Below are 71,834 nucleotides of genomic sequence, written 5' to 3'. Positions count from 1 at the left end.
TCAGAACGACGAGACGAATTTGAATACGCAGCCCGTTTATCCGCCACACATCCCTAGCATAGCGAACACGCAACTTTCCCCCTCTGTTTCATTTGTCCGAAAACGTGAAACACCGGGGATACTTCCCCGGATGTTTCCCCCCTTCACCGGTATCACCTCATACCGCGATAGGGCACCCCTAGCACCGATACTTGTCATGTCATGCATCGCTACGCATCTGTTTGCTTAAATATTTATTGTTTCTCCCCCCTCTTCTCTCGCTAGACACCGGGACCGACGCCGCCGCTACCCAGTACGACTACGGAGTTGACGACCACTCTCTCTTGCCAGAGCAACCAGGCAAGCCCCCCCTTTGATCACCAGATATCGCCTACTCTTCTCTATACTGCTTGCATTAGAGTAGTGTAGCATGTTACTGCTTTCCGTTATTCCTATCCTGATGCATAGCCTGTCCTTGCTACTACTGTTGTTACCTTTACCTGCAATCCTAATGCTTAGTATAGGATGCTAGTATTTCCATCTGTGGCCCTACATCCTTGTCCGTCTGCCATGCTATACTATCGGGCCGTGATCACTCGGGAGTTGATCACGGGTATATACTATATACTTTATACATGATACATGTGGTGACTAAAGACGGGTCGGCTTGAGGAGCACCCACGAGTGGAGTTTTGAGGCGGAGCGGCAGGGCAGGTTCCGACCACCTAGGAGAGAGGTGGGCCTGGCCCTGGTCGGCGTTCGCGGATACTTAACACGCTTAACGAGATCTGGGTATTTGATCTAAGTCTGGCCATTTGGTCTATACGCACTAACCATCTACGCGGGAGTAGTTATGGGTATCCCGGCGTCGTGGTATCAGCCGAAGCCTTCGTGACGTCAGCGACTGAGTGGCGCGCGCCGGATTGGACTGGAAGGCCACTAGGCTAGGTCTGCTTTCGGCCGCGTTCGCAACGTGCAGGTGTGCTAAGGGCGATGGGCCCAGACCCCTGGGCGCTTAGGTTTAGACCGGCGTGCTGACCTCTCTGTTGGTCTAGGTGGGGCTGCGACGTGTTGATCTTCCGAGGCCGGGCATGACCCAGGAAAGTGTGTCCGGCCAAATGGGATCGAGCGTGTTGGGGTATGTGGTGCACCCCTGCAGGGAAGTTAATCTATTCGAATAGCCGTGATCTTCGGTAACAGGACGACTTGGAGTTGTATCTTGACCTTATGACAACTAGAACCGGATACTTAATAAAACACACCCTTCCAAGTGCCAGATACAACCGGTGGTCGCTCTCTCACAGGGCGACGAGGGGAGGATCATCGGTTAGGATTATGCTATGCGATGCGGCTTGGAGGACTTCAGTCTACTCTCTTCTACATGATGCAAGACGGAGGCTGCCAGAAGCGTAGTCTTCGAAAGGATTAGCTATCCCCCTCTTATTCTGGCTTTCTGCAGTTCAATCCATCGATATGGCCCTTTACACATTTACCCATGCATATGTAGTGTAGCTTCTTGCTTGCGAGTACTTTGGATGAGTACTCACGGTTGCTTTCTCCTTCTTTCCCTCTATCCCTTCTACCTGGTTGTCGCAACCAGATGTTGGAGCCCAGGAGCCAGACGCCACCGTCGACGACGACCCCTACTACACCGGAGGTGCCTACTACTACGTGATGCCCGCTGACGACGACCAGGAGTAGTTAGGAGGATCCCAGGCAGGAGGTCTGCGCCTCTTTCGATCTGTATCCCAGTTTGTGCTAGCCTTCTTAAGGCAAACTTGTTTAACTTATGTCTGTACTCAGATATTGTTGCTTCCGCTGACTCGTCTATGATCGATCTCTTGTATTCGAGCCCTCGAGGCCCCTGGCTTGTAATATGATGCTTGTATGACTTATTTTATTTGTAGAGTTGTGTTGTGATATCTTCCCGTGAGTCCCTGATCTTGATCGTACATGTTTGCGTGTATGATTAGTGTACGATTAAATCGGGGGCGTCACAGGCGGGCCTCTCTTTTCTTGAGTGCTTTTTGACTTTTCCGCTCCCTCTGTGCGGCTTTGGCCGCCTCTTGCTCTACCGCCCATTCTGCCTTGGCATCTTCAAATTCCTCCCACATAGTTGTGAGGTCGCGAGCGGCGATGAACTCGGCATAGCGGGATGCCATCACTTCCCTGCCATTTTGTGTGCGGTCGTGGGCGGCGAGGAACTCAGCGCGGCGGGATGCCATCGCTGCCTTACCAGTTAGTTTGCGGCGCGGTGGCATGAACGACGCTTGGTGAGAGCTCTAGGGTGGAGTGGCCGGACAACCATATAGTGCATTGGTTTTTCAAGAGCTCAAGGGCAGAAGACGAAGCAAATTTGGATTCCCCTTCAATCTTGGTCATTTATTACCGAGTAAAATGCATTGGCGGTCATCGAACTTGTCTTGATAGCTCACTTTGATCATTGTATATGAGATATGGTGATTGTACAGTCACTGGCTCAGCGTATAGCTCCGTATTTGTCTGGTTGACCAGTCAAACAGTCCGCATGCACCCCATCAGCTCGTGTTCTTTATCTATCTACGCGGGCCTACCTGTCAATGGAGAAAGAAATACTGTAAAAACCAAAATTATGTGTATGTGGGGAATCAAACCACTGACTCGTCGCTGCAACGCACCCTTGTCAGCCAAATGAAAATGAAATACTTCTCGTCAGACACTCACGCTCACGCTGTCAAAGCATGCTAATGCATGCACGTCGCCCTCTAAATCAAAGTCATGCTCATGGTGCAACGCAAACGGCGAGCCCATCACCTGCGCGCCCCGGCGGTGCCTGACATTACTGTTTTGACGTTTGATGGAGGCCTACGCGAACGCCGAGCATGTATTCACCTGGCTCAACACCAACGGTCATACTCGGACCGCCTTGCTCATGTATATCGTCCATCACAACGACAGTCTATAAAAGAGCCTAAGCTAGAGAGGGTACTATGGTAGTATGGTACGAAGTATGTACTACCGTGAGCGACCGATCTTAGTGCCACTGCACACCGAAACCCCTTCCATCGCTAGCGGGCGCTTTCCGCCTAAAACGGTCACCGTCTCTCCAGAATGTCAATGCCGCATTCACGGACTTAACTGCAGGTGCAATTGGTGTGTCACTGATTCGCCCACCTTTCCTTCGTCGGTACAGAAGAAAAATGGCAGAAACGAGTAGCCCGGAGTGAGGTTTTCTTCAAGAAAAGGAAGAAAGGGATTGAACGAGCGTTCCAGTGAAATGATGGTTGCTTCGTCCAGTCCAACTTGGAGGCCACCTTACCACTGCTGGTAAAGGTGTGGGTTTTGTGATATGATGGGTCATGACGGCCACACCGGGGTGACGGGTGAGTCTCGACTGTAGCACCTCGCTGTGATTTGGTGGATGGCACATGGGCCCGGATGCTTTGAAAAGTCCCGCGTGTAGATAGGGCGGCTAGTCATATAGGAGTGCTCAATATTACGCATCGCGACCAAGGCGGAGAGGAAAACGAGAGAACTATGTAATTAATGCATGAGTTTAATTAGGGTAGTTTTGTAAAGTACGAGGTACATTCCTCCAGTCGCAAAATGCCTTGGTTCATGAGATTTGAGATTTGAGCCCTATAAACCGGAAGGGAGGGAGTACTGCACATAGTGTAGTCTAGTCACTTGTTGAAATCTCTAGAAAGGAAAATACTCCTTTCCGGTTTACAGGGCTATACTACTCCCTCCGTCTAGGTGTGTAAGTCATCTTACGAAAACCAAATAGTTCCAAAACACTTAGGTGCGGTGCATTAACTTCTACCTTGTTTCTTGTTTCTTGACATATCAACCAATAAGAGATGAGAGGGGTGCATGCTTTTAATGACTTGCAATGGCTAGTTCATTGCATGCAATGCTATTAATTAGCAAATAAACATTGGTAACCCCAGGAGGAAATGGTGCTAAGCGTGTGGACCTATGCAGAATGAGTATCAACCAATGGATAATGGAGTTTAATTGTTAAACAATAGTAATTTTGTCTCATGCAAGAGCCTGGCAAGTACTCCAAGGAACCGCACCACGCGAGCGTTCGCAACTACCATGTTCGGGTTGCGCTTGGCTCTTCGCCTCTTCTAGAAGACGAACAATGATGTTACTCCTACTTCTACAGTATTGAATCCACTGCTGCATGTCCGTCCACCTCGTGCGGGAGGGATAGCGTGTAGCAAAAGCTTCTACTTACTGCTCCTGCCTTTGCGTCTATGACAGGTGGGCCCAACAGGTGGTTGGCCCTCCTGTCATGCAGCCAAAGGCAGGTGCAGTTAAGGCATCGGAGCTCAGTCCGCGAGGGAGAGGGCGTTGTAGTAATCAAATTTCTTAGTCTTGTACGAGTTGACGTGACACATCAAAGCACTGCACTCGATGTAAGTCTTTTTACACATTTCAAATGAGCTACTTCGTATGTAGGAGTAGACATATTCTGCTTCGTATGTAGTCACTTGTTGCAATCTCTAAAAAGACTTATATTTGGAAACGGAGGGAGTCCAATGCATGCATGCATGTCGTGACTTTCCTTTTGATACTTGCATGTGTTGATTTGATGCACCTTGCCAAATTTTGACTATAAATTTAACTAACCAAATTTTCATGCATGTCACAAAAAATTACGGGGCTGTTTGGATTGTGGCTATGTTTGTCTTATGTTGCCACATTATTTTTCCCACACTTGCCACACTTGCCTAACCTGAGTTGCTCAAATTGTTAGACACACTTTGGCTTGCCTAAGGGAATCTTGCCACAATTTTTGTGTCTATGACATGTGGCGTTCACTGCTAATAAAAAAATTCTTGTCTTAGGTGTGGCTAATAAAAAAGACTTATATTTAGGAACGGAGGGAGTAGAAAATATAAATAATAATGAATGTTGGGGCAACCCACATTTCCGCTAATTTTAGCCGTGGGCTTGTTCACAATTTTTACGAGGGGGTGGTTGTTCATTTAATGGAGGGACTTGTAGTACCAGACTTGAACAATACAAAGTTCGACCTGGCACACCGTAACACCACTTGGAACAAGCGGGTAGCTATCTCAAAAAACAATCAACAACTAAAAAAACCGCGACCTGGCATGTAGTAGTACACAATTTTAAACGATCATTTTGATGGAGTGAAAAAGGAAAACTACCCCACTATGTATATATAGGCCGGAGCCTCCGCGCTTGCTTGCTAGGGTTGCTCTCTTCACACACACTCTCATCCTCTCCAGATCTAAACAAGATAGGGGTAGTAACATTGTCTTTCTCCCTTAAAAAAACACTGGCTTTCTATCCTCACCGCTGGTTACAGATCCGGACGTATCCCCCTCCGCCGGTGAAGGGGAGGAGGGGCAGCGTTTAGGCCGTCGTCGACAGTGAGCGACGAGACCCACTGCCGGCCGCACCGTTATCTCTGGCTGAGCGCCGGTGCAGGAGGTCCTCCGATCCCTCCGTCGTTGCCTGTGGGCGGATCCGGCCTCCCGCCGCCCACCTATCCACATCCCGACGACCTTCAGGTATATCTTCATTCGAAACCGCCTTAGCTCTACTTCCCCAGCTCGCTACGTCGCGGCATGTGCATCATTTTCTACCTCTCAGCCCCTCTCGATTGGATGGTCCAACGTCACATTTTTTTCTTCTATTGTTAGAGGTAAAGCTACTTCATGGAGTCGAATCTTGTACTCCCTTCGTCCGAAAATACTTGTCATTGAAATGGATGTATCTAGATGTATTTTAGTTCTAGACACATCAATTTTGATGACAAGTAATTCCGGACGGAGGGAGTACTTGGTTCAAACAAGAAATAAAGTGGGGGTGGGGAAATTTAGTATGTACATCGGACTTGGTACAAACAGGAAGGAAAGGGGGAGAAAGTACTACAGACTGGTCATCAAACCGGTCTCTTGGTCGAAAAGGGAAATATAGGGGTAACGTTGTACATAGTGGTATGACCAGGACTAAATTTGATATCCACACATAGGAGTAGGTGGTTAGAGTGAACAAAAATGGGACCAACCCAGATATGTTTCTTGGATGTTTGTTTCTCGGGGCAACAAACTATGAATCACCACTTTATGCCCCTATTTACGTACATGGTGCTGGACTGCTGGTGCACCCACTGTCCCATGCCCTTATGCCAAATATTTAGGCTTCGTTCGGAATAAAGGGGCAGAAAGCATAGGTCTTGATGAAAATAGAGGAATAGGAAAGGAATGTAGGTATAAAACTATGGAACAGCGAACCGGAGGAAACTCTCAAGAGAATGTGTTCGGATGGACTACGAAATGTACAGATTTGTTTTCTAGAGTAGCATGCTTGGCAGTATGAGATGCTATTTGTTTATTCAGCTGCAAAGTGACTACTCTTGTCCTCACCTCACGTAACACACATAGGTTGATCTTTTATTCCGGCAACACACCACAGCAACCTGTCTAACGCATGGTAGCGAGCGCCTGCCTCGGGCTTCCGCCCAAAAAATGAGTAGCGCGTGGATGTTTCTAATCCTATGGAATCAGTACTACCAGACCAGCTTTCCTATGAAACACTATTCACCTTTCCCGTGTTCCGAACAGTTGGAAGGGAAAGAATACCGTAGGAATTGTGTTCCTACAAAAATCCTGCACCAAACCTGTGAACCGAACGCAGCCTTAGCTGTTCTTAATCTAATATCCCTGGTAAAAATGAAGTCATGCCACTGTTTATAAGCCATGACAAGTTTAGCCAAATGTTTTTGCCTGTAATTGTTTGAGACTCTGACTGCTTCCTCTGTGTCTTTTTGTGCAAACAGGGATATCCAATTCACCTGGTTGCTGTTGTGACCTTTTGGTGCACTGCACAAAACTCTTCTTAAAAGAAGTGACTTTTGTGCTGTTTAACTGGAATGTCAGAATGGAACAGTTGGTTCATTTTGGTGGAACTGCACAATGGGAGATCTGTGTTCCAATCCTCATCATCCATATTGGCGCCATAACCTTCCTTTAGGTAAGATGATATTTAATGCATGTGTTCATCTCTATTTTCTGACTGCCATGAGAAAATAATGCTGTTTTTACTAGTACACTTGTACTCCCTCACTCACAAAACCAATTCTGAATTAGAAGGCCAATCATGTACTTGGTTTCACCAACTGGTGAGGAGAAAGAGAAACATAGCATGAAGAGGAAGAAGAAGAAGAAGAAGAAGAAGAAGAAGAAGAATAAATAGTGCCATGGCGATCTTGCTGAAGCCAGAGGCCTCAGTCGAGGCCATTCAAGGGCTCCGGCAACGACTACCTTACATGTGAGACGATCCTCCATGGAGCCCTTCCACTTCTGTTGTCTCACTTAATTAATTAGGAGTACTTAAGTACCACTAATTTATTACTGTCTAATTTTCCTATTGGAGTTAAACAAATCTTTAGTAGGACCCTATTCTGGATCATGTACGTGTGTATGTTTGTCTATGGAGGTGAATCATGTGGTGGAGCAGGGAGGGAATATTATTAGTGTCATGACATAATAGTGCTATTGTTTTGCATGTCAATTTATTGCCATTGGTTCAATGAGGCAATGTTTTGCGTATTGTCCATCATGAATTTGATGCTACTATTTGAGTAATATGCTAATGTCTTCATATCCTTTCTCACTAAGCTAATGAAGGTTTCACCTTGTTCCTATTTGTGCAAACATGGATCATGTCGTGCCAATCATACATTTTAGTGGAACTACACAAGACAATACAATGAACTGTATCCCAGCTAGTGCTTTAACTCTGCTGGAAGTTCTTGATAATCTTTCGATATAATATCAGCACTGGTAAACAAGAGTGATTTCAACCATACATTTGAAGTGCACAAAAATATATACTATTGTGTGATTCCAGTGAGTGCTTTATCATCTCTTATGGGACTACATGAATAAGCTTTTTTCTCGGGTTGGTACGGGCCTAAGGCCTTCATCCATATTAGTTTGTTGTCATCTCTATTTGTATCGTGCTACTGTCATGAGAAACTCCTTAATCTTTGCACGTTAAAGTTTTGCAACCTATGATAAATGGCAATGCTTTGAGTGTTGAGTTGAGCTAATTGCCACTGAGTAAATAAACTAATACCTCTCTTTAAGCAAGACTACTATGTTGCTAACTTTACCCATTAAGATAATGAGGGTGCTTCTATTTGTTAGTGTATGTTTCATCAACTAGTCCCACTATTACAGTAATCTCACTCTCACAATATATGTGCCAACAGGGATGCTCGATTTTGGTGGAACTGCACAAACACTGTGGGTGCTTCATTGCCTCGACAGCTTCCGTCCTTTCCTGTCAGTCGCTAATCTCCGCTTGCTTTCTTCCTTTGCTGTCAGTCGCTTGGCTTATCTCGGCTTCCAGTCAAAGGAAATAGTAATTGATATGCTACCTCACACAGGTTGGTACTGGTCTTTATCCTGATTATTGTGCCTGTCATATGTATTGGTAATTTGGTATTGTGCTACTATTTGCCAATTTCATAAAGGAGTAATTTGGAGCCTGAACTCGCAGGCAAATCATTACATCGGGTGATTTTAGTAGAACTGCACAAAATGATCAGATGGACAGGTACTTATGCTGCTGCTATGTACTCCAAAGTTCACTCAGACAAGCATCGATGTTGACAAGAAGTGCCTATATTCATTCGAGTATCAACCGGCGTCAACCAATTGTCAAACTCCAAGTATTAGGAGAGTGAACGCCAAAAATATTGCTTGGTGCATAGCCCAGAAAAATGCAGTCCAGTCTTTGGTCCCAACTTGTGCCTTTTGGTTATCGGCACATATGGTAGCGAACTATATGGCATGGAGTCTAAAGATTCCAGACAAGTTGATTGACATGTATATTCATCTGGCACTTAATCAGTCTGCACGCCAAGGATGCTCCATTTCAGTTGAACTGCACAAAAAAATTGGGTGGTTCATTTTCTCAACCGCCTCCTTTCTCGTCTGCAATGTAGAATTTTGGCGAGATACAGGACCAAGATGAGCCAGTAAACTAGTTGGATGAAAGTAGTGGCCAAGTTGCTCAAACCTCCCTCGGCACGAGGCCACTATTTGAGGATAAACCTACAAGCAAAGTTCAGATTGTCTGTGCTGCCTCTTATGTACTCGAAAGTTTACTCGTACAAGAACTAATTTTAGCAAGAAGTACCTCCGATTGAACACCATTTACCAGTCTATACCCTAGGTAATTAAAGTTCGTCCATGGATCATATTGGCTGTGATCTCAATCATTTGGATGCATAAACATATTGAACATGTGTATATCTGAATCTTTTTGTGAATTATGTATGAATATTGCTGTGTGATCTATCAATCATTTGGATGCATAGATATCTGAGCTTGTGTATATATGAATCTTTTGAGTTGTTGATAGTGAATGTTGTCTATGAATATGAATGTGTCCTATGAACCTGAGTTTGATATGAATGTTTACCTTTTCTGTTGTATTTGTGTGTGAACTTGTTAGTATGCCTACTGTGGGGTATAAAACGCAGGTCTCTTATAAAAGTAATGATGTGTCCAATTTATATTTCCCCTTCTAACCACATTATATATATTTATATTATTACTATTATCATATATTTTATAGAGACTTATATATACATTATAAAAACATCCCATGTGTTATTAACTTATAAAAGTAAATGTTTAACAGAAGTTGGCAAGGAAAATCCTGGTTGTTTTTGACTCACAGGCAAGGAAAATCCTGGTGATTGCGTACAAAAGCTTGCGAAGATTTTAAGGACCAATTTAATAATAATGCGCTCATTTTTATTTTGAGCAATAACTCGCTAATTTCTTAATTATATATATATAATGTGCATCTCCTGTTTATTCTTTGATATTAATTGCTCCTTCTAACATAACATTATATATATAACGAGCCCACCTAATACGTGTATTTCAAGGAAGTGCAAATGGGCTGGGATTTCTTAGAAAATATAAATGGGCCTGATTGACGCGAAATTATTTGTTCACCCAGCCCAGCAAATGGATTGTACATTCTAGAAAACATGGGTTAAATATATGCCACATTTTTGCAAGCTGACATGTGGGCCAATAGGTCGAAGCCTACGCAGGGCGTTGTCAACTTGGTCAACAAATGATTGTGTCATCCATAGCCATTGGATTTATATCCAACGGCCGGCATGCACCTTCAATCTCTCGTCTTCTTCCTCCAGCGTCGCTGGGACCGCCTAGTCCGGCCTCCGGTGGCTAGCGGCTCTGCTTAGCATGCATCGCTGCGAAGCGCTACCCCACCGTCGGCCAGGCTATCCCTCCACCCCTTGACACCTCCTGTTATTCTCCACAGACTATAGCCCCACGCCGCAACAGAACCAGTTATAACCCTTCTCCTCTCAATCTGCGACTCCACTGCCGTGTTTTCCCATCTCCGAGTCGTTCCCGTCCGGGGCCTCGCCGTCGTCCACTGCCTTGCTGCGTTCGGTGCGGCGTGGCAACAAACGAGAGTTATCGGAAGAGGACTGTACGTGGAGAACCTGACGGCTGGGACCCACGAGGTCCATGGTCGCACGCAAGGAAAGTTCCTTCTTATTAAGCTGAAAAAATGTTTCCTCCACCTGACAGCTGGGACCCACCGGCTGTATCTTTGCATGGAAGGAAGTGCCTCCTTGTTTTGCGAAAAAAATTATTCATCCCGTTGATAGTTGGGACCCGTCAGATTTGGTGACTGACTTGTGGGCCTACTAAGAGGACGTGTACGCACGGCTTCGTCAACTTAATCAACAAATGATTCTAGCAGCTGGACCGTTGGATATTAATCCAACAGCCTTGCTCCTTCTTCAACCTCTGTTCTTGCTCCTGTCTCCCGTGGGCGGCACCGCGGCTGTGCTGTCGCGCACCCGAACTAGTGAAGTTTCCCACTCCTCTCCATATGTGACTCCACTACCCCGTCTTTCCCATCTCCGGGTTGTTCCAGTCTGGGTGCGCTCAGCACGGTGTGGTCAACGTGGTTAACAACCGAGAGTCGTCGGAAGATGATTGTACGTGAGAGGCTGACAGTGGGGGCGCACCACGCCCATGGATGCATGCATGCAACGGAACACGGCGAGGTCAACGTGGTCAAGGAACGACTTCCATCGGAAGTATACTGTACGTGCAGAGTCTCAGTTGGGTCCACGGCCGCAGCAAGTAAGTGCCTCCTTATTACGCGAAAAATAATGATTCCTCCAACTGACAGCAGGTACCCACTGGACGGGCCACCGTATTTTGCGAAAAAAACGGTTGCCCCCTAACTGCTAGGACCCACCTGACGGACCACCGTATTTTGCGAAAAAAATGTTCCCCCCGTTGTCATCTCGGACCCACCGGAAGTGCCTCCTTATTACGCAAAAAAAATTGAATACTCCCCCGACTAGCTGGGACCCACCTTGGTGGAAGGCTGACTTGTGGGTCTACTATGTTGATAGGGACGAAGGGCTTTGTCAACTTAGTCAATATGAACGATTCTAGCTCCAGTGACCGTATGATGTCCATCCAACGGCCATAGTGCTTCTTCAACCTCTGGTCTTCTTGCTCCAGCCGCCCAAAGCAGCGCCGGTCGTGCCGCATGCTCCTGCCTCCCATGGCCGGCTGTGCTGCCGCGGAGGCCTCACCGCCCCCTACTATTCCCACCGCTAGCCAGGCCCTGCGGCGATGGTAGCCTCACACCGCAGCCGAACCAATTAACCCTCGTACTCCTCTCCGCGCGGGATTCCACTGTCGCATCTTCCCCGGCTCCACGTCGTCCCCTTCCTAGGCCTCGCCGTCGTCCACCGTCGTGGTGCTCTCCGCGCGGCGTGGTCAACGTGGTCAAGGAACGACTTCCATCGGAAGAGTACTGTACGTGGAGAGGCTGACACCTGGGTCCACGACAACAGCCCAGTTTTTTTGTGATTTGCCAAGTAAGTCGCTTTGTCAGGCCTGTTGGGCTGCAAATCTTTCAAGACGAGGAGAGCTTTCATTCGGTTGGCTGAGAAAATGGCCCATCAGTAATGAGAAATGGGTTGTACATTTTTAAAACACATCAAACCGGCAATTAGTTTCAAATATCTTTTTTTCATTTCGAGATTTTAAATTACATTAATTTTTATGCGTGGAGAATTTGTTGGATTTTATATTGATATACCTTTATTTTTAAAATCAGTTTGAATGTGAGTCGAAATTTCGGGATTAAAAACAGTTCGGACCGCACCGAAATATGCAAAATTTCGTATAATTTTTTAACCGTGGCCACAATATGGGCTGTAATACTAACAAAAAGAATATGGGCTTAAAAAACCTTAATAATTAGCAAATGGGCTCTAAATTATTAGAAATAATGGCAGATGGGTTGTATGCCATTTTTCACAGATTTGAGGCTTTCCTAAAAAAAGGTTGACGCACAAGCAGTGATTGTTGGATGGCCATCCAACGGCTGTCATGCTTCTTCAATCTCTACTCTTCCTGCTCCAGCCGCTCAAACAAGCGTCGGCGGGACTGCCTGCTCCCTCCTCCCCGCGGCTGGCTCTGCTGCCGCGCAGGCCTCACCGCCCCACCGTACTCCCATCGCTGGCCTAGCCATCCCTCTACTCACCCACACCTGCTGTTATTCTCCGGCGACGGCAGACGAACCAGTAAACCCTCGTACAGTCGTACTCCCCTCCGCGTGGGAAACAACTGCCGAGTCTTCCCTGCCTCCATGTCGTTCCCTTCCTAGGCCTCGCCGTCGTCCACCGCCCTGGTGCTCTCGGCACGGCCTGGTCAACGTGGTCAACGACCGACATGCATCTGAAGTGGACTGTACGTGGAGAGGCCGACAGCTGGGTCAACGGCCGCACGCAAGGAAATGCCTCCTTATTACCCGCAAAATAATGATTCCTCCACCTGACATCAGGGACCCACCGAAAGGGCCTTTGTATTTCGCGAAAAAAATGTTACCGCCGCTGACAGCTCGGACCCACCAGCTATATCTTCGCACGCAAGGAAGTGCCTCCTTATTACGCACAAAAAAATGAATACTCCCCCTGTTAGCCGGGACCCAGTATATTGGTAGGCTGACTTGTGGGCCTACTAAGTTGACGGGGACGGAGGGCTTTGTCAACTTAGTCAATATGCACGATTCTAGCTCCAGTGACCATACGATGTCCATCCAACGGTCGTAGTGCTTCTTCAACCTCTGGTCTTCTTGCTCCAATCGCCCAAACCAGCGCCGGTCATGCCTCGTGCTCCTACCTCCCGTGGCCGGCTGCGATGCGGCGGAGGCCTCACCGCCCCTACTACTCCCACCACTGGCCAGGCCATCCCTCTACTCACCCACACCCCCTATTATTCTGCGGCAACGGCAGCCTCACACCGCAGCGAACCAGTGAACCCTCGTACTCCTCTACGCGTGGGCATCCACTACCGCGTCTTCCCCGGCTCTGCGTTGTCCCCTTCCTAGGCCTCGCTGTCATCCACCGCCCTGGTGCTCTCAGCGCGGCATGGTCAACGTGGTCAAGGAACAGCTTCCATCGGACGTGGACTGTACGTGGAGAGGCTAACAGCTGGTCCACGGCCGCAGTAAGGAAGTGCCTCCTTATTACGTGCAAAATAATTATTCCTCCACCTGACAGCGGGGACCCACCGGACGGGCCACCATATTTCGTGAAAAAAAACGTTTGCCCCTGACTGCTGGGACCCACCAGCTACATCTTCGCACGCAAGGAAGTGCGTCTGGGCAAAAAAAACGATTCGTCCCCCTGACTGCTGGGACCCACCAGCTACATCTTCGCAGGCAAGGAAGTGCCTGACAGTCGGGACCCACCTGGTCGAAGCGTACGTAGCGTTGTCATTCTGGTCGCGAACGTGTACGTACATATATACTAGTGAATGTAGAGGCGCACACGTGTCGTAGTAGAGGCGTGTACGTGCCGTAGTAGAGGCGCGCACGTAGCATGTACACGTACATACAGCGACCAGGGTGCAAGAAAGAAAATACGGCCACGTACGTGTACATACGGGCGGGGTCTCGAATGTTTGCTCGCGCATACGTACGGCCAGGGCTCGTGTACATGGATGGGTCGGAACGGAAAAACAGCGTCGTCATCATGTTCATGGGGAGGCAACGCAATGTGTCGTGTTCATGGGGAGGCAACGAAATGCGTCATGTTCATGGGGAGGCAACGGAATGCATCGTGTTCATCAGGAGGCAACGGAACGCGTGGGAGCCAACTGACTGGGTCAGAATGGAATGCGTGGTCGTGTTCATCGGGAGGGCTTGTACGGAACAGGCGATGGAAACGAGGCCTGGCGTACTGCAAAACGGAGGAAACAGACCTCCTACGGTCGAAACGGGGGTCCTGTTGATCAGGAGGGGTGTGGCGTACCGCAAAACGGAGGAAACGGACTTGTGTTGGAGCGCTACGGTCGAAACAGGGGTCCTGTTGATCGGGAGGGGTGTGGCGTACCGCAAAACGGGACTCCACGGGATACTGTTCATCTCCACCGTCGACCTCCTCCAGCCTCCACGGGCTCCTGTTCATCCAGCCTCCACCGCGCGCTACTCCACTGGCTACTGTTCAACCACCCCTCCACGGGCACCCCTCCACCGTCTACTGTTCATCCAGCCCTCCACCACACCACGGGGTCCTGTTCATCCAGAGGCAATGCCACCGCTCACTGTTCATCCAACCCCCCCTCCCCCGCAACGCTCACTGTTCATCCCAGAGGCAGCATCGATCGGCTTCAGTTAGCAGCAGTAGCGAAGGAATCGCTCGATCGGGTTCAGTTAACAGCCATCGATCGATCGCTCGGGTTCAGTAACGCGTAGCCTGCAGTGCAATCGCTCGGGTTCACTTAGAGCCCAATGCCTCACTCGGGTTCAGTTAGAGCCAACGCCGCGCACACACACGCATGCGTGTACGAGAGAAACACGCATCGCTCGGCCCCGACCTCCCACCGTAACCGGGAACTCCCCGAAATTTTCCTCGCCCTTGCTTCTACCACGATTTTTTCCGTCATGGACGGCCCAAAGAATGTCATGCAGCTGCGTCTCCGGCCCACCCAGGACGAAAAGCCTATTTTCTGTCATGATTTTTTGTCATAGAAGTAGGAGCCCACCACATCTATGATGATACCGGGTTTTGTCACAATTATCGTCATAGAAGTGTCATATGTATGACAGAAAAAAATTTGTTCGGCCCAAAATGTCACGAATGTGTCTTTTTTTTTGTACTGCACCCAACATGATCCCAAAGGATCTGCTTGGCACAAACACTAATTAAATCATAAGAAACACAATCATAATTGTAGTATAATTGTGCAAACACTCAAAAACATAAAGAAAAGGACAAAAATAGAATTTATTCGTTGGGTTGCCTCCCAACAAACTCTTTCTTTATAGCCATTAAGATAGGCTTTGTGATTTCAATGATGATCACATGAAAGATAATAACTGAAACACAAAGAGAGCATCATAAAACATGTGACAAACACATTTAAGTCTAACGTACTTCCCATGCATAGGAATTTAATAGGCAAACAAATTATTAAGACAAGAAATACCTAGCATATGCATAGGAGAGAAATAAAACTTTGACAATCTCAACATAACGAGAGGTGATTTAGTAACATGAAAATTTCTACAACCATATTTTCGAGTAGGGCATTTTGGAGCTCAGCCTCCATGGAGGCCAGATTTTTTGAAAAATTCAAAATTCGCACTTTTTAATTTCAAAAAATCTGGAAAAAAAAATCCTACAAGTAAACAAGGATGTTATGTGTATGTATGTAAAATTTGAGGATGAAATACCCTAAAATGCGATCTGTGCAAAAAGACAAATTCATGGACTTTGAGGATGAATAGTGATCTACTAAAAAGCCTCAGATTTGTTCTTTTTGTGTAGCACTCATTTTAAGGTGTTTCGTCCTAAAAATTTACACACATATGCTTTATGTCTCTAAGTATGTGTGTATTTTTTCAAAAAAAATGAAACATGAAAGTTTGAATTTTGACCAAGTCAAACTCAGGCTCCATGGAGCCCGAGCTCTAAAGAGCATTTTTGCATATTTTCCTCTCTCATAATAATTACATGTAGGATCATAATCAAATTCAACAATATAACTATCATATAAAATATTATCTTCATGATCCACATGCATGCAAAGTTGACACTCTTCCAAAATAGTGGGATTATCATCAAACAAAGTCATGACCTCTCCAAACCCACTTTCATCAAAAAAATGTAAGATTGAACACTCTCCAAATATGTGGGATTATTTTTACCTAAAGTTGAAACTCTTCCAAACCCAATTTCAATATTATTGCAAAATTTACTATCAATATCATATTAATCATGAGGATTAAATAAATTTTCAAGATCATAAGAAGAATCACCCCAATCATGATCATTGCAATAAGTAGTGGTCATAGCAAAATTAGCATCCCCAAGCTTGGGGCTTTGCATATTATTAGCACAATTGACATTAATAGAATTTATAGAAAAATCATTGCAATCATGCTTTTCATTCAAGGAGCTATCATGAATCACTTCATAAATTTCTTCATCACAATTTTCAAATTCACGAATCTCAATCAAAACTTCATAAAGATAATCTAGCGCACTCAAATCACTAGCAATTGGTTCATCATGATTGGATCTTTTAAAAAAACATTAGCAAGTGGATGAGGATCCATATCAATAGATTTTTAGCAAGCGAAGATGCAAGCATATAGATGGCACATGGAAACACAAGCAAACAAAAGATCAAACAAGAAAAAGGCAAACGAAAAAGAGGGTGAATAAAACGACAAATTTTTGTGAAGTGAGGGAGATGGAAAAGAGAGACAAATGGAAAATAATGTAAATTGCAAGGAGATTAGATTTGTGATTAGGAACCTGGTAGATGTTGACAATCTCTCCGCGGCAACGGCGCCAGAAATTCACGAGTTGTCGGGGGACTATCTTGACTGGATCCTCCTCGGCAACGGTGCCAGAAATTAGCGAGTTGTCGGGAGACTATCTTGACCAGATCCTCCCCAGCAACGGCGCCGGAAATTCCTTTTGATGCGGCTTGAACTACATCGGTATTTTCCCAAAGAGGAAGGGATGATGCCGCACATCTACTGTAGGTATTTCCCTCAGCGGTGAGACCAAGGTTATCAAACCAGTAGGAGAACCACGCAACACTACGTGAATGGTACCTGCACACAAAGAACAAATACTTGCAACCCGACGTAAAAGAGGGGTTGTCAATCCCTCTCGGGTAAAAAGATAGATAAAATTGTGGTAGATTGGATAAATATATCTCGCGGGAACGCGAGATAAAATAAATAACAAAAAATTGCAGCAAGGTATTTTTGGGTTGTTGGATTAATAGATCTGAAAATAAAAGCAAATAAAAATAGATCTCAGAGGAAAATATGATAAAGAAGAGACCCGGGCGCCGTAGATTTCACTAGTGGCTTCTCTCGAGAAAATAGCATAAGATGGGTAAACAAATTACCGTTGGGCAATTGATAGAACTTCAAATAATTATGACGATATCCAGGCAATGATAATTATATAGGCATCACATCCAAGATTAGTAGACCGACTCCTGACTGCATCTACTACTATTACTCCACACATCGACCGCTATCCAGCATGCATCTAGTGTATTAAGTTCATGGAGAAATGGAGTAATTCAATAAGAATGATGACATGACGTAGACAAGATCTATTCATGTAGGAATAGACCCCATATTTTTATCCTTAATAGCAATGATACATGCGTGTCATTTCCCCTTCTGTCAGTGGGATTGAGCACCATAAGATCGAATTCATCACAAAGCACCTCTTCCCATGGCAAGAAAAATCGATCTAGTCTGCCTAACTAAACTAAAGATTCGAATAAGAAATACGAGGCTATAAGTAATCATGCATATAAGAGATCAAGAGACTCAAATAACTTTCATGGATAAAAACATAGATCTGATCATAAACTCAAAATTCATCGGATCCCAACAAACACACCGCAAAAAGAGTTACATCAAATAGATCTCCAAGAGACCATTGTATTGAGAATCAAAAGAGAGAGAAGAAGCCATCTAGCTACTAACTATGGACCCGTACGTCTACAATGAACTACTCACGCATAATCGGAGAGGCCCCAATGAGGATGATGAACCCCTCCATGATGGTGTTTAGATTGGATCGGTGGTTTCTGGAACTTGTGGCAGCTGGAATTGTGTTTTCGTCCACTCCCGTAGGGTTTCTGGAATATTGAGGTGTTTATAGAGCGAAGAGGCGGTGCAGGAGGCCACCGAGGTGGGCACAACCCACCATGGTGCGCATGGGCCCCCAGGCGCGCCCAGGTGGGTTGTGCCCCCCCCCCCTCGAGGCACCCCTCTAGTACTTCTTTGTCCCATCATGTGTCTTCTGGCCCAGAAAAATTCTCCAAAAAGTTTCGATGCGTTTGGACTCCGTTGGTATTGATTTTTGCGAAGTAAAAAACAAGCAAAATAGCAACTGGCACTGGGCACTATGTCAATACCTTAGTCCCAAAAAAATGATATAAAGTTACTATAAAATGATTATAAAACATCCAAGAATGATAATATAACAGCATGGAACAATAAAAAAAATTATAGATAGGTTGGAGACGTATCAATATTTAGATCCATAAGATTCAAAACAAAAGTTCAATATTTGTCAGAAAAATAATAATACTTCAAGCATACTAATAAAGCAATCATGTCTTCTCAAAATAACATGGCCAAAGTAAGTTATCCCTACAAAATCATATAGCTTGGCTATGATCCATCTTCATCACACAAAGTATTTCATCATGCATAACCCCGATGACAAGCCAAGCAATTGTTTCATTCTTTTAGTTTTTTCAACCTTTTTTCAACTTTCATGCAATACGTGAGCGTGAGACATGGATATAGCATTATAGGTGGAATCGAAAATGGTGGTTGTGCAGAAGACAAAAAGAAGGAGAAAGTCTCACATCAACTAGGCGTATTAATGGGCTATGGAGATGCCCATCAATAGATATCAATGTGAGTGAGTAGGGATTGCCATGCAACAGATGCATTAGAGCTATAAGTGTATGAAAGCTCAAAAGAAACTAAGCGGGTGTGCATCCAACTCGCTTTCTCTCGAAGACCTAGGGCAAGCCTAGGGGAAGCTCATCATTGGAATATACAAGCCAAGTTCTATAATGAAAAATTCCCACTATTATATGAAAGTGACAAAATAAGAGACTCTCTATCATGAAGAACATGGTGCTACTTTGAAGCACAAGTGTGGAAAAAGGATAGTAACATTGTCCCTTCTATCTTTTCTCTCATTTTTTTGTTTGGGCTTCTTTGGCCTCTTTTCTTTTATTTGGGATTCTTTGACCTCTTTTATTTTTTATAAAGTCTGGAGACCCATCCCAACTTGTGATGGGATCATAGCTTGCATCACTCTTTCCTCATATGGGACAATGCTCTAATAATGATGACACTTTTATTTACTTACAACTCAATACTAGAACAAAATATGACTCTATATGAATGCCTCCGACGGTGTACCGGGATGTGCAATGATCTATCGTAGAAAATGACATAAAAATGGATAAGCCATGAAAACATCATGCTAGCTATCTTACGATCATGCAAAGCAATATGATAATGATGGTGCTTGTCATAGTACACGGAACGATGGAAGTTGCATGGCAATATATCTTGTAATGGCTATGGAAATGCCATAATAGGTAGGTATGGTGGTTGTTTTGAGGAAGGGTATATGGTGGGTTTAATGCACCGGCGAAAGTTGCGCGGTACTAGAGAGACTAGCAATGGTGGAAGGGTGAGAGTGTTTATAATCCATGGACTCAACAGTAGTCATAAAGAACTCATATACTTATTGCAAAAAATTTATTAGCCATCAAAACAAAGTACTACACGCATGCTCCTAGGGGAGAGGTTGGTAGGAGTTAACCATCGCGCTCTCCCGACCTCCACACGAAGGATGGCAATCAAAAAATAGATCATGCTCCGTCTTCATCACATAACGGTTCACCATACATGCATGCTATGGGAATCACAAACTTCAATACAAGTATTTCTACCAATCCACAATTACTCACAAGGATGACTCTAACATCACCATCTTTATATCTCAAAACAATATGCAAGGAATCAAACTTCTCATAGTATTCAATGCTCTTTATATGGAAGTTTTTATTATATCCCTCTTGGATGCCCATCATATTAGGACTAAATTCATAACCCAAGCAAATTACCATGCTATTTAAAGACTCTCAAAATAATATAAGTGGAGAATGAGAGTTCAACAATTTCTATAAAATAAAGCCAGCGTTGTGCTCTAAAAAGATACTCCCTCCGTTCCTAAATAATTGTCTTTCTAGATATTTCAAATGGCTACCACATACGGATGTATGTAGACATATTTTAGATTGTAGATTCACTCATTTTGCTTCGTATGCAGTCACTTGCTGAAATATCTAGAAAGACAAATATTTAGGAATGGAGGGAGTATAAGTGAAGCACTAGAGCAGACTGCCTAGCTCAAAAGATATAAGTGAAGCACATAGAGTATTCTAATAAATTCACGATTAAAGTGTGTCCCTCGCAAAAGGTGTGTACAGCAAGGATTATTTTGGCAAACTAAAAAGCAAAGACTCATATCATACAAGATGCTCCAAGCAAAACACATATCATGTGGTGAATAAAAATATAGCCTCAAGTAAATTTACCGATGAAACAAAGACGAAAGCGGGGATGTCATCCGGGGAATCCCCAAGCTTAGATACTTGATTATCATTAAATATTACCTTGGGGTGCCTTGGTCATCCCCAATCTTAGGCTCTTTCCACCCCTTATTCCATAGTCCATCAAATCTTTACCAAAAACTTGAAAACTTCACAACACAAAACTCAAGAGAAAACTCATGAGATCTGTTAGTATAATAAAGTAAATCACCACTTTAGGTGTTGTTGTGAACTCATTCTAAATTTATAATGGCATAATATCTATTGTATTCCAACTTCTCCATGGTTCGAACACCCCCCCCCCCCCGATACTATCCATAGATTCATCAAAATAAGCAAATAACACATAGAAAACAGAATCTGTCAAAAACAAAACAGTCTATAGCAATCTGAAAACTTTGTATACTTCTGTAACTCGGAAAATACTGAAAAATTAGGACAATCTAGGCAATTTGTATATCAATCTTCTGTAAAAAAAAGTCATATCAAAATCACGTTTATGTGGATTTTTTTTAAATTCTCTCAATGAGCGCAAAAGTTTCTGTTTTTCAGCAAGATCAAATCACCTATCACTGTAGACCATCTCAAAGATCTTACTTGGCTCAAACACTAATTAAAACACCAAAACACAATTACTACAGAAGTAATAATGTGTATACTCATAAAAACAGAAATAAAAAATATTGATTTGTCTCCCAACAAGCACATATGTTAGCCAACTTATCTCTTTCATTAGGTCTGGGACGCCACGTCTGGTTCAGCCAATCCCATGACTAGAACTGTATCCCGACATTCCCCGGCCTTGATAAATAAAGCTTGATTATACCCCTATTGATTTTGCAAAAATAGTAGGAAGGAGCGCCTTAAATGCCAATAGGGATTGACATTAGAAACTTCAAATTAGAACGGTGAGAACGATGGGAGCCTTATCCCTTTGGTTCCTTATCAAGTCCTCCAAGTTTGTTGTATTGCCGCTTCATCCTAAAAGAAACTTTAAATATTATATTTTCTAGTGCCATAACTTTCGTGGCATATATTTTATATTGTATTGGTCAAATTGTCTATCTAAAGGTACACACGGGCCTTTTTAAGAACAAAAAAGAAGGAGTAACATTCTTTTTTTTTAACAAGGAAAGGCGCCCACAACGCCAAATTTCATTCAGCTCAATAACAGTGTACAACATGTAGTACAAAACCATGTAGATTGAGGTTACAAAGAAGAGAGATTACAGGGCAGGATATGTTCCTATGAGCGGAACCAAAGCAACTAAAGACAGGTTCCGATGCATGAGTGAGAACCTAATGAGCAACATTATGCGCAATCCCATTGATCTCCCTATATATGTGCATGAAGATCGTTCGTTGTTCTGAACAAATCAACAAGAGTAGTTCTGGTAGTCCATCGAATACAGTCTTATGAAATACTTCTGGTCGCAGCCGCCTTCGCGGCAGATAGACAGACAGTGAGAAAGGTTGATTGATCCACCTGCAAAATATGAGCCACTTTGGCTGCAAGAAGAAGAGCAAGGGCTTCAGCTTGAAGAGGATATTGTGTGATCGGGGTGGAGGCTTGAATCTGCACTTGAACGTCCTTTTGACCCTGCAAAAAGTTTAGAAAAACTCCAATGCCCCATGCCTGGTCTACCCTGCACTAAACCAGGAATTTTTAAACATTTTTAGGAGGCGTCGATGTATATTTTAGCTCATGTGACAAGTAAATCGGTTCTAAGAGTGCACCCTCAAAGCGGCATCACGTAGATAAAAAGATGGGAGCCTTATCCCTTTGATTCCTTTGCAGTTAAATTCTCTGACTAAGTTGTATTGCTGCTTCACCCTTGTAATAGATTAGTCATCGGGCTATCTGTTAAACGCACATAAGCCCCGGGCTAATTCTTTGTGTTGCACATGAAACTAAAGAATGTTATTTTATTGTAATTATATTTACCGCATTGGTACCGTTGTGAAAGAAATATCACCTCCGTGCAGGTTTATTAGGCCCAAGGACCACTTTGGCAGGACCAAAGGCACTACTGAAACATATGTCTGAAAATTAAAGCTTAAACACGTCAATCAGCCACCTTCAATCCAGCAGAGGGTAAGTGAAAAAATAATAAGGTTTTTGCTCTGCAATGCTTGCATGCAAAGATTTACTACACACGCAAAAAATGAGGCACATCATGCGCGGCCAGGAACGAACCTCATCAGTATGCACGGGAAACAAGGTGTTCAGCCTAGGAATAAGAAAATAAAAGCGCATCCATTGGTGCAGGCTTAGCTCTAGCGGTCTAATTTTCCGGACAGAGCTTCGTGACCAGCAGACCTTTAAACACGGATGGAGGTAGTACTTTTCTTACATTTAAAAAAAATCTAATTTGGAAAGATGCAGTTGATGTATTAAAATGGAATAGTGTAGAGAAGGTTGAGGCAAATATATTGAGTATGTCATCTATAAAGTTTCGTACTCAATAATATATGGTGGACCGATGCAAAAATTCATCTTTGCACTCGAGCTCATCTGTACCCGCACTGACGAAAAAAATCAAAACAAATACTAGAAAATTTTGAAAAAATCCAAATTTTTAATGTGTGGTAGACAATCTGTTGCGTGAGACCCACTCCAAATTTCAAGTCATTTGTATATATGAGCTGCTCTCAGCAAAAAAGACAAATTGAGGGTTTGTAAAAATGTTTACTGTTTTGACCCGATTTGTCTTTTTTTGCTGAGAGCGCTTAAATGTCCAAATAACGTGAAATTTGGAGCGGGTCTCATGCATCAAATTTTGTACCACACAAAAGAAATGGAATTTTTTTAATTTGCTTTGAATTTTTTTATGAATTTTTTTCTAACCGGGTGCAGATGAGCCTGGGCACCGAAACGCCTCTTTCGGACCGATGCAACTAGTAAACTCTTTCTGGCCCGATTTCCTCTCTTTATCACTCTTCTTTCACTATAATAGTTCTTTTTATTGAACCAAAAGGGGTTTCCTCCTTCCCCAACTTTATATTAAAGCCAAGGCAAACGTCACACAAACTGTTAATAACGCTCGGCGGCAACCGGAGAGTAGCTGCCACAGACGGAAAGCAAGATTTTAAACTGCCCTATTACAAGTTTGAGGCAGAAACTAAGCAGGATACATAACTAGGCGGTGACATGCCAGCCTACTTTACAAGATCAAAGCTAAGATATGCAAGCTGACAGAGACACAACCCAGCGATGCCCCTCGGATAAGCAGCATTTTAGCGCGATGCAATTCTAAGCAATTCCCCTCTTCGGTGGTCCAATAGCCTTAAGCACCGGAGGAGAAGCGCACCCTGAGCCTCTAAACATAGGATTTTCCACTGTCTGATCGTTGCCCCCAACAGGTCCATAACACATCGTATACTTCGCCATCTTCGCCCCTGAAAGACAAAGTCATTTCGGAAACGCCATAAGCTCCACAAGGTAGCAACAGTAACAATGTTTAAAGCTTCACAACTTTTTCTCTTCTTCCAGAAGGAAGCCAACAGAACAAAGGAATCAGGTGCAATAACATTAAAGCTATCAGGTACTAAATCCCAAACATGTCTAGCAACAATGCAATCAAAAAATAGATGCTGAATAGTTTCAGGCTCACCGCAGAAGACACAGGACATGTCGTCTACATGCCTGCGTTTGGCAAGATTATCTCTAGTTAAGCTCTTATTATAGTAAATCAACCAAAGAAAAACATGTATATTGGGTGGGACTTTGATTTTCCAGATATCATCTCGGATAGTAGAAACTACCCCCCCCCCCCAAGTTAATTAGCTTGTAAAAGGACTTAACAGAGTACTTGCTAGAAGATTCTAGCATCCAGATAGGCTGGTCTGGGGAATCAGATAGACACACTAGCTCAACAATCTTAATAAGTTCCTTCCATCTAATTAAGGTGCTTTCCTCAACACATCTCCTAAAAGTCAGACATAATTCGCCATTCACCCATACCTGCGCAAGGGTAGCATCTTGTTGTTGAAAAATAGTAAACAAATCCCAAAAGGCAGTTTTAAGAGAGCAATCCCCAGTCCATATGTCATGCCAGAAGGCAATGCTTTTACCATCTCCAAGGGTCCATCTATAAAAGTTCTTAGAGGATGTAAGATCCCAAGATAGACTTTTCATAAATGGAGACCCCAAGGCCACCCTAGTGTTAAAGAGATTAGGACAAGCAGTGTTGTATTTGTAGGTCAACATCTTCTTCCAATCACTATCCCTCTCATCATAAAACCTCTTCCCCCAAGAGGCCAGAAGGGCCAGGTTGAATTCTCTAAGGTTGGGAACCCCCATACCCCCAAACTCTTTCCTTCCGGAGATCAACCCCTAGTTAGCAAGGTGATATTTATGATTATCACCCATATTTTCCCAGAAGAACTGAGACAATTGCGACGTGATCATGTCAATAGCCCACTTGGGAAATTTCATAATAGACATTAGGTACGCAGGAATGCTGGCAATGCAAGTAGTGAGCAGAATCAGTTTACCCCTATATGAGAGAAATCTCCCTAACCACCCAGAGATGTTCTTGATAATTCTATCAATAATGGGTTGGATGTCCTCCCTTCTAAGTTTTTTAAAGTGGAGGGGACACCTAAATATTTAAAGGGGAAATCCCCAAGCTGGCAGCAGAAAACCTGGGCAAAGTCATTAGATATCTTCTCAGAAATATTAATAGCATGAAGATCACTTTTATGAAAATTAATTTTCAAACCAGATAAGTTTTCAAAACAGGATAGAATCCATTTCAAATTCTTGGCATACTCCAATGAGTTATCCAAGAATAGAACGGTATCATCAGCATACTGTAGACTGATCAGCCCACCTGGAAAGGCCTAAGGTAACAGTCCACAGATTAAACCATTATTGGCAGCTTTCTGAAGCATTTTAGAGAAAACATCAGCTACCAAATTGAACAGGAGGGGTGAGTGGGGATCACCCTGTTTCAAGCCTTTCCCCCAGAGAACTGGGGACCATTAGAGTCATTAATCCTGACCTGAAAGGTCCCTTGATAAATAGTAGACATCACCCACTCCACACATTTACTACCAAAGCCTCTAGAAAGAAGCATTTCCTTCAAGAATTCCCAACTAACTCTATCATATGCTTTTTCATAATCAAGTTTAAGAATTAAACCAGCTGAACCAGACCTATGAATTTCATGAATGACCTCATGAGCCATAACCACACTTTCCAAAATGAATCTGCCCTTAATGAAAGCAGTTTGGTTGGAAGGGATAAGCTTGTCACATAGGGGGGAGACCCTGGTAGTCATAGCTTTAGAAAAAAATTAATAGCACAATCGCTAAGGCTGATAGGCCTAAAGTTCTTCATATCTCTAGCCATAGGAATTTTTGGAATCAGGGTAATAATGGCATGATTCAACTTATATATATCAAGATTACCATTCTCAAAGTCTCTAACCATCCACATAAAATCTTTTTTGATCAACTCCCAAAAGGTTTGATAAAATAAAAAGGATAGGCCTTCAGGGCCAGGGGCACCACTAGCATAAGAGCTCATCACAACTTGTTTGATTTCCTCTTCAGAAAAAGGTCTCTCTAGATGCTCTCTCTCATCATTACTAACTAATTCATCCTCATACCAAAAGTTAGCATCTAGATGGATGTCAGGTTTGGGTTCAAAGGCAAACAGATCTTTGTAAAAAGAGGTAGCAACCTCAAGCATCTCTTTGGTCGAAGTGACCACACCACACTGTTTAGTTCAGAAAGATGATTCTTCTTGTGTCTGTGGTTAGCCAGGGCTTGGAAATAAGCATTATTTCTATCCCCTTCTAAAATTTTCCTATCCCTAGATCTCTTCCAAAGAGCTGTCTCCTCTTTCTTCCACACTTCTTCCAGTTCTTTTTTAATCTATTTCATTCTGTCATAGTCAAGCACAGATAGTTGTTGAGTTTCAGACAAGACATCAAGAGTGTCAAACTCCAAAAGGAGTGCCCTCTTCTTTTTCTTCAACACTGCATCTCTATTAATACTCCACCCTTTAGTTTTCTTCCTAAGAATTCTAGTCTTAAGCATCCAGTTATCAGCTGAGGATTTAGATGATGACACGGAATTCCGGGCTTCTGAGACCATTTGATGAAAACCTGGTTGGGAGAGCCACCATTTCTCAAACCTAAAAGGTTTGGGGTTGGATGGGGCTCTAGCACCAGTATCCAGGACCAAAGGAGCATGATCACTCCCTACTATAGGAAGGGCAGACAAGGTAGAAAAAGGGAAATGGGTGTCCCAGTTCAAAGAAATGAACACTCTATCTAGCACAGCAAACATACGGGAAGCCTGGTTATTAGACCAGGTAAACATCCTGTTAGAGACAGAAATCTCCATCAAGGCCCATCTGTTGATCCAATCATTAAACAAGAAAGCAGTCTGTTGATTCACTAAGCCACTACTTTTCTCTCTGTCATTCCTAATCAGGTTGAAATCACCAGAAATCATGATATGATAAGAAGCATTTGATAAAGTATCATGTAGCTGGCTATAAAATCTACCTTTAATTCAGGGTAAGCAGATCCATACACTAATACCATCTGCCAGACAAAACCATCAGATTTATCTTTAACAGTAGCAATAATAGAAAATCTTTGGTTAATAAAACCCACTACCTCAAACATCAGTTTCTTAAAACCCACAAGGATTCCCCCAGTAGTATTATCAGCTGGCAAAAAATGCCACACAAAATTATCAAATCTATCAATAGCTTTGAGGAGACCCTCCGAAATATTCTTCCTCTTTGTTTCTTGAAAACCAATAAAATCGGGATCAGACTTAGCAATAACATCACACATGCACTGTATCTTTCCATGTTGCCCTAGACCTCTAATATTCCAAATGAGACCTATCATAATTAATTAATTTTGAAAGGATGGGATAGGCCACAAGGCCTAGCTTTAGTTAGAACAGCAGGTGTCCCCCTAGTAGCATCAGAAGTGCCAACTGGCTCCAGGGGGAGAGCACCCTCAGGTGTACTAACTAACTCACTAGAGTCAATATCAAGATTATCAGGAAGGACTATTTCAGGGTTATTATTGGCAAACACCAAACATCTCTCTTTCTCCACACCTATCATCTCATCAATGGTGAGACTCTTTTGAATATCACCCCCCCATTATCAAGTTCATTTGATTCATTTGATTAGCAAGGACAGATTTATCCATAGTAGAAAAGGATTTACCTTTAAAAGTTTGTGGGATTTCCAGGTTCTTCTTCCTTTTGTATGCATCAGCTTTCTCCATGATGTTCATATTGACATGTCCTCCCATAGCAGGCCTTTGAGCTAGCACAGGGCCCCATCTTGGTTTCTTCTCATGAATGGCCTCATCTTTTTGGGTTTGGTTAAGTGACTCCAGCAGGGACCTCTTCTAGGTCTCACTTTGTAGGATTTGTACAGCCTCATGAGGGAGAACCCCCAACTCTTCTTCTTTTGGTCCCTCATTATCAGAATCAGATATGTCCACTGATCTTAATAGACCCTCACAGTATTCCATACTACCAGCACTTTGATTAGGAGTTGTATGTGTAGCCTTCTTTCTAAGAGGAGAAGGGGTTTCTTGGTCACCAGTCCTTCATCCCCCTTCCCCTCCCCATCAGTTTTTTGGTTCTGTTCTGTAAAGTTACCAACACAACCAGACTAAAGTTTGTATCCATCAGAAGATGCACCATCAAGATCAACAGCCACCAAAGCGCATTCCATAATGAAATTCTCCTGATCAGCATCATGTTCATATTCCGTAGGTGTAACCACCAACTTTTGAGCACCATATTTGTTTGAGGACACATGTTTAGCTGAGAAATTTGCTCTGTCAAGGTCATCAATGGCCAGATCACCACCTGACCCTTCAGAAGCATGTCCTCCTTGAGTTCCAGTATCTTTTTCAACTTATTCTTCTTCAGCTCCCTCATCCTCCTCATTACCATCACCATCCTCATCTATATCAATGACAGAGTCAGCACCCCCAGTTTGTTCAAACCCCTCAACAGTGAAGCCAAGTAGGAATACTTTTTTCTTCATCTCAATCAGTCTCTCAAAAGGGATCTTGGTTGGATCTCTGCAGGCTATTTTGATTCTGACATTCTCAAAAAAAGTTCTAAACATCCCATTCCAATCCACATCTGTAAGCACCCCAAATAGTGAAGCAATCTGGGCAAACACTTTCCAAGTGCACCACTTTGGGGGAATCCCCTCAATCAGTACCCAGGCTTCAATCAACTCTCCAAAAGGTTCACATCCACCCTTCCATTCAGTTAATGTCACATTCACATCTTGTGGGAGGGAGAATCCAGGCATCTCGATGAGGTCTTCCACTTTCTTCCAGAGGGGGGGGGGGTCTGACCAAAAAGGTCTTGCTGGAGAGCCCCCTGATTTGCCAAGCCCAGTGTTTAGTTTTGCAAAAGGTAGCAGACAGTAGTTCCATCAGTTTAGCACAATCCACTTCTCCTTTTAAGATATTAACCACCGCACAGTTCTGGAAATTTAACCACTTAGATTCATTAGCAACAGGGACACCACATGGTAAAACCCAAGGCCTTGAGTTCCACTACCAAAAAAGGCACCAGTAGGTTGAATCTTAGACCATGCTGCGTAGTTGTTCACATTGTGATTCTGCTGACAAATAAAACAGGCCTTCGGCTTCACGCAGTATCCTTATACCTAGGATCAAGGACTTGTTCCATTTCAACCTCTACAGATTGGGATGATTGTACCTGAGCGGAACCAGCAGTTGAGGCTGTAGATTTGGTGGGCTTGGGGGTAGGAGCTTGTTCTTTAACTGCAGGCGCAACTGGCTCCCACCCAACGAACGTAGTTTATTTCTGGCCTGCCCCTTTTGACTGGCCAGCAGCAAGATTGTTGCTCCCTCCTGCACGACGATCGGCCATCTTCAACCCTCTCTTGACAGCCTCCGCAAAGGAGATTGAACCAGGCCCAATCCCCTCGCGAACCACCTTGACTTGCTTTGGAGGCGGGTCAAATGGTCGACGGGATGCAGGAAAGCAATCCGCGGCCGAAAAGGACTTGTTCTCGACCAAATCTCTCCAGATCCAGCAAAGGAATCCGGTTTTTGGAGGATCTGGTGGCTGCTGGGTAGGGTTTCTATGTGGACGGCGGGGGGGGGGGAGGGGGGGAGGAACGAGCCAGAGTTGGCCAAAGTGTTCCTCCACGTTTTCTAGGGATTCGACTTTACGTAACCCTCTCGCCCTACCCGCTTTCTTCCCAACAACACGTAAACTGAGTGTGGGGCCAGGCAAAGCTGGAGACACAAGGGAGGAACGACAGGGAGTCGTCGCCCCTGTTTTGATGTCAGATTTGAAACTATGGCCGAGCCCCTTGCCAAAAACCAACTCCGACGAGGTCTCACTGGCTGCAGAAGCAGTCACACATTCCTTATCATTACTAGAACCCGGAGGGAAAACCCTCGACTCTACCAGCGACTCTTGTTCATGTGAATGAGGATTCGAAATACTCCCTCCTTTCATCTATATAGGGCCTACGAATTTCCCGGTGTGCTTTGTGTAAGTTGCATGTCATATATTATTGCTCTAATATTTGGTCAAAGTTAGCCTTGAAAAACGCATTAAGCCCTATATAGATGGAAGGAGAGAGTAGCATAATCTCGCATCCCTCGATGACGCAACCGAAAATCCCGCAATCTAGCCTTAAGATTTAACTCAACGCGCAGATGCATACCTAACTCACCAGGCCAGGGCGGGGGGGGGGGGGGGAGGGGTCGATGGGTCGTCGCTGTGTCTGAACCAGTCGGGCAGTCGATCTATTGTCGGTGCGGGGGCCAGACGGTCCCCGGTGGGAGAAACTCCGGCGGAATGTTGGCGATGCCCTCGACGGCGGGCGGATGTTGAGCCTTGAAGGATCCGCCGTCCTGGAGTTCTCCCAGCGGGCAGCATGTCGCAGATCTGACGACTCCGCCTCCTGGATTGCCCAGAAGAGGAGCTCCACATCCTCGCAGCCGTCGTCTCCGATGAAGCGCGCCCGCTCGACGAAGTTCGTGTGGTGGAGGATGTGGAGGTGGATCTCCCTCCACTCGTCGCGGTCGGGGAAGCGTTCTAGCACCACCCGTCACATCTCGCGGCGAGCCTCCGGCGAGTGCAGGTCGATCTCGGGCAGCGGCACCGGTGCAGGGGGTGGAAGAGCCCGCGGCTCCGCTACCCGCGCCACCGGCGCAAGTCGACGCACCCGCACGCCGCGGCGACGCGCTTCAGCCATGCGGTTTCTCAGATGGGGATTTGGAACGGGGAGAGTTCGGTGAGATGCGGGGGTGGGTGGGAAGCTGGGGGTTGGGCTTTAATGGCGGCTTCGTTGCTTCGCGCGAGGGTGAGGGAAGGGGGCGGGAGGAAGAGCGAGACACCATTTTCCGCTCGGTCACTATAATAGTTCTCACCCCTTGAGTGTTTGATCCTACAAGTACATGTACATATATGGTCATGCCCAAGATTACTTTCACGTCAATAATCGACACCGAACCCGGGCAAATATATCTATCATTTCCCTTTATCTAATCCTTTTTCCTCACGATATTTCAAGCTCAAGACGAGGTACTCATCCATGTTCCACCTCTTTCTCGGTACTTGCATCAAAGTCTTCCAAATATGATTAACTCTTTAATCATAAGCATGGCCATGCAGTTTCAGAAATGGGACACTCAAGAAGGCTGTTTGTGTTTTTTTTTTCATTGATCCTGTTTTTCAAAATGAAATATCTTGTGTGTCCAAATCACAAATCGTTTTATTACTGAATTTCAGATACCATTGACAGGCCTCAATGAAATCTTTTTATGGTGAAAATAGGTCATGCTCTCACATGAATTAACTTGTGCTACCTCATTGATGAACCAATATTGCACTAACCTATGTTCCCAATATTACTAATCTACACCCCTAGTTCCTAAATATATGTCCTTCTAGAGATTAGTACATACAGAAACCTACAGGATTATTGTTTGTTTGATTGCATCATAGGAAAAACGTACAAATTCTTTTAGAGGTTTGAGTGAGTCAAAAATCCTAGCAAGTAGAAAAAACAAACTTCTATGGGATTCAATCCCATGAATCAAACTCCAAAGTTCCTATGAAAATCCTTTGGTGTACTAAGCAGAATGAGATTTGCTTTGCTGTAACGACCATGGCACTTAACACTCAAGGATGTGCCGATTTACAAAGAAATCTGAATTAGGTCGACCAAATACTTAAGAAAATGGGGAAGCCATAGAGGATACATGGAACAGGTAGAACATATCAAAACAATGCATTGTTAAAGCACCAAAATTGGATAGCAAAGGTATGGTTCACCAGTAAATCAACCAGCAACCAGGGGCTGAATTACATATCAAAACATTGTTTTGCCAGCGTTTCACAACTCAGCTAAATAAAGGCTAAAACATCATTGACTCTAGTTTCCTGGCCAAGGATAGATACTGCAGACACAAGATGCCCCACGACTTAGTCGAACAGACTGAAGCCCATGTCCTGCAAGTAGAAGCAGACGCACAAACAGTTAGTACATTATCTTAAAAAATGAATGAAAACAACACCAAAACATGAACATTATCAGGTTCATAATCTGCAAGGCCAGTTATTATAGAGATGATACAAGTTCGTAACAAGGGGACAGGTGGGAATAGTGATCTTACATCATCACTCTCTTCCTTCTCCACGACCTTCTCTTCTTTCTTTGACTCAGCTGCAGGGGCAGCAGCACCACCAGCAGCAGGAGCAGCGGCTGAAACAGCCACACCACCACCACCAGATGGAACCGCAGCAAACTTCTCCCTACCAGCAGCCAAGAGCTCAGTGATGTCCTTGCCCTTCACTTGGGACAGCATGAGTTCCATCTTCTCATTGTCGATTTCACAACCAACTGCAACAGTGTAACGGTAAGATTACAAGCTAACACTAGAAAACAAAGAAGAACAACACATTACATACCAGTGACCGTTACTAAACATACGGTCTCCCATCTGTCAGAACTAAGCACATTCTACCCTATATCAGTACAACTAAAGCCATAGAGGTTGCTTTCATTGGTAAGACACATTTCAGGTGTAGGTAACTATTGCTAAACATTACATAATGATAATAATAAATAGTAGCATAAAATGTAGGAACCACAGATGTCTTTTGCAGTAGAAGAAAACAGTAGGACGAAAACTAATGTAGGCCGCCCAGTAAGACAAAATTACCTGACTCAAGAATGGATGTCAGGTCCTCTGCAGAGGGGCTGGCGTTGCCAGAGAGGTAAGCAAGCAGATAGGCAGCGATGAACTTCATCCTGGACAGATAGCAAAGGAACAAAATAAGCCTGTGTGACCTCAACATTACAGCCAACTAAATTCATGGAAGTTATCAGTTATGAATACAAACTATTAACCTACATCAAATCTCATTAGCTTTTCTTACAAATCAAGACAAATAAGGGCATTTAAGTGCAACAATAATAGATGATAAATTCCTTTTACGAGGACAAAGAAAGTTATCTACATTCCAGCAAGAACCACGTAGTACATACATATTTCTATGGCAGTGAAATCTTAGCATCGCATTCATTCATTTTTGGATCTACGAAACCGACTAGCTAACTTGCAACTATACCGAGATGTTTTACTGAAACCAGAGCATCGTGACAAGGTGCACCTACAAAGCTGTCAGCAACAAGAACTAACCCGGACACGCAAGCAAAAAATGTGACTTCCCAGCATATAATGGAGTGCAGCATACGAACAACACTATGCAGTAAGAAGATAATATCGACGGACGGAAGTACAGAAGCGCAAGGGAATGAACGACACGTTACTTGAATCGGTGAAGGAAGGAGAGAGCTGAAGGCGCGGCGGCGGCGGAGGGCTCGAGCGATCTGCTAGGGTTTCTGCGAGTAAGGGGCTCTGTGGCTGCGGCGGGGTTGCATATTTATATAGACCAAGGCCAGGTCGCACTGCGATCTGAGCCGTCCGTGTGCCATTTAGTTCCTGCCCTAGCTCCCGCCCTGGCGTTCCAGCCGTTGATCCCAGCCGATCGACGCCCCCGGTAAAGGAGTAGTAATGGGCTTTGTGTGCTGCTTACCTCGTCGACTAAAATATTCGGCCCAGTTGCAACTTTTATAGAGGCTTTTGAGTCGTTTACTAGGCCCAGCAACCGTTACTCTGTGTTTCAACGAGAAAGCCCACGAGTGTTACTGAGGCATAAACCCCCTGTTCCTCTTGTTTCCTCCCCGTCGGCCTCCGGCGCAGTTGGTTGCCACGACGAGGGGCGGACCCACCCATCGGACGAGGTCCGGCGCCGGACATTCCAGCCGGTGGTGAGCCGACGGCGGCAAGGCGGTGAGTGTCCTCTCCAATTTCCCCTGGTTTGGCTGAGATGATTTGCCCCAATTTGGGACATGTGTGTTCGTGCACGTGAGGTGTTTGATGGAATGGTGGCTGTGGGTGCTGATTGGTCTGTGCAGTGGGAGCTCGCGGCGACGTACAAGGCTGGGTGAGAGTGCGCTTGAGTCAGGGTGCTTGAGGTGGACGGCCAACTCCGACAGCGGGCCCCTCTGCCGACGACGCCACCGTCTCTGATCTATTTCACCGGCAACCGCTGGAGCTGGTAGGCATATCTGCTGCTTCGCTTCCCTTCCCGCAGAGTGAAACAAGCCTAACTGTTCCTTTTTCCTCTTGGTTGGCTGCAGGAAGTTGGTCAGCATTAGCTGCTTCAGGCTTCTGGCCGGTGTGAAAAGTTGCTAGGTCACCATGGATGGTATGCGCGTACTGCATCTCCCACCCATTGATTTATGTTATCGTTACTCGCCGTGCATAACTCGTGTCAGTTTTAGTGGTGGATCGTGGTTTAATACGAATGAGCATTTAGTAATATGTTTAGTAGACCTGGGATGATTCCTTGATTGGCCCCCTTGTGGCATTGTGTTTATCTTCGAGGTGAGCCTAGTTGATCTTGAAGGTAGGAACCACAAATCCAGGGACGTTGATGTTACAGCTGCATCCTAGTAATGCTTCACAACGAGAAAAGAAGAGGGAACTGCGTCCACATTTTGTCTCAGCACATTGAATTGCGTTTTTCATTTCTAGAAACAATAATAAATGGAAAGATTAAAAAGCTGTCAGTAATAAAAGGATGCACTTGCGCTTATTTGTGCGAGAATTAGATTCTAATTTCTTCAGTTTGCTACTGCTCGTGCTCCTGCCTTTTTTCATTTTCTTCTTTTGTGGGGAATGCCTATTTTTGTCAATAGTCGATCGACAAGAAACGATGGAAGAGACTATTCTCGTCGGTGATGATCTTATGCGTGGGCCACCTTCCCCTGTCGTACCGAAAGAGATTGCATCCCATGTCCTTGAAGGTGTTGAGCTTTGTGATGGTATCCTGAAGAATCTTTTCCTATGTGAGTAACTGTTTACTCTGACATCTCTATATGTTTGTCGTTTTCCATATGTAAATAAGTATGGATAAAATGAATCCTATTTCTGCTGTCCAGGCTTGCAAATCAATGATATTGAGCCATTTTGTCAAGACGAAATTGTACTATACAAACAATGCGCTGAGAAAAGGGTCAGTTATATTAAAACTATTTGGGGCTGCAGCTTCATTCCTTTTCCTGTTTAACCAATTGTGCCATTTTCTGACTTATTTTTCCAGGATAAGGAAATAAGGGAACGACTGCAGGATAGTGAATATAAATTGGGTTTCTCGATGCCCCTCGAAGATGCAAAGGAAAGAGTCACTCAACTCCAATCAGAACTCACACTGCTCGAAAGGTAGCCTTAGTGCTGGTGCTCTTTATCATAGATACATTCCTATAGATGTGAAACGGGTTAATAGACTTATGTTCAACTTCGTAGATTAACCTCCAAGCGTCATTTTTCCTTTAGAATTTTATAGACTGTGGTAAAATATACAAGGAGATATCCCATGGTGTATGCTCTTTGCGGATGATGTGGTGCTAGTTGACGATAGTCGGACGGGGGTCAATAGGAAGTTAGAGTTATGGAGACAAACCTTGGAATCGAAAGGTTTTAGGCTTAGTAGAACTAAAACCGACTACATGAGGTGCGGTTTCAGTACTACTAGGGGCGAGGAGGAGGTTAGCCTGGATGGACAGGTGGTGCCTCAGAAGGACACCTTTCGATATTTGGGGTCAATGCTGCAGAAGGATGGAGGTATTGATGAAGATGTGAATCATCGCATCAAAGCCGGATGGATGAAGTGGCACCAAGCTTCTCGCATTCTTTGTGACAAGAGAGTGCCACAAAAGCTAAAAGGCGAGTTCTACAGGACGGTGGTTCGACCCGCAATGTTGTATGGCGCTGAGTGTTGGCTGACTAAAAGGCGACATGTTCAACAGTTACGTGTGGCAGAGATGCGCATGTTGAGGTGGATGTGTGGCCACACAAGGAAGGATTGAGTCCGGAATGATGATATACGAGATAGAGTTGGGGTAGCACCAATTGAAGAGGAGCTTGTCCAACATCGTCTGAGATGGTTTGGGCATATTCAGCGCAGGCCTCCAGAAGCTCCAGTGCATAGCGGACGGCTAAAGCGTGTGGGTAATGCCAAGAGAGGTTGGGGTAGACGGAATTTGACATGGGGCGAGTCCGTAAAGAGAGATCTGAAGGACTAGAGTATCACCAAAGACCTAGCTATGGACAGGGGTACGTGAAAGCTTGCTATCCATGTGCCAGAACCATGAGTTGGTCGCGAGATCTTATGGGTTTCACCTCTAGCCTACCCCAACTTGTTTGGGACTAAAGGCTTCATTGTTGTTGTTGTTGGTAAAATGTACATACATCAAATTCCCTCAGGGATACCTGCCAATCTGCATCAGCAACTAGATTAAGACTTACGGGCGTCGAGAAATGTAGGGAGATTTCTTATCCAACCTCCTTCGTATCTCAACTATTTAAAGTGGATAATGATTTTAAAAGCTTCACAAGCATTCAGCCTTCATATTTAGATCTTGTTTTCTCATTTCATTATCGCTAAAGGATCACTTTGTACACTTTTACATACTGTTGCCATGATAGTGTCCATAAGTACTGAATGGTGTAATAAGCTTGCTCCATTGATTGTGACAAACTAGAAAATACTTATCGGATTGTCTAAGCTTGCCTCCATTGATTGTGATTCCTCGGCAGCTAAGGTTATTTTAGTTTAAAATTTGTCTGTTGGAAGTCATTTGGTGTTAACACACTGAATAAATATTTGTTATCTTCAAGCCTGAGCTGTTGTACCTACTGCTTGGGCTTGTTGAGAGAGAGGGATGGACTGAGGGTGTCAGACCCAGTTAGCAAGCTCCCAGTGTCAGTGTACGAACTGAAACAAGCTCCTGGTCGCGCAGGGTTAATTCTTAATTTCTTAGTCATCATGTGCCTAACATTGTAATTTAGGCCATGGTGTTCTTTTGACTACCTAGAGGCTAGAGCTTGGTGAGATCAAAGGGTTATGATTTTCTTGGAAAGTTCATGCAAAAGACTTTCATGTACACATCAGTACTCCCATATTAATTAGTTATAGCATTTGGCATTCCCCCCAGCCGGAAGCTGCCAGAGGTATTATGTGACATTAGAGAATTGAGATAGCACATGGTTCTGCCGGCAGTAGTTTGGTAGGCCTCCTCCATTTCTGGTGGTCCACTGCTTATGAGCAGTACTAGTTCTCCAAAAGGAAGGTACTTCTAGATTACCTCGTGACCATTCTTCAGGGCAGTACTAAATGGATTTACAGCTTTTTGTTTGAAAGACCACTTTGTTGTTCCCAATATATATATACAAAAGGAAGCATCAGGCAGTTTACTCACATAATTCTTTTCATAATTATATATGGAAAGGTTTGCCCCAATCTGATCTTTACTCTATTTTAGGCGCATGATTCTTGCTAGTGGTCTTCCGGGTATGGAAGGATTTCGCCAACGATGGAGCTTGCATGGACAGCTCGGCGATACAAGGTAATTGTTTAAGTACCAGAATGAAAACATAAAAAAAAAAAGGTGTGTTTGCTTTGATCCTAGGTTTGCCCCACCAAATATTTGGCTAGCCAAAATATTGGTCAAGGTTTTGTGTGCCCGTGAGTTGGCCAACTTTGGCCAAAAATATGAGGTACAGTTGGTAAGGAGCCATTGGCATGCCAAAATATTGGCAACCATCCAAACTAGAGTATCACCAAATCGGTAAGGTACATGTTGGCTATGAACCTAACATACCCTTATTGCTTTTCTCATTTGCATTGTAGCCAAGGAGGAAAATTTTCTAGTTTTGCAGTTTAGGAGATAAGAGTATTCATCGGTAATCTATCTATTATGTTTTCATGCTGCTGTCAAAACGGGAGTTCTGCTTCGCTGTTGTCTCCTTAAAAGTAAACTTGACAGTGTATTAATTGGTCTGTGTCTGTTTCATTGTGGCTTCCTCTGCTCAGTATTGTGAAGGGGGGTGATTTTCAAACGTTAGTATCCAACAAACTAATACACATCATATCTCAATGGACTCCATAGTCTATATCCGTAGTGGGATGGCAAATCATTAGTGATTAGGAAACTGTTTCGATGTTTAGTCCAAATAAAATTCTCAGTATTTCCAGAGCAAAATGAACTTAATTATTCTATTTTTTATTTGTCCAGCTAGTGTTTTTATTTATTTATGTTACTATTTTTTCTGCAGGAAAAGGTTGGAGGCGCTGAACAGTGGGATGGCAAAAAGAGAGAGCCCAAGTCCTCCAGGCGAAGGCACAACACCTGCAGTTAAGAAGAGGTGGTTCTTTTAGTGCGTTAGCGCATTTTTTTTCCGACTTGCAAAACATTGTAACTAATGCTGTGTTAATGGCAATGTCATCCACTCATTTCTTGGTTTGGTGTTTCTACTTCCAAAGCAACTACTGTGCTGTGTTTGCTAACAGTGGTTCGCCACAGCTGTACTTTTGATTAAAAATATGGAAATACTTGGCCTGTTGTAAACCTTGAACTTACCATTTGAATTACCATCGAAATGATGATACGCAACTCTTCCCCTCTCCTGGCTCTTGCGCACATACACGGACAGTATGGATTGTTTTTGTTATCGGTGGAGTAAATTGGCCGATGCACTCAACCCGCATAGTGGTGCTGTAGAAGCTGCTATGTGTAGCATAGCAATAGGGTTTAATATTGTGGAATATGCAAGCTTCATCCAACTGTGCGATTAATATGGTCTAGAGCGTAGTCTGGAGCAACTTTCTGAAGCAAGATAACAACTTGACACCTTGTGCTCTGTTAAGATGAACACTAACCATGTTCCTCTAAGGCGCCTTTTCCCTGAAGATTGTATGTACCCTACTCATGGTCCTCTTCTTGATTACTTCCAAGTTCGCCTATATATAATCCTGCACATATAGTACATAGTGCAATTTCTGTCGACCATGCTATATCTGAATCTTGGTTTCTTTCTCTAAGAAATGAGAAGAAAATTTTGTCCTAGCGGGGCATGTAGATTCTGCTTAGCCATAACGTAGAGCAGATGACACTTGACACAAAGATCGAGACCAAGCGCCCCGGATTTGAATCAACCGTTCGCCGGGACGGCAAGCGTGGAATCGTTTCATGTGGCGCGCGGGGGAGCTAGCCGAGCGATCTATCGAGCGGCAGTTGACTTGCCGGGACTAAAAGCCGTGCGTGGTTCCGACGACACTCGTTTAGTCAGATCATCCCGGGCCATAAAAGAATGCGTTCCACGCCTTGCACCATCACACCATCACGATCGAGCACTCGCAACAGCTTCACTCAACTCGCAGTGAAGATCACCTAGAGACCGACTAGCAGTGATCGATGGCGTCCGTCCGGCGCCCGTGCGCGGTGGCGCTGCTCGCCTGCGCCGCCGCATTCCTCGTGACGGTCGGTGCCCAGCCGAAGGACAACCCCATTTTATCGGACCCCAATGTGGTCCCCATCTACATGAGCCCCGGCGCGCAGCCCACCGTGGTGAGCTGCTACAACCAGAGCAGCCCGTCGCAGGCCCCAGAGTGCATGATCCCGGTGCGCCGCTGCCCCGCCGGCTGCCGCGACCTCTGCTACGTGCACTGCCCCAGCTGCAAGCTCGTCTGCAGTAAGAGCACAGCACACATACACGTCCATGTTTTTTGCATTCATTTCGCAGTTGAGGTTACTGATCGACTGTGTGCTTGATGCATCATTGGAACCCAACAGTGTGTGAACTGGCCGGCACGGAGTGCTACGACCCGCGCTTCGTGGGTGGCGACGGCAACAAGTTCCTCTTCCACGGCCGCAGGGACGCCGACTTCTGCCTGCTCTCCGACGCCAACCTGCACATCAACGCGCACTTCATCGGCAAGCGCAACGTGAAGGCGGCGCGTGACTTCACATGGGTGCAGGCGCTCGGCATCCGCTTCGGTGGCCACCGCCTCTACCTCGGCGTCAAGAGGACGGTCACCTGGGACAACGCCGTCGACCGCCTCGTCATCACCTTCGACGGCGTGCCCGTCGAGCTGGACGCGGCGCCGGCCGCCAGCTGGAGCCCGGCCTCCGCGCCCGCGCTGTCCGTCTTCCGCATCGGCGCGGCCAACGGCGTGGTGGTGCGCCTCGACGGCCGGTTCCGCATCGTCGCCAACGCGGTGCCGGTGACTGAGGAGGACTCGAGGGTCCACGACTACGGCCTCACCGCCGACGACAGCCTCGCGCACCTCAACGTCGCGTTCAAGTTCAACTCCATCAGCGCCGACGTGCACGGCGTGCTCGGCCAGACCTACCGCCCGGACTACGTCAGCGCCGGGGTTGACATGGGCGCCAAGATCCCGGTGATGGGGGGTGCCGCAAAGTACCAGGTGTCGGACATCTTCGGGACGGACTGCGAGGTGGCGCGCTTCGCCGGAGAGGACGTCGTCCGCGTCGGGGCGGTCGACATGATCGACGAGCCGGCCGACACCATGTGCGGCAGCGGCAAGGGCAGCGCCGGGCTGGTCTGCAAGAAGTGATGTGGTATCGCGAGCTGATTTTGCTTCATTACCCTCGTAAGTGTGCCCATACACGTCTACGTGCTCGCTGCTGCTACACTACATTATCGGTAGTAGCTCCGCATTTCAGAATAAATAACCGCTGGTGATGTCGTGTCGTTGTGTGTTAGTCAATCGATCGTCGTGTAGGGCAACGTTGGAAATCCAGGCGTTGCTCGGTGTAACAGGCTACTTTTTTTTTCCCTCCATGTTTTTTCAAATGTAATGATTGAACAATCAAGTTTGTGATTTTCATGTTACATGTGTGAGATACAATATTTCGTTGAGCCACATCCGAAAGTTCGGGAATGAATAGCATAAAACTACCACAATTTGTGTTAAGGTTTCAAAAAACTACCATAAATTTGTTTGTGACTGATAACTATCAGAATCAGCGTCGGCTGTCTCAAAAAACCCAAATCACCGAGTGCTTTGCAATTGATCGCGGTTATGACCTAAACAAACCATCTGTTTGACCGTTTACATTGACCATTACCTGACGTGTGGGTCCCACACGTCAGTGTCTCTTACACACCAATAAAAAATCTCAAAATATATGGCCTCATTTTTTACAGGATAACCCCTTCATTTTTTCAAAAGCAATAGAGTCCCTAAAAGTTTTTGAAAAAAGCAATCGGGTCCCTAGGAGAAGCCCCATCCGCCATGACAAATGGCGCCGGCAGCTCTGCAGCGTCCAGGTCGCGACAGCAGCGTGGCCGTCGGTGGAGCAGCTCGACACGCCGGCGGCTCGCCGACTACAGGTCACGGGAGGCAGCGTGGCTAGCGGTGGAGCAGCTCGACGCGTCGGTCCATGGCGGCGCTGACTCGAGGTGGTGGTGGTGTGGCCGGCCTCGGCGCGGAGACAGCGACCATGCCCGCGCAGAAGGGGGCGGCATGGGCAGCAGCGAGGGCCGGCAGCCATGGCCGCGCAAAGGAGGCGGCCGGATGTGCCATAGGGCGGCGGCATGGGCAACAGCGTGGCCGGCGGCTATGGCCGCGCAGAAGGGAGCGGCGTGGGCAACAACGAGGGTCAGAAGCCATGGTCGCGCTAAGGAGGTGGACAGACGTGCCATAGGGTGGCGGCACGGGCAGCAGCATGGCCGACGGCCATGGCCGCGTGAAGGAGTGGCGGCGTGGGCAGAACAAGAGGAAGGAGAAGGAAGTCAGAAAGGAGGAGAAGAACAGGAGGAAGAGACACTGATGTCGGGGTTATGATCCTGACAATGCGTACTAGGGGTACGAATAAAGGGCAGGTGTAACACTCGGTGTTTAACGAGTTCAGGCCCCTCTCGGCGGAGGTAAATGCCCAACGTCTCGATTACTCGGTGTTTAATGAGTTCAGGCCCCTCTCGGTGCTTTGACTGCATGGGTATGGTTACAAAGATTACTCGATGCCTGGCTATGGAGAGGGGTGCGGCTTATATAGAGTGCACTGATGCCCTGATACGTCTCCAACGTATTTATAATTTTTTATTGTCCCATGCTATTATATTATCATTCTTGGATGTTTTACAATTATTTTATAGCAACTTTATGTCATTTTTTGGGACTAACCTGTTGACATAGTGCCCAGTACCAGTTGCTGTTTTTTGCTTCGCAAAAAATCAATACCAAACGGAGTCCAAACGCAGCGAAACTTTTTGGAGAATTTTTCTGGGCCAGAAGACACGGGATGGGCCAAAGAAATACCAGAGGGGTGCCCCCGAGGGGGTGCACAACCCACCTGGGCGTGTCTGGGGGGGGGGGGGGGGGGGCAGGCGCGCCCTGGTGGGTTGTGCCCACCTCGGCGGCCTCCCGCACCGCCTCTTTGCTCTATAAATACCCCAATAGACCAAAAACCCTAGGGGAGTGGACGAAAATCAATTCCAACCGCCGCAAGTTCCAGAAACCCACAGATTCAATCTAGACACCATCACAGAGGGGTTCATCATCCTCATTGGTGCCTCTCCGATGATGCGTGAGTAGTTCACTGTAGACCTACGGGTCCGTAGTTAGTAGCTAGATGGCTTCCTATCTCTCTTTTGATTCTCAATACAATGGTCTCTTGGAGATCTATTTGATGTATCTCTTTTTACGGTGTGTTTGTTGGGATTCGATGAACTTTGAGTATATGACCAGATCTATATTTTTATCCATGAAAGTTATTTGAGTTTTTTTGATCTCTTATATGCATGATTACTTATAGCCTCGTATTTCTTCTTTGAATCTTTGGTTTAGTTAGGCCGACTATGTCGGCGTCCTGGGAACGGGGGTACCCAGACTTGCCTGCCTGCGGCCCATGGCGTTGCTCCATCAACGGCTTAGTATGGCCCAGCATCAGCAACAACAACTCAAGACCCTCGCGAGGAGGACGACACCAAGACCTCCCTGGGGGGGGGGGCTCACTAGGCTGACTCCCCAGGAGCGGAGATATCAAGGCAAGGTGCACCTCGCGAGGTTCATGTGACGTGAGCCATCACGATCAAGGCCAGGTGGGCGCCAGCGGGCGCAGTGTACCAGTTTCCTCTTTGGTGCTAAGGAGGAAAGCGCAGGCGCGGAGTCCTGAGGAATCAAGCAAAGGTTTCCATATCGGTGCAACAAGACCAAGACCGCCAGGACAGCAGGACGGAGGTCATCGCAGAGCCCACCGCAGCGTCACCACCAGAGCCTTTTGCAGGCGAAGACTACTTTTGTCAGGATAGTTTGTACTAGTTGTCCCCCTTCAAATTTGGCCGTTGTGGGATCCCTTCCCGCCTACATTTGGAAAGAGGACCAAGGCCACTATAAATAGGACTTAGCCTCCACCATAGAGAGGGGGATTGAGACCATCCTCTCATCCACTAGCTCATCGAGCTCAAGAACACCTCACCTCCTGAGGCTGTTCCACCACTGTACTAGTTCATCCTCAGCCCCTCGAGGCAATCCACCACAAAGATGAAGTAGGGTATTACACTGCAAGGTGGCCCGAACCAGGATAAACCGTTGTGTCTCTTGTCCCTTGGGTTCGTCAAGCTAGGCCGTGGAATCATCGAGCAGGCAGACTGGGATGGGAGAGTTCTTCGCACGCACCCCAGTGTTCGAACCTCTCAAGGGTCTGCGGAACCCCGAATCCGACATTTGGCACCGACCGTAGGGATGTGTCGAAGCTCCGCCTCTCCATTCACTCCGTCTCCCCGCTTGCTTCGTCTCTTCGTTCGGCTCTCATGGCAGGCGTCGCCCCTCCGGCTGGATCGACCGGCGCGCGCGGTGGCGCTGAGGGCCTCCGAGCCTTCACCCCTGCTTTGCGACGAGTGCGGTTGCCACCCAAGTTTAGGCCAGACCTGCCGCCATGGTACGACGGTGCAGCGGACCCGGCAGGCTTCCTCCAGGCGTATGAGGAGGCCGTCTGGGCGGAAGGCGGCGACGACAAGGTCATGGCAAACTGGTTCACCATGACCCTCGCTGGCGTACCGCACGCCTGGATTCTGAGCCTGCTGATAACCCACAAGTATAGGGGATCGTTTGTAGATTTTTTTGATAAATAAGAGTGTCGAACCCAACGAAGAGCTAAAGGCAGAAAAAATATTCCCTCAAGTTCTATCGACCACCGATACAACTCTACGCACACTTGACGTTTGCTTTATCGGAAACAAGTATGAAACTCTTTTGTAGGTGTGATGCTAGAACTACTTTGCAAGAATAAAACTAGAAGTACTTTGCAAGATAATAAAAGTTAGGTGTTTAGTAGAAGGGTTTGTGACAACAAGAAAGTTATTTGCCCCTAGGCAATTGATAACAAGTATCGGTAATCATTCTTGTAATTTTATATGAGGGAGAGGCATGAGCTAACATACTTTCGCTACTTGGATCATCTGCACTTATGGTTGGAACTCTAGCAAGCATCCGCAACTACTAAAGACCATTAAGGTCGTGAAACCCAACCATAGCATTAAGTATCAAGTCCTCTTTACTCCCATACGCCATAACCCACCTACTCGGGTTTAAGTTTCTGTCACTCTCGCAACCCACCGTAAGCAAATCATGAACATATTGCAACATCCTACAACAAGGGCCCCTCACGTTTGCGCGAGAACGGAGGGCACCGTAGGACAGCACCGTAAATAAAATATACAATCATACCAACCAAGATCACGATTAACCCACAGGACAAAACGAATCTACTCAAACATCATAGGGTAACCATAGATCATTGGGAAATAATATATGGAGTTGAGCACCATGTTTAGGTAGAGATTACAGCGGGGGGAAGAGGTGTTACACCGCTTCATAGAGGGGAAGAGAGTTGGTGTTGATGGTAGCAAGATTGTTGATGTAGATCGCCGTCCCGATTGTTGCCCCGGTGGCACTCCGGCACCACCGGAAGCGAGGGGGAGAGAGCCCCCCTCCTTCTTCTTCTTCCTTGGCCTCCTCCCTAAGTGGGAGAAGGGTTCCCCCTCTGGTCCTTGGTCTCCATGGCGGCGGAGGGGCGGGAGCCCTTCCGAGATTGGATCTCCCTCTCTGTTCTCTTCTGTTTCGCGTTCCCCAGATCTGGCTGAAAACCGTTTCTTATATTCCTGGAGATCCGTAACTCCGATTGCGCTGAGATTTTAACACGATTTTTTTTCTGGATATAAGCTTCCTTGCGCCCGAAGTAGAGCTCCAACCGACGTACGAGGTGGGCACAACCCACCACCACGCGCCAGGGGCCTCTGGCGCGCCCTGGTGTCTTGTGGGATGCGTGGGCCTCCATTTGCGGTGATTCCAACTCTAAAAAATCACATATATTCCAAAATAATTCTTCGTGAAATTTTATTGCATTTGGACTTCATTTGATATCGATACTCTGCGATACAAAAAACATGCAGAAAACAGGAACTGACACTAGGCACTGGATCAATAGGTTAGTCCAATAAATCATATAAAAAGTTGCCAAAAGATTGTGAAAGTGATATAATATTGGCATGAAACAATCAAAAATTATAGATACGGCGGAGACGTATCAACATCCCCAAGCTTAATTCCTGCTTGTCCTCAAGCAGGTAAATGATAAAAAAGATAATTTTTGATGTGGAATGCTACCTAGCATAAACTTGATCATATATCTAATCATGGCATGAATATTAAGACATAAGTGATTCAAAGCAATAGTCTATAATTTGACATAAAGACATCAATACTCAAGCATCCCAACAAACAATCATATCTTTCAAAATATCAACGCTAAAGAAAGCTATCCCTACAAAATCATATAGTCTTATCATGCTCTGTCTTCTTAACACAAAGTATTTATCATGCACAACCACGATGACAAGCCGAGCTTGGTTCATACTTTTTAACGCACTTCAGCTTTTTCAACCCTCACGCAACACATGAGCGCAAGCCATGGATATAGCACTATGGGTGGAATAGAGTAAGATGATATGGGTAAGTATAAAGAAGACAAAAAAGTAAGAAAGTATCACATCGATGTGGCTAACCAACGGGCTATGGAGATGCCCATCAACTGATATCAATGTGAGGAGTAGGGATTGCCATGCAACGGATGCACTAAGAGCTATAAGTGTATGAAAGCTCAATATGAAACTAAGTGGGTGTGCATCTAATCCTATAATGAAAAATTCCCACTAGTATATGAAAGTGAAAACATAGGAGACTCCCCATATGAAAAAGATGGTGCTAATTTAAAGCACAAGTGTGGTAAAGGATACTAACATTGCCCCTTCTCTCTTTGTTTATTTCCTTTTTCTTTTTTTTCTTTCTTTTTTCTTTTTTTCCTTTTTTAATATTTTTCTTCTCTCATTGTCCGGAGTCTCATCCCGACTTGTGGGGGAATCATAGTCTCCATCATCCTTTCTCACTGGGGCACTGCTCTAAAAATGAATAATGATCATCACACTTCTATTTACTTATAACTCAAAAGAAACAAAAATTACAACTCGATATCTATGACAAAGTATGACTCTATATGAATGCCTCTGGCAATGATCTAGCGTAACATGTATGAAAAATGATGAACGGTGGCTAAGCCACAACTACTATGTCAACTATATGATCATGCAAAGCAATATGAAAATAAATGCTCAAGTCATCAAATGGATGCGGTGGAAGTTGCATGGAAATATATCTCGGAATGGCCATGAAAAAGCCATAATAGGTAGGTATGGTGGCTATTTTGAGGAAGATATAATAAGGCTTATGTGTGATAGAGCGTATCATATCACGGGGTTTGGATGCACCTGCGAAGTTTGCACCACGTTTTGATGTGAGAAATGGCAATGCACGGTACCGTAGAGGCTAGCAAATTGTGGAAAAGTAAGAGTGCGTATAATCCATGGACTCACATTAGTCATAAAGAACTCATATACTTATTACAAAAGTTTATTAGCCCTCGAAGCAAAGTACTACTACGCATGCCCCTATGGGGATAGATTGGTAGGAAAAGACCATCGCTCGTCCCCGACCGCCACTCATAAGGAATACAATCAATAATAAATCATGCTCCAACTTCATAGCATAACGAGAGACTATACGTGCATGCTTTGGAATCACAAACCTTAACACCAATATTCCTACTAACCCCAACCGTTTACTAGTACCTCCCACATATTCCATCTCTATATCGCAAAACTATTATAAGGAATCAAACATATCATATTCAGTGATCCATAAGTTTTATGTAGGATTTTATGACTAACCATGCAATTGACCAATTCCTTTTAACTCTCTAAATAGATATAAGTGAAGCATGTGAGTTTAATTCTTTCTACAAAAGATCATGCTCTAATAAATATAAGTGAAGAAAAAGAGCATTCTTCAAACAATGGTTTTCTATGTGAAGAGAAACAGGCAATCCAAACTTCAAATGATATATAAGTGAAGCACATGAAGCATTCTATAAATCCATACTCAAAAGATATAAGTGAAGTGCAATGAGCATTCTATAAATCAACCATGGACTATCTCATACCAGCATGGTGCATAAAAGAAAAGTGAAAAATAAATGCAGAAGACGCTCCAAGATTTGCACATATCACATGAACGAAACGAAACCGAAAACATACTGATACTTGTTGAAGAAAGATGGGATGCTTTCCGGGGCATGCCCAAGCTTAGACACTTGAGTCTCCTTGAATATTTACTTTGGGTGCCTTGGGTATCCCCAAGCTTGAGCTCTTGCCTCTCCTCCTTCTCCTCACATCGAGAACTCCTCGATCTTTGATCACTTCATCCATGCAAAACTCAACAGAAAGTTCGGTAAGACCCGTTAGTATAATAAAGCAAATCACTACTCTAAGTACAATTACAAACCCATTCATATTTTGTTTTTGCATTGTAGCTACTATAATATAACTTTTCCATGGCTTAATCCACTGATAGAAATTGATAGTTTCATCAAAACAAGCAAACAATGCATAAAAACAGAAACTGTCTTAAATAGGACAGTCTGTAGCAATCTGAACATTAACTATACTTATGATACTCCAAAAATTCTGAAAAAATTAGAAAAAATAAACAATTTTTATATAAAGATAGTGCAAAAAGTTTCAGAACAATTTGACGTTCCAGTAAAAATGTAAAATCAAGCACTACAGCCAAAGTTTCTATTTTGCACCACACAAACCAACAAGCAATCTAAACATCCTAAAGGCAAATCTTGGCACATTATTTTTATAATACAATGGAATTTTACAAGGGGACAATTATTTTTGTGATAATCTTCATGGAAAATTCTACATTGTTTCCATGAGCATGAAGACAAGTGTTCAAGGTCGACCCTCACTTCTCCAATGCATAACTTCCAATCGCTTCTCTTTTGTGAAAAAGTTTTTAAGTTCCCCTCTATATTTTTTTGTTTTTAAACTTTATAAAAGCACTCAACAGAAATAAATGACCCTCTAAAACTTCCGGGTTGTTTCCCTGGCAGCGCTTTCTTTAAAGCCATTAAGCTAGGCATAAAGTGCTCAAGTAATGGATCCACCCGGATCCCAAGGTATATCAAAGCCAATTTTAATTAACAATGATTTGGCATTTAGTAGTGAGCACAAAGCAACATATATCATGCAATGACAAAGTCTAACTCTCTTCCTATGCATCGCATGTCATACAAGAACAATTCATGCACATCAAGTAAAGGCCAATACATAGCATAAGCAGTTTCTTGCAATTCTTTCGTGTTGGAAACATAAAGAGGAGGAGATGTAGTTCCTCTCTCATAATAATTGCAAGTAGGAGCAGCAAGCACATGCATATTATATTCATCAAAATTATCATGTGAAATAGTAAAAGGCAACCCATTAATATAATCCTTAATAAGTGCAAACTTCTCCGATATAGTGTAGCTTGGAGAATTCAAAAAGATAATAGGACTATCATGTCTGGGTGCAATAGCAACAATTTCATTCTTAATATAAGGAATTATGGCAAGTTCATCTCCATAAGCATAATTCATATTGGCATCTTGGCCACAAGCATAGCAAGCATCAAGTTCATCAAAAAGGGATATTTCAAATGAATCAACGGGCTCATAGCAATTATCATAGCATTCATCCTTCGGTAAGAACGAAGGAAACATTAAACAATGTATGAGTTGGAGGGTTACTCTCATTAGAAGGTAGGCACGGGTGATCAATCCACTCTTCCTTCGCTTGTTCTTCGCTCTCCTCCTCATCTTTTTCATCCAATGAGCTCACAGTTTCATCAATTCCTTCTTCCATAGACTCCTGCAAAATATTAGTCTCTTCTTGGACAACGGAGATTTTCTCAATAAATTCATCAATATCGGAATTGCATTTATAATTATCATAGAAATATTTAAGGATGGAAGAATTTTCAGGTCTATAAACATCATCATCAAAAGCTTCATACTTTTCAAACAAAGATTCAATTTCATAAGCACCCTTAAAAGCAACAAATTCTTCTATTCGTTCCGCATCATAATAATCATATATACCATTAGCATAAGAAGCCAAGGTTTCATTATCATTAAATTCACATGAAAAGGGAAGATGTGGAGCCTTCATCATAGAGCAACAAGTATAATCATATCTCAAGCATAGCTCCCGAGCATACCAATGCAACATATGAATTTGATCCCATAACAATTTTGCTTTATGAATCAAGCGATAATCCCTAAAGTATTCACGTTGATCCAAACTTACTCCCGTTATATAGTTGAATGGGGTTTTCTCAGGATTATCAAAGTAGTGCATAATATCTTTCACATAATGAGCATCGAGGGTTTTAGGAGGTTCCCCATCTCCATGAGTAGCAAGTACAACTATTTTTTTGGGTATTTCGTGTTCCATATCCATAACTAAAGATAGAGAAAAACTTAGATTAGGAAATAAAAAACTACTTAGTGATAAAGCAAACAAGCACACACGAGAATAATCACCCCACGCTATTGCTCCCCGGCAACGGCGCCAGAAAAAGGTCTTGATAACCCACAAGTATAGGGGATCGTTTGTAGCCTTTTTTGATAAATAAGAGTGTCGAACCCAACGAGGAGCTAAAAGAAGAACAAATATTCCCTCAAGTTCTATTGACCACTGATACAACTCTACACACACTTGAAGTATGCTTTATCAGAAACAAGTATGAAACTATTTCGTAGGTGTGATGCTAGAACTACTTTCCAAGAATAAAACTAGAAGTACTTTGCAAGATAATAAAAGTTAGGTGTTTAGTAAAAGGATCTGTGACAACAAGAAAGTTATTTGTCCCTAGGCAATCGATAATAAGTACCAGTAATCATTCTTGTAATTTTATATGAGGGAGAGGCATGAGCTAACATACTTTCTCTACCTGGATCATATGCACTTATGATTGCAACTCTAGCAAGAATCCACAACTACCAAAGATCATTAAGGTCATGAAACCCAACCATAGCATTAAGTATCAAGTCCTCTTTACTCCCATACGCCATAACCCACCTACTCGGGTTTAAGTTTCTGTCACTCTCGCAACCCAGCGTAAGCAAATCATGAACATATTGCAACACCCTACAGCGGGGGCCCCTCACATTTGCACGAGAACGGAGGGCGCCATAGGATGACACCATAAATAAAATATACAATCATACCAACCAAGATCACGATTAACCCACAAGACAAAACAGATCTACTCAAACATCATAGGATAACCATAGATCATTAGGAAATAATATATGGAGTTGAACACCATGTTTAAGTATAGATTACAATGGGGGAAGAGGTGTTACACCACTACATAGAGAGGGTGGGGAGTTGGTGTTGACGGTAGCAAGATTGTTGATGTAGATCACCGTCCCGATCATTGCCCCGGTGGCACTCTGGCGCCACCGGAAGCGAGGGGGAGAGAGCCCCCCTCATTCTTATTCTTCCTTGGCCTCCTCCCTAGGTGGGAGAAGGGTTCCCCCTCTGGTCCTTGGTCTCCATGGCGGCGGAGGGGCGGGAGCCCCTCCGAGATTGGATCTCCCTCTCTGTTCTCTTCTGTTCCGCGTTCCCCAGATCTGGCTGAAAAACGTTTCTTATATTCCCGGAGATCAGTAACTCCGATTGCGCTGAGATTTTAACATGATTTTTTCCCGGATATAAGGTTCCTTGCACCCAAAGTAGAGCTCCAACCAACGTACGAGGTGGTCACAACCCACCACCGCGCGCCAGGGGCCTCTGGCGCGCCCTGGTGTCTTGTGGGCTGTGTGGGCCTCCGTTTGCGGTGATTCCAACTCTGAAAAATCACATATATTCCAAAATAATTCTCCATGAAATTTTATTGCATTTGGACTTCGTTTGATATGGATACTCCGCGATACAAAAAACATGCAGAAAACAGGAACTGACATTGGGCACTGGATCAATAGGTTTGTCCAATAAATCATATAAAAAGTTGCCAAAAGTATGTGAAAGTGATATAATATTGGCATGAAACAATCAAAAATTATAGATACAACACAGACGTATCACCTTCCAGAGTCTTCTGTGGCCTCCTGGGAGGAGTTGTGCGGCCTCTTCGTTGCGCACTTCGCGGCACCGGCGCCCCACGCCATTGCAGCCCTCCTTGGCGGTTCTCAGGCGCCGCCCTCGAACCGCCATATCAAGCAGTTCTTTCACCAAGCGTGTGTCGCGTGCATGTAGCAAGGAGCTCCTTCGGGATGGGCGGCACCTGAGGCCGACCTCACCTTTGACTCAAGAGACCATCCCGTGACCACCGTGGGCACAAGCGCGCTCCCGATGCTTTGCACCCCCAGCATCTGTAACGTGGTGGTAACTAAGACTCTCATTGACGGCGGGGCCGGGCTCAATGTGCTCTCCGTGGAAGCTTTTGGTTTGCTTCACGTATCACACGGCCGGCTCTACCCCACGAAGCCGTTCTCCGGGGTCGTCGATGGCTCCACCGGCCCCCTGGGACAAATCTGCCTCCCAGTCACCTTTGGCACCCGCGACAACTACCGCACCGAGCTCATCAACTTCGACATCGCTCGCATCGGCCTCCCGTACAACACCATCCTCGGGTACCCGGCCTTAGCCAAGTTCATGGCGGCAACTCACCCTGCCTACAACCTCATGAAGATGTCAGGAAGCAACGGCGTCCTCACGATGGTCGGGGACACCAAGGGAGCGCTGGCGGCTCTCAAGCTCGCCTTCAGGACTGCGGCTGCCGCGCGGCCGGTGGAGGAAGGAATCCCGGGGGCTCCGGGGGCTGCGCCAGCAAAAAAGAAGCAGTTGTTCTCTCAAGACCGGGCCGAGACGAAGCAGGTGTTGGTCGACCAAGATGGGGCATCAGGAGCCACCTTCACCATAGGTGCCAACCTTGCCCCAGACCAAGAAAAGGCACTGGTCAATTTCTTACGCGCGAACAAGGAGGTGTTCGCATGGGAGCCCAAGGACCTGGTTGGAGTCCCAAGGGGAGTGATCGAGCATCACCTGAATGTGTGCCCCAATGTATGCCCAGTAAAGCAGAAGGCGCGGCGCAGTCCACGGAGAAGCAGTCCTTCATTGTCGAGGAGACCCGCAAACAGCAAGAAGCTGGTGTCATCCACAAAGTGCGGTATCCGGAGTGGCTAGAAAACCCGGTCGTCATGCCCAGGAAAGGGGGGAAGGAGTGCATGTGCGTCGATTTCACCAACCTCAACAAGGTGTGCCTCTCAAGACCCCTTTCCGCTACCACGCATCGACCAGATCGTCGACTCCATGGATGAGTGCGACCTGTTGTGCTTCTTGGACGCATTCTCAGGGTACCACCAATTCAAGATGGCGGTACAAGATGTCGAGAAGACGGCCTTCCTGACCCCGTGCGGGGTGTACTGCTACACCTGCATGCCCTTTGGGATGTGTAACACCGGAGCAACCTTCCAGCGGCTGATGCACATTGCTCTGGGCCAACAACTCGGGAGGATCACTGAGGCCTACATCGACAACATACTGGTGAAGTCTCGGGAGGCAAGGACCCTCATCGAGGATTGATACGTCTCAAACGTATCTACTTTTCCTAACACTTTTCCTCTTGTTTTCGACTCTAATTTGCATGATTTGAATGAAACTAACCCCGGACTGACGCTGTTTTCAGCAGAACTACCATGGTGTTGTTTTTGTGCAGAAATAAAAGTTCTCGGAATGGAACGAAACTTTGCAAGGAATTTTTATATAATGTATAAGAATTTCTGGAGCCAAGACCTACCGGAGAGGGGCCCCTGGATGGGCACAACCCACCAGGGCGCGCCCCCTCTCCTGGCGCGCCCAGGTGGGTTGTCCGCACCTGGTGGCCCCGCTGACCCTAAAACCAACGCTATAAATTCCTATTTTCGGAGAAAAAATTAGGGAGAAAGAATTACCACGATCCACGAGACGGAACCGCCGCCAAGCCATGTTCTTCCTCGGGAGGGCAGATCTAGAGTCTGTTAGGGGCTTCGGAGAGTGGGATCTTTGTTCTTCGTCATCACCAACCCTTCTCCATCGCCAATTCCATGATGCTCCCCACTGGGAGTGAGTAATTCCTTCGTAGGCTCGCTGGTCGGTGAGGAGTTGGATGAGATTCATCATGTAGTCGAGTTAGTTTTGTTAGGGCTTGATCCCTAGTATCCACTATGTTCTTAGATTGATGTTGCTATGACTTTGCCATGCTTAATGCTTGTCACATTGGGCCTGGGTGCCATGATTTCAGATCTGAACCGTTTATGTTATCACCATTATATTCATGTTCTAGATACGATCTTGCAAGTTATAGTCACCTACTACGTGTTATGATCCCGTAACCCCGGAGTGACAATAACCGAGACTTCTTCCTGTGATTACCGTAGTTTGAGGAGTTCATGTATTCACTATGTGTTAATGCTTTGTTACGGTTCTCTATTAAAAGGAGGCCTTAATATCCCTTAGTTTCCAATATGGACCCTGCTGCCACGGGAGGGTAGGACAAAATATGCCATGCAAGTTCTTTTAATAAAGCACGTATGACTATTTATGGAATACATGCCTACATTATATCGATGAACTGGAGCTAGTGCCGTATCGCCCTAGGTTATAACTGTCACATGATGAATATCATCCAACAAGTTGCCGATCCAATGCCTACGAATTTATCTTATATTGTTTCTGCTAAGTTACTACTGCTATCATCACTGTTACACTTGCTACAAAAGTACTGCTATCACTTCTACCGTTACTGGTACTAACGCTACTATTATCAAAACTATCATACTACTTTGCTACTGATCACTTTGCTGCAGATAATTAATCTCCATGTGTGGTTGAATTGACAACTCAGCTGCTAATACCTTCAAATATTCTTTGGCTCCCCTTGTGTCGAATCTATAAATTTGGGTTGAATACTCTACCCTCGAAAACTGTTGCGATCCCCTATACTTGTGGGTTATCAAGACCTTTTTCTGGCGCCGTTGCCGGGGAGCATAGCTATATTTGTTGAGTCACTTGGGATTATTATCATATTATCACTATGAAGAATCTGAAGGATGCTAATACTAAGATATTTCCCTAAAAGACGTGGGGAGGTAAGGAACTGCCATCCAGTTCTGCTTTAGATTCACCTTCTGTTATGAGTAAACTTGCAACACCACCACATGCTATTAATTCTGATATGTCGCAAGTTATTGATGATGCTACTTCTACTATGAATGATGCTTATGATGATGCTAGTACCTTGCTTGATAATGATGATGTGCCACTTGGTGAATTTCTTGATAAACAAATTGCTAGAGTTATACAACATGATGTTGTTGAATCTGATGATGAGCTTGAAACTGAAACTCCTGAAACACCTACTAGAACTAGCCCTCCTAGATATGAATTGCCTAAGGCACCGGAAGGTTATGTTATGAGTTAAGAAACAACTAGAGATATTCTTGCTTGCAATGATAGAGATGATCTAGAGAAATTACTATGCAAGTATAAAGAAAAATCTCTGAATGCTAGAATGAAATGTGATTCTAAGTTTGCTACATCACCTATCTTTATTGATGATAAGGATTATGAATTCTCCATCGACCCACAGTTAATTACTTTGGTTGAATTCGATCCTTTCCATGGTTATGAAACTGAAACTATTGTGGCACATCTTACTAAGTTGAATGACATAGCCACCCTTTTTACTCATGATGAGAAAACTTGCTATTACTTCATTCTCAAATTATTTCGATTCTCATTAAAGGGTGATGCTAAAGCTTGGTACAATACTCTTGCTCCTGGTTGTGTGCGTAGTCCCCAGGATATGATTTATCACTTCTCTCAAAAATATTTTCTCGCTCATAAGAAACAAGCTGCCTTATAGGAAATATTTAACTTTGTGCAAATTAAAGAAGATAGTCTCCCACAAGCTTGGGGGAGGCCTTGCCAATTACTTAATGCTTTGCCTGATCATCCACTTAAAAAATGAAATACTTGATATCTTCTATAATGGACTAATCAATGCTTCTAGGGACTTCCTAGATAGTTGTGCTGGTTGTGTTTTCAGGGGACGAACTGTTGGACAAGCTGAAGAATTATTGAATAATAGATCGAAAAATTATGATGATTGGATTCTTCCTGAACCACCGGCTAAACCCACTCCAAAGAAAAGGGGTATATTATATCTCAGTCCTGAAGATATGCAAGAGGCAAAGAAATCTATGAAGGAAAAATGTATTAAAGTTGAGGATGTTAAATTTTTTACCTCCTATTGAAGAAATACACGGGCTTAATACACCACCACTGCCTAAGGTGGTAGAGGTAAATTCTCTTATGAAGTTCAATGATAATAACAATTCTCACAATATGCATCCTAGTCAATGTCTTTATGAGTTTGAAAACTATATTAGAAAACAAGATCACCTCAATGCAAATGTTATGAAACAATTGAAATACAATTCTGATACGATTGCTCGCTTGAGTGACTTGTTATTTAGAATATCAAATGATGTTAGAGGTGTTGGAAAGCATGCTTCTATGGTTCAAACTCAGTTAGAACAAGTTGCTAAATCTCAAAGAGAATTACTTGATGAAATGAATCATAATATGCATGACTTTGCTGTTAGAGTTGCAACTAGAGGAGGGAAAATGACTCAGGAACCACTTTATCCTGAGGGGCACCCAAAAATAATTGAACGAGATTCACAAAGAGCCAACACTAGTGCACCTAGTCCTTCTAAAAATAAAAAGGAAAATAAGAATGATAGGACTCTACATGCTCCTAGTGAACCCGAAATAGAAAAACCTCCTGACAATGATAATGAAGTTTCTATCTCTAATGTTGAAACCCAGTCTGGTAATGAACACTCACCTAGTGATAATGAAAAATATAATGCTAATATTCATGAAGATACCCAACCAAATAATAAAGAACCAGACAATGATGTTGAGATAGAACCACCTGTTGATCTTGATAACCCACAAGCTAAGAATAAAAGGTATGATAAAAGAGACTTTGTGGCTAGAAAACACGGTAAAGAAAGAGAACCATGGGTTCAAAAACCTATGCCTTTTCCACCTAAGTCAACTAAAAAGAATGATGATGAAGAATTTGAACAGTTTGCTGAAATGCTGAGGCCAGTCTTTTTGCGTACTCGCTTGACTGATATCTGATAACCCACAAGTATAGGGGATCACAACAGTTTTCGAGGGTAGAGTATTCAACCCAAATTTATTGATTTGACACAAGGGGAGCCAAAGAATATTCTCAAGTATTAGCAGCTGAGTTGTCAATTCAACCACACCTGGAAACTTAATATCTGCAGCATAGTGTTTAGTAGCAAAGTAATATGATAGTAGAGGTAACGATAGCAAAAGTAATGTTTTTGGTATTTTGTAGTGATGATAACAATAGCAATGAAAAAGTAAATAAGTGAAGAACAGTATATGGAAAGCTCGTAGGCAATGGATCAGTGATGGAGAATTATGTCGGATGTGGTTCATCATGTAACAGTCATAACATAGGGTGACACATAACTAGCTCCAATTCATCAATGTAATGTAGGCATGTATTCCGAATATAGTCATACATGCTTATGGAAAAGAACTTGCATGACATCTTTTGTCCTACCCTCCCATGGCAGCGGGGTCCTAACGGAAACTAAGGGATATTAAGGCCTTCTTTTAATAGAGTACCGGACCAAAGCATTAACACATAGTGAATACATGAACTCCTCAAACTACGGTCATCACCGGGAGTGGTTCCGATTATTGTCATTTCGGGGTTGCCGGGTCATAACACATAGTAGGTGACTATAGACTTGCAAGATAGGATCAAGAACTCACATATATTCATGAAAACATAATAGGTTCAGATCTGAAATCATGGCACTCGGGCCCTAGTGACAAGCATTAAGCATAGAAAAGTCATAGCAACATCAATCTTAGAACATAGTGGATACTAGGGATCAAACCCTAACAAAACTAACTCTATTACATGATAAATCTCATCCAACCCATCACCGTCCAACAAGCCTACGATGGAATTACTCACGCACGGCGGTGAGCATCATGAAATTGGTGATGGAGGATGGTTGATGATGACGACGACGAATTCCCCTCTCCGAAGCCCCGAACGAACTCCAGATCATCCCTCCCGAGAGAGTTTAGGGCTTGACGGCGGCTCCGTATCGTAAAACGCAATGAATCCTTCTCCTTTATTTTTTCTCCCCGAACACGAATATATGGGGTTGGAGTTGAGGTCGGTGGATCTCCAGGGGGGCCATGAGGTAGGGGGCGCGCCCCCCACCCTCGTGGCTAGGGTGTGGGCCCCCTAGCCTTGATTCTTTGCCAGTATTTTTTATCATTTCCAAAAATAATCTCCGTGGAGTTTCAGGTCATTCCGAGAACTTTTGTTTCTGCACATAAATAACACCATGGCAATTCTACTGAAAACAACGTCAGTCCGGGTTAGTTCCATTCAAATCATGCATGTTAGAGTCCAAAACAAGGGCAAAAGTGTTTGGAAAAGTAGATACGACGAAGACGTATCAACTCCCCCAAGCTTAAACCTTTGCTTGTCCTCAAGCAATTCAGTTGACAAACTGAAAGTGATAAAGAAAAACTTTTACAAACTCTGTTTGCTCTTGTTGTTGTTGTAAATATGTAAAGCCAACATTCAAGTTTTCAGCAAAGATTATGAACTAACCACATTCACAATAACACTTTGGTCTCATGTTTACTCATATCAATGGCATAATCAACTAGCGAGCAATAATAATAAATCTCGGATGACAACACTTTCTCAAAACAATCATAATATGATATAACAAGATGGTATCTCGCTAGCCCTTTCTGAGACCGTAAAACATAAATGCAGAGCACCTTTAAAGATCAAGGACTGACTATACATTGTAATTCATGGTAAAAGAGATCCAATCAAGTCATACTCAATGTAAACTAACAGTAATGAATGCAAATGACAGCGGTGCTCTCCAACTGGTGCTTTTTAATAAGAGGATGATGAATCAACATAAAATTAAATAGATAGGCCCTTCGCAGAGGGAAGCAGGGATTTGTAGAGGTGCCAGAGCTCGATTTTGAAATAGAGATAAATAATATTTTGAGTGGTATACTTTCATTGTCAACATAACAACCAAGAGATGGCGATATCTCATGCTACACACATTATAGGTGGTTCCCAAACAGAATGGTAAAGTTTATACTCCCCCTCCACCAACAAGCATCAATCCATGGCTTGCTCAAAACAACGAGTGCCTCCAACTAACAACAGTCCCGGGGGGAGTTTTGTTTGAAATTATTTTGATTTGATTTGCATAAAGCATGGGGCTGGGCATCCCGGTGACCAGCCATTTTCTCGTGAATGAGGAGCGGAGTCCACTCCTCTTGAGAATAACCCGCCTAACATGGAAGATACGAACAACCCTAGTTGATACATGAGCTATTCGAGCATACAAAACAGAATGTTTATTTGAAGGTTTAGAGTTTGGCACATACAAATTTACTTGGAACGGCAAGTAGATACCGTATATAGGAAGGTATAGTGGACTCATATGGAATAACTTTGGGGTTTATGGGATTGGATGCACAAGCAGTATTCTCGCTTAGTATAGGCACTACAGGAAACTGCTAGTTTGCCGTCTGTGGATAACAGACGGCAAAGACGTAAATCCAGACGGCAAAGAGTTTTCCGTCAGGAAGTAGACGGCAAAGTCAGACAGCGAAGAATAATCGGCAAAGAATACTTTGCCGTCTACTATTTTTTTTGCTTGATGGCAAAGACTTTGCCGTCAGTCTATACCTTCTGCCATCAGCGGGTAAAGCCAGACGGCAAAATATTGCAGCAGACGGAACGGATGGACTGACGGACGGCGTCAAGTGTTTTGCCGTCTACCGGCCGTCCAGGCAGACGGCAAAGTCTATTAACTTTGCCGTCAACTGTCGCGGCAGGCAGACAGGAAAACTCATACTTCGCCGTCTGTCGTTCTTCGGCCAGTGGGCAAAATAGCTGGACTTTGCCGTCTGTCGATCGATCCCCAGTGGGCAAAGATGCATACTTTGCCATCTGGTAGGGCTGTCCCAGACGGCAAATAGTCACCTCTTTGCCGTCAACCGTCCTGTTGGCTAGACGGCAACATTCCAGCAGAAGCACAGGCTAGCGACATGTGGCAGTTTTGCCGTATGTCCCTAGACGGCAAAGCTTTTTTTATAATCTCAAATTTTAATACACAATTAAACAGTTTAATACACAATATAGTAATTGCCTTAATCCATAACCAAAGATCCTCACAGCACAGAACCATAACAGGACAACATATAGTTCCATAGCAAATATAAGCAACAATGAACAAAGTTCCATAGCATATAGTCCCAGGACAAAGTTCCATAGCATACAAGATTGAATGGTGACTGTCACGTTTTGGCACAAGAACAAATAACGTGCTTGAAATCATCAATATGCCAAACAGACAAAAGAACCACCAACCATACTCGATCTCATACATTCGGAGAACCACCAAGGTTGTTGTCGCTTGGGCCTCGTGCATGTGAAGATCCATCAGTATTAGATCCATGGCCTGATTGATGAGGCATCGTCATAGCGGGCATACCATTCTGGGTACAATAAGCCTGCAAATTATGTTTGAGTGAAGATTAAGTACTGGTGGTAGAAGAGTTCATGTATGTCTTTGGCAATTAAGGAACTAACCGCAAACATTGCAAAGCATTGACTAGTTTGTGCCAACACTGCCTGCTGCACCGCCTGCTGCACCGCTTGCTGCGTCCTCTCATCAGCCAGTCGCCTCTCCTCCGCCCTCTCCTCCGCCGCCACTCGCCTCAACTCCGCTAGTCGGGCCTGCAAAATATGGCATGGCAATCGCATCTTCAATCCAACAGTAAGTAAGAAACAAACATATATAGAAGGACTTGTATAGAATACCTCCATCTCAACCATAGCTGGAGTCGAGCGTTTACATGTAGAAGATTTTGAGATACCTAACCGAGCTTTGTATTCAGGGAGAGAGCTACGGGAGGAACTAGGGAACATGCCTCCTGCAATTGCTTCCTTGCCATGTTTCCTGCCTTCTCCAGAGATCATGACCAACGCGTGGTCAAGAGGCTCTGTTGTCACATCATACTCGGGCCCTTTCAACTCTTTTGCCATCCCTTTAAATTTCTCCATCCGAATGTAGGCGGTCTTGCTGGAGTATGCGGACGCTGTGTCATTCTCATCGTAAGGCGTGGCTGTTTTGTACGGTGCCTTATGGGCCAAAGCATACAAGACGAAAAGGTTGGGCAGTGGAGCATTATGGTGAGACGCCTGCAACCAAAGCAACATGATTAAGATTTCATCACAAGGATTGGCAACATGTATGACAAGAAAAAGCTTATGAAGAACTCCATAAGATATACCCAACGTTCACCGAACTCCATAACGTTCAAGTTGCCTTGATGATGTGGTTGATCCAGCATTGCGGCTCGCCGATTTCTATAATCTTTGTTTTTCGCCCTGTACTCTTTGGAACACCAATAGTCCACGATCCGCTCCCAACACTCCCCCTTATCGACGCACCATCTCGGAGTAACCTAATTGATCAATTGCATCTCATATATGTCAAAAAGAAATTGAGTGCCAGCCTGTTGAGGAAATAACAAGCATGAATATGCTTTACCTCCATGTACTTGTCCTTCTCAAGATGGAGTCTCCTACCGGCTCTCTTATCAAGACTCTTATAGCCTTGAGTTGCCATATATTTGCGGACGGCTAAAGGGCGCGCCTCATGCATCAGATTATGCACAAGCTTCGGGCAATGTTTGTTGACAACTGCTCATGCCTCCTCCAACTTTCCATCCCCGCATCTATAGAAATCCTGCAAATATAGAGAAAATTAGTTTGGTGCAGTAATTTTCAAACCTTTAAGTCTGAGGTTTCTTATAAAATCTAAATAAAGTAAAATCTGCTAGTAGTACGTGTACTGGTTATGGAAACTGAATTTGTTTGGTGCAGTGTAGTACGTGTACTGCTAACATATTAGCTATATGATCTAGTACATGTGAGGATGGATGTGATTTGTGCAGAATGCATCTGAAGGAAGATAGTGTCAACTGACGAAAAAACTACATGTCAAGCGATCAACATGTGGATTCAGGTTGCAGCGTCAGTGAGCTCCAAGCACTATGTACTCTGTACACAGCCATTCACCCAAGCACTCTGTACATCCACAAATCGCAGAAATATTTTCAACCTAGCTTCAAGCGATCAACATATTTTCAACCCAGCTTTACTACACAAAAGTACTCTGTACAGCCAAAAATCGCAGAAATTATATCCTGTGAAAAAAATTGTGCCCAGCCATTCACCCAACCACTATGGCCCAGAGATGAGCTCCTTTAAACATTGTTGCTTAGAAATTTCATTCAATAAAGATGATCAGATGCACATATTTCTTTGAATTGACAGGTCCAAAAATCAGGTATATATATGCACCCAGGTTCTAGAAATATACTCTAGATACAAATAACACAATTAAGAAATACAGTACACACTAGTTTTCCAACATAGGGAGCTCCAGTACTGAATATGTACTCTTTCTAGGAATTCATATATTAATAACTAGAGGTCGAACCAAGATTTACAGCAAAGTATCCACGTCACAGATTTTTATTCAAGTTAGATATCTGCAGGTTAATCAGCAGAGCTCAAAGAATGCCTCATGTGGTATAACGTGGACAATTCGAAAGGACGACGGTTATAAATATGCAAAGACATGCATATTTATAGATGCCACCCTTTCGAACGGGAGACGCCTAGGTTACGAGACTTGACATGAAAATAAAATCTAGTGGCATCGGCACGACGACCGGAACGAAGCAAATAGGGGAGGGGGAGGAGATGACAGTCAAGCTCACCCCGAGACCGTAGAGGCGGTAGTCGAACAATGATGGCAATGGCAACGGGACGGACAATGCTCCTCGAGGTGAAGAGAAAATCCCTGCACATGAAAAGCACCGACACAACCAACATTAGCACTCGTGAAACAATCTGATAAAAACATTATCAACATCATCTCACAGTTGACAACTATATATATGTGTAGCAAGACTAGACTCTCTGGCTTGTCTTCTCCAATCTAAGCATGTTGCAAAAAACTAAGCATTTAATTTCCTACGAGCATTAATCAAAAGTTGAAATTTTGCCTTGCAGAACAACCATCAGCAAATAATCCATACATCCATCAGCAAATCATCCATACATCCATCAGCAAATCAGCATGGACAAGCACAAGGCTGCCTTATACTAAAAAATTTAGGCAGAAGAAAATGGAAAGGGATACATCCATCAGCCAATCATCCATACATCCATCTACGCATCCATCCTTGCATACATCTATAAATCCATCCACATATACTGCAATCCATACATCTATCCATCTAAAAGAATATGAACAGAGATGGGAGCGGTGCTCACCGTGGGGTGGGGCAGAGGGGGAGGTGGTGCCCCGCTTCGGTGGTAACCAGCGGCGGCGGATGCGTAGGAGGGAGCCGGCGGCGGTGCTGCCCACGGCAGCCGTGCCGCTAGGGCAGGGGAGGACGGCCCGGTGGCGGTCGTGCCATTGGAGGAGGACGGGTGGGGGGCGCAGTGGACAAGGGTCCCGACGGCGGCGCGGTGGAGGCGGGGACCAGCTGCGGCGGCGCGGTGGAGGTGGAGACGGGCGGCGGCGGCGCGGTGGAGCCGGGGACGGGCGGTGGCGGCGGCGCGGTCGAGCCGGGGACGGGCGGGGATAACCTAGCGTGCGGTCGAGACAGAGCAATCGGGGAGATGCGGTCGGGTGGGGGATTTTCTTTTCTTAGTTTCCATTATTTTGCCGTCGGTGGGACCAAAAGGAGACGGCAAAGCAAGGCTCGGTGCCAGGTTTTTTTTTCTATTAGTTCGCCGTCAGTAGGACAGCAGGCAGACGGCAAAGCAACTAACTTTGCCGTCGGTGGATAACAAACACAGACGGCAAAACTGGGGCACCGTTACCTACCATCAAACTAGACACGTGTCCATCCTTTGCCGTCACTTAATGAAACAATAGACGGCGAAGAGCCAGTTTGCCGTCTTGGTTTCTTTGCCGTCATCCTTTCTCTAGGTTTGCCGTCAGCCAGTGCGCTCACAGACGGCAAAGAGCAGATTTGTCGTTAGTCATACTTTGCCGTAATCTCATGACGACAAAGTTTTCTTTGCCGTCTACCCCGACGAAATGCTGACGGCAAAGCCGCTCACTGACGGCAAACTAGCAGTTTCCTGTAGTGATATACATATCCGTATTGCCTAGCTTGCCTTCCACGCCAAGTAGAGTCCCATCCGAACATGAGACGAAGTCTTCAATCTTGCATCTTCATAGTCTAACAGTCCGGCTATCCGGAGACCCCCTAATCCAGGACTCCCTCACCTTGGTTTCAACTTAATGTATGTCTCAATGCTTTGTTACTTGAACATGATTGTGATATTTGGAAAATATCGTTGCCTTGTGCTAATGGAATCTGACAAGTCTCTAGTCTTTGAAGGGTACCGAAAAGGTGATCTATACATGGTAGATTTCTCAGCAGGACCACAGTTGGTAGTATCTCTTCTAGCAAAAGCTTCAGAGTGCTGGCTCTGGCATCGGCGGCTAGGGCATGCTGGCATGAGGAACTTGTACACTCTCGCGAAGAAGAAGCATGTCGTAGGCATCGAGGGCGTCAAGTTCAAAAAGGATCATCTGTGCGGTGCCTGCGAAGCCAGGAAGATGACTAGGGCCAAGCATCCTTCAAAGACAATCATGACTACATCACGTCCCTTCGAGCTGCTTCACATGGACCTATTCGGCCCTACTCATTACTCCACTCTTACTACTACTGCTTGTCTCTATGGCTTCGTTATTGTTGATGATTACTCTAGATATACCTGGGTGCATATAATTCTCTACAAGACTGAAGTGTAGGATGTCTTCAGACAATTCGCCAATCATGCCATGACAAACTATGGCATCAAGATCAAGCACATAAGAAGTGACAACGGCACAGAGTTCAAGAACACCGGCCTCGACACTTATCTTGATACATTGGGCATCACTCATGAATTCTCATCTCCATACACACCACAGCAGAATGACATCATGGAGTGCAAGACCAGAACACTCATTGAGATGGCTCGGACGATGCTTGATGAATACAAGACTCCAAGGAAGTTCTGGCCTGAAGCTATTGATGCTGCATGCCATGTCATCAACCGTGTTTATCTTCACAAGCTTCTAAAGAAGACATCATATGAACTACTAATTGGTAAGAAGCCAAACGTCAGCTACTTCAAAGTATTTGGTGCAAGGTGCTGGATCAAGGATCCACATCACACTTCAAAATTTGCACCAAAAGCACATGAAGGTTTTATGCTTGGTTACGGGAAGGATTCACATTCCTACAGAGTCTTCAACCTCTTTCACTATAAAGTGGTTGAAACTATGGATGTGCGGTTCAATGAGACTAACGGCTCGCAAAGAGAGCACCTGCCAAATGTGCTAGATGAAGTTCCACCTAGTGAATCCATCAAGCTTATGGGTATTGGAGAAATCATACCTTCAGAGGCACAGGTTGAAGAGGAACTTATCATTTCTGCACCAAATCAACCTGAAGACTCTGCTCAGCCTGAAGCCAATACTGAAGATGAAGACAATGATCAGCAAGAGCAAAGTCTTCATCCAGTTCATCCTCGTGTTGCAAATGAAGTACAGATTGAGAAGATAATTGATAGCATCAATGCACCGGGTCCCCTTACTCGGTCAAGAGCAACGCAACTTTCAAATTTTTGTGGGCACTTTGCATTGTCTCTATATTTGAACCCAAGAAAGTTGTTGAAGCTTTCATGGAATCTGAGTGGATTCAAGCCATGCAAGAAGAGCTTCAACAGTTCGAACAAAACAATGTGTGGGAATTGGTCAAGCGTCCTGATCCTCGCAAGCACAATGTCATAGGCAGAAAATGGATCTATTGCAACAAACAAGATGAGCATGGTCAAGTCATCAGAAACAAGGCTCATCTCGTTGCTCAAGGATATACTCAAGTGGAAGGAATTGACTTTGATGAAACATTCGCTCCGGTGGCTATGCTTGAAGCCATCCGCATTCTGCTAGCCTATGCCAACCATCACAACATCCTCCTGTATCAAATGGATGTGAAGAGTGCTTTTCTCAATGGCAAGATTGAAGAAGAAGTGTATGTCGCACAACCACCTGGCTTTGAAGATCCAAAACATCCTGACATGGTTTACAAGCTCAACAAGGCACTGTATGGCCTAAAACAAGCCCCTCATGCTTGGTATGACACACTCAAAGACTTCCTAAAGAGCAAAGGCTTCAAACCTGGTTCACTGGATCCCACTCTCTTCACGAAGACATACGACGGTGAACTATTTGTGTGCCAGATCTATGTGGATGACATTATCTTCGGCTGCACTGACAAAAGATACAGTGATGAGTTTGGACACATGATGCGAGAGCAATATCAGATGTCCATGATGGGTGAGCTAATTTCTTTCTTGGTCTTCAAATTCGTCAGCAAAGCAACGACATCTTCATATCTCAAGAGAAATACCTCAAAGACTGCCTGAAGAAGTTTGGAATGCAAGACTGCAAGGGATACACGATGCCAATGCCAACCACAAGTCATCTGGGCCCTAACGACAATGGTAAAGAGTTCGATCAAAAGGCATACCGCTCCATGATTGGTTCTTTACTCTATTTATGTGCATCTAGGCCAGATATCATGCTTAGCATTTGCATGTGTGCCCGATTCCAAGCGGCACCAAAGGAGTCGCATCACTTAGCTGTGAAGCGAATTCTTCGATATTTGGCTTACACCCTGAGGGAGTCCTGGATTAGTTGGTATCCGGACAGCCGGACTATATCCTTTGGCCGGGCTGTTGGACTATGAAGATACAAGATTAAAGACTTCGTCCCGTGTCCGGATGGGACTCTCCTTGGCGTGGAAGGCAAGCTTGGCAGTACGGATATGTAGATCTCCTTCCTTGTAACCGACTCTATGTAACCCTAGCCCCCTCCGGTGTCTATATAAACCGAAGGGTTTAGTCCATAGGACCAACAACACACAATCATACCATAGGCTAGCTTCTAGGGTTTAGCCTCTTCGATCTCGTGGTAGATCAACTCTTGTAATACTCACATCTCAAGATCAATGAAGCAGGAGTAGGGTTTTACCTCCATCAAGAGGGCCCAAACCTGGGTAAAAACATCGTGTCCCCCCTCTCCTGTTACCATCCGCCTAGACGCATAGTTCGGGACCCCCTACCCGAGATCCGCCGGTTTTGACACCGACATTGGTGCTTTCATTGAGAGTTCCACTGTGCCGTCACCATAAGGAAGGATGCCTCGTATTGTTGTTAAAAAAACATTACCGCCAGGGGAGCCCTGGCTGTCGGCCAAACTCTTCGGCTAGGCAGTTTCATCATGACCGCCCATTCGGCTACTGCACCGACGATGACTTCTCGGGTCATCGAAAACAGCCTCCACGTCCGCTCGGAATTTGCCGAGCAGATGGATCCAATGGAGCTCTCATCCCTAAACGAGCTCTTGGATCGCATCCCCGCCTTGGGAGTCGCTACGGACAATGATCGGATTGGTCTTAAACCCGATCAAAGGGAGATTAACTCTCCACCGGTCACCCATCATATTGCGGTGGTGGAGGAACAATGCGGCGATTCTTCCTCTATCTTGAGGACTAACTATGTCCGGATTCCTGAGCTCTCCGAGCTGGATACCCGTTTACGGGAGGACATCACCCAAGCCCTGAACCTAGAGTCAGGCGGCGGGCCAGACTTATCGGGCAACATCCCAGAACCCGAACTTCCAAGATTGGAAACTCCTCGGCCCCTGGGTCTCAGATCAGGTAAGGGTTTGGACTCAAATCCATCCACCCACCCAAACATAAACGATCTTTCCCACATCAGGCAATCGCCCCAGGAAACAGTACATCATTATTGGGCCAGATTTCTCCTTGTGATGAACAAGGTCAAGGACTGTCGCGAGGAAGATGCAGTCTCATTTTTCCGCAATAATTGCACGGACAAGGGAATCCTTAACGCCATAAGTCGCTGTGACATATCACGCTTCGCTGACTTGGCATCCATAGTACGAAAGTATTGTGCGATGGAAAGCTCCTGGAAAACCGAAACGAAATTTTGGGACAATCCGACTCCAAATATACACCCAGTCCAAAGTAAAAGGGTGCACTATCATAAGACACCCGAGTTAATTACAAAGAAGCAAAAACCCTCTACAGGGCGTGGAACCGTATTGGAGGGATGGCTCAACGGACCCTACAAAAACAGCCTCCATCGGGGCACAATTAAACCCCGCCATGGACGCCGCACTACGAGAGTTCCTGCGCGAGAATTGGGACATATTCGCCTGGCACCCCTCAGACATGCCAGGAATCCCACGCAGGCTAGCCGAGCACAGCCTTAATATTCTAAAGGGATTCAAGCCGGTCAAGCAGACTCTTTGGCGTTTCTCTGAACCTAAGAGACAAGCTATGGGAGAGGAACTAGCCAAGTTATTGGAGGCCAGATTCATTAGAGAAATAAAACACCCGGACTGGCTAGCAAACCTGGTGATGGTACCAAATAAGGAAAAATCCTGGCGCCTATGTGTCGATTTCAAGGACCTCAATAAGGCTTGCCCAAAGGATCCCTTCCCCCTCCCCCGCATCGATCAAATTATCGATGCTACCGCAGCACACGATTCATTGTGTTTCCTCGACGCATACTCCGGCTACCACCAAATCAAGATGGCGGAGTCCGACCAAGCCGCAATGGCATTTATCACACCATACTGCCCCTTCTGTTTCAACACAATGCCTTTTGGGCTCAAAAACGCCGGTGCAACATATCAGCGCATGATTCAGACATGTCTGGAGAAACAGATCGGCAAAACAGTAGAGGCATACGTAGATGATGTGGTCATCAAAACCAAACACGTCAAATTTCTAATAGACGACTTGAGGCTCACATTCGACAACCTCCGAACATACGACATCAAGCTCAATCCGGAAAAATGCGTTTTCGGTGTACCAGCCAGAAAGCTCCTGGGTTTCATTGTCTCCAGTAGAGGAATTGAAGCAAATCCAGCCAAAATCCGAGCTCTGTCACAGTTGGCTATCCCAATGGACCTCAAACAAATCCAGAAATTAACCGGATGTGCGGCGGCTCTAAGCCGCTTTATCTCCCGCTTAGGAGAAAAGGCATTACCCCTTTATTGCCTCCTTCGGCGCACCGAACACTTCGAGTGGACGGACGCTGCCACAGCCGGATTGGAAGAAATAAAAGCCATACTGGCAACCAACCCAATCCTGGCTGCGCCAAACATCGGTGAACCAATGCTGTTGTACATTGCGGCAACTCATCAGGTTGTAAGCGCAGTGCTCGTCGTCGAACGAGGAACGGATGGACATAAATTCCCCCTTCAAAAGCCGGTATATTATGTATCCACTGTCCTCACTCCATGCAAATCACGGTACCCACATTATCAAAAGATAGCCTATGCGGTATGCATGGCATCCCGGAAGCTGCGACACAACTTTCAAGAGTGTTCAATTACAGTAGCCTCGGAAGTGCCACTTAATGATATTATAAACAACCCCGATGCCACGGGCCAGATTGCCAAATGGGCCATTGAGCTCCTCCCATTCGACATAACATAAAAACCCCGGCGAGCCATTAAATCGCAAGTATTGGCCGACTTTGTCACTGAATGGACGGAAGCCGAACTCCCTAAAGAGTACGGCGCATACTCCAATTGGATCATGCACTTCAACGGCTCCAAAATGCTGGCTGGTCTGGGGGCTGGCGTCGTCCTGACGTCCCCAACCGGAGATACAGTTCAATACGTACTACAGATACTGTATACATACTCCAACAATGCAGCCGAATACGAAGCCCTGTTACATGGTCTTCGGATGGCAGTTTCCATGGGCATTCAACGCCTGGAGGTGCATGGGGATTCGAACCTCACAATATCCCAAATAAATGGAGACTTCGATGCCAAGGATCCGAAGATGGCGGCCTATCGCAACGCCGTCCTAAAGATGTCAGCACGGTTCGAGGGGCTCGAATTTCACCATGTGGCTCAGGAAAACAATCAGGCGGCGGATATCCTCGCCTGCATCGGCGCAAAACGCGATGCGGTCCCCCCCAACATCTTTTTGGAGAGGTTGTTTAAGCCATCCGTGGTATGGGAAGGGCACACCGGTAACAATAGTCCGGACCCGGCCAAAATACCTAATACCGAACACTCTTACATAATCGGAGGCTCTGCCACCGAAGTAACACCTTCAGCCCACGTAATAATGGCCATCATCACCCCGTGGACAGAACCATTCCTGGCCTACCTAACTAGGCAGGAACTTCCCGAGGACCAAAGTGAGGCACGCTGCATAGTCCGGTGATCTAAAGCCTACATGGTCCACGAGGGAGAGCTGTATAAAAAAAGCACTATCGGAGTCCTTCAAAGGTGCATCTCCAAAGAGGAAGGGCGGAAGCTTTTGGCAGAAATTCACGCCGGACTCGGTGGCCACCACGCCGCAGCCCGGGCCCTTGTAAGAAAGGCCTTCCGTGCAAGTTTTTATTGGCCGACGGCCCGGGTAGATGCACATGACTTGGTCCAACGCTGCGTCGGTTGCCAGCTTTTTGCAAAACAATGCCACATGCCACCCACCGCCCTCCAAACAATCCCCAATACCTGGCCCTTCGCGGTCTGGGGGCTTGACATGGTTGGACCCCTTAAAGGGGGAACCCATAAGAAAAAATACTTACTGGTCATGGTGGATAAATCCACCAAATGGATACAAGCCAAACCTGTTAAAACGGCCGAATCCGGACCGGTGATAGACTTCATATCCGGGGTTGTACACCGTTATGGTGTCCCCCACAACATCATCACTGACAACGGCACGAACTTCACGGCCGACGAGGTAAAACTCTGGTGCAGCAACATGGGCATTAAGCTCGATTATGCCTCTGTCTATCACCCACAAACTAACGGCCAAGTTGAGCGAGCAAATGGTCTTATCATGAGCGGCATCAAACCCAGATTAGTGCGGTCCTTAAAGGAGTCTAACACGCACTGGGTAGAGGAGCTCGACTCCATACTCTAGGGGCTGCAGACCACGCCGAATCATACTACCTGATACACACCCTTCTTTATGGTGTACGGCGCAGAGGCGGTTCTGCCCTGCGACATAATTCATGACTCACCTCGAGTGCGCATGTACGAAGAAAGAGAAGCCGAGCTCGATCGGCAGGACAGTCTGGACACCCTGGAGGAGGAGCGCAACGTGGCAAAAGCCCGTTCCGCATTCTATCAGCAACTGGCTCACAGATACCAAAGCAGAGAAGTACGGGCCAAAACTTATAACATTGGCGAGCTAGTTCTACGCCTACCGGAGAAGAAAAAGACCAAGCTCGAGCCCAAATGGGAAGGTCCCTTCATTATTGACCAAGTTCTGACCGGTGGAGCGTACCGTCTGCGGAATGCATCGAATAATCGACTTGAGCCGAACCCATGGAACGCAGCCAGGCTCCGAAGATTCTACGCCTAGTGCCGGACTCTATGTTCGTCTCCTTCCTCTGTCCATTTTTTGCATATACATTATCTGTCTTTTTTCTCTTTCTTTCTTTTATTCTTTCTCAAGGCCTTCAAGGGCCAACTTGTGCCTTGCTTGCACACTATTTACGTGCTAACCGCGCTCATAATACCTGGGGCCTTCTTACACAGAAGCTTAATTATTTATCTGGGCTTCATGCCCTGCACATGTGTTATTCTTCCGCATGTACCTTTTCTTCGCCATTATATGCATCGATATGACTTAAGTTTTGGCCAAGCTGGGTTTCCTAGCTGTTGTATTTATGCCCTACGTTCCCGTTAATTCGGCTAGGGCATAAGGGGAGCACCTCTGCGATTATTACTGTCGGGTCAGCCAGATGTGTACCTCAGACTGGGTGAAGCCGAAAGCTAGCGTTCTTAAGAGAATATTCGGTCGGTGAACAAAAGATGATTTTTATTTATTTTCCATATGTGCCCCCAGATGTTTTTGCCTACGTCTCCTCTCGCAGTCCGGACATGCACTTTAGGGCATGCGTATCCAGGGAAAGGAACCCTTAACGGAACTATTCTCCCTGGAAGATGTTTCTTACTACCCATGTATTATAACATAACTAGTTGGG

At 45.1% G+C, this 71,834-nt stretch overlaps 4 protein-coding genes across 4 annotated transcripts; 2 read left to right on the top strand and 2 right to left on the bottom strand.

The window, feature by feature from the left end:
* Positions 1 to 31,995: 31,995 nt before the first annotated feature.
* Positions 31,996 to 33,683, bottom strand: LOC125538021 (large ribosomal subunit protein P2B). Its single transcript, XM_048701328.2, has 4 exons — positions 33,553 to 33,683; positions 32,942 to 33,030; positions 32,393 to 32,619; positions 31,996 to 32,228 (listed from the first exon to the last, which is right to left on the bottom strand). The coding sequence occupies exons 2-4, from the start codon at positions 33,027 to 33,029 to the stop codon at positions 32,202 to 32,204; spliced, it is 342 nt and encodes a 113-aa protein (XP_048557285.1). The 5' UTR covers position 33,030; positions 33,553 to 33,683; the 3' UTR covers positions 31,996 to 32,201.
* Positions 33,684 to 33,916: 233 nt separating this feature from the next.
* On the top strand, positions 33,917 to 38,704 carry LOC125538020 (uncharacterized). Its single transcript, XM_048701327.2, has 8 exons — positions 33,917 to 34,075; positions 34,201 to 34,343; positions 34,426 to 34,493; positions 34,987 to 35,136; positions 35,230 to 35,303; positions 35,391 to 35,509; positions 37,612 to 37,695; positions 38,405 to 38,704. Exons 3-8 carry the CDS (start codon positions 34,487 to 34,489, stop codon positions 38,505 to 38,507), a joined length of 537 nt encoding a protein of 178 aa, XP_048557284.1. The 5' UTR covers positions 33,917 to 34,075; positions 34,201 to 34,343; positions 34,426 to 34,486; the 3' UTR covers positions 38,508 to 38,704.
* A 737-nt stretch (positions 38,705 to 39,441) lies between these two features.
* Positions 39,442 to 40,979, top strand: LOC125541692 (uncharacterized). Its single transcript, XM_048705031.2, has 2 exons — positions 39,442 to 39,820; positions 39,922 to 40,979. Exons 1-2 carry the CDS (start codon positions 39,544 to 39,546, stop codon positions 40,704 to 40,706), a joined length of 1,062 nt encoding a protein of 353 aa, XP_048560988.2. The 5' UTR covers positions 39,442 to 39,543; the 3' UTR covers positions 40,707 to 40,979.
* An 18,892-nt stretch (positions 40,980 to 59,871) lies between these two features.
* LOC125541690 (uncharacterized) lies at positions 59,872 to 63,415 on the bottom strand. Its single transcript, XM_048705030.2, has 7 exons — positions 63,048 to 63,415; positions 62,489 to 62,571; positions 61,252 to 61,449; positions 60,992 to 61,165; positions 60,519 to 60,899; positions 60,288 to 60,434; positions 59,872 to 60,208 (listed from the first exon to the last, which is right to left on the bottom strand). Exons 3-7 carry the CDS (start codon positions 61,363 to 61,365, stop codon positions 60,077 to 60,079), a joined length of 948 nt encoding a protein of 315 aa, XP_048560987.2. The 5' UTR covers positions 61,366 to 61,449; positions 62,489 to 62,571; positions 63,048 to 63,415; the 3' UTR covers positions 59,872 to 60,076.
* Positions 63,416 to 71,834: the final 8,419 nt, after the last annotated feature.

The sequence above is a fragment of the Triticum urartu genome, chromosome 2A (genome assembly GCF_056163025.1).
Source record: "Triticum urartu cultivar PI428250 chromosome 2A, HENAU_Tu73, whole genome shotgun sequence".
In the NCBI taxonomy this organism is placed as follows: Eukaryota; Viridiplantae; Streptophyta; class Magnoliopsida; order Poales; family Poaceae; genus Triticum; species Triticum urartu.
This window is presented reverse-complemented; position numbering and strand designations above follow the sequence as displayed.

Excerpts from the sequence above, each read along its gene's own strand:
- LOC125538021 (XM_048701328.2), bottom strand. The coding sequence starts at position 33,029 with ATGAAGTTCATCGCTGCCTATCTGCTTGCTTACCTCTCTGGCAACGCC. Across the intron at positions 32,620-32,941 it reads GACATCCATTCTTGAGTCAG|TTGGTTGTGAAATCGACAAT; the intron begins GTAATTTTGTCT and ends ACACTGTTGCAG. Across the intron at positions 32,229-32,392 it reads AGAAGGAAGAGAGTGATGAT|GACATGGGCTTCAGTCTGTT; the intron begins GTAAGATCACTA and ends TTCTACTTGCAG.
- LOC125538020 (XM_048701327.2), top strand. Across the intron at positions 35,304-35,390 it reads AACAATGCGCTGAGAAAAGG|GATAAGGAAATAAGGGAACG; the intron begins GTCAGTTATATT and ends TTATTTTTCCAG. Across the intron at positions 37,696-38,404 it reads GGACAGCTCGGCGATACAAG|GAAAAGGTTGGAGGCGCTGA; the intron begins GTAATTGTTTAA and ends TTTTTTCTGCAG.
- LOC125541692 (XM_048705031.2), top strand. The coding sequence starts at position 39,544 with ATGGCGTCCGTCCGGCGCCCGTGCGCGGTGGCGCTGCTCGCCTGCGCC. Across the intron at positions 39,821-39,921 it reads CAGCTGCAAGCTCGTCTGCA|TGTGTGAACTGGCCGGCACG; the intron begins GTAAGAGCACAG and ends GGAACCCAACAG.
- LOC125541690 (XM_048705030.2), bottom strand. The coding sequence starts at position 61,365 with ATGCATGAGGCGCGCCCTTTAGCCGTCCGCAAATATATGGCAACTCAA. Across the intron at positions 61,166-61,251 it reads AGAAGGACAAGTACATGGAG|GTTACTCCGAGATGGTGCGT; the intron begins GTAAAGCATATT and ends TTGATCAATTAG. Across the intron at positions 60,209-60,287 it reads AATGCTTTGCAATGTTTGCG|GCTTATTGTACCCAGAATGG; the intron begins GTTAGTTCCTTA and ends CATAATTTGCAG.